The sequence below is a fragment of the Ranitomeya imitator genome, chromosome 1 (genome assembly GCF_032444005.1).
Source record: "Ranitomeya imitator isolate aRanImi1 chromosome 1, aRanImi1.pri, whole genome shotgun sequence".
Classification (NCBI taxonomy): Eukaryota; Metazoa; Chordata; class Amphibia; order Anura; family Dendrobatidae; genus Ranitomeya; species Ranitomeya imitator.
The window spans coordinates 1,233,405,427-1,233,477,515 of record NC_091282.1 but is presented as its reverse complement, the minus strand read 5'-3'; positions in this window follow the sequence as shown (position 1 = coordinate 1,233,477,515).

Genomic DNA, 72,089 nt, shown 5'->3' with positions numbered 1-72,089 from the left:
CCCCAACACACCCCTAACCCTAACCACAACCCTAATTCCAACCCTAACCCTAAGGCTATGTGCCCACGTTGCGGATTCGTGTGAGATATTTCCGCACCATTTTTGAAAAATCTGCGGGTAAAAGGCACTGTGTTTTACCTGCGGATTTTCCGCGGATTTCCAGTGTTTTTTGTGTGGATTTCACCTGCGGATTCCTATTGAGGAACAGGTGTAAAACGCTGCGGAATCCGCACAAAGAATTGACATGCTGCGGAAAATACAACGCAGCGTTCCCGCGCGGTATTTTCCGCACCATGGGCACAGCGGATTTGGTTTTTCATATGTTTACATGGTACTGTAAACCTGATGGAACACTGCTGCGAATCCGCAGCCAAATCCGCACCGTGTGCACATAGCCTAATTCTAAAGGTATATGCACACGCTGCGGAAAACGCTGCGGATCCGCAGCAGTTTCCCATGAGTGTACAGTTCAATGTAAACCTATGGGAAACAAAAATCGCTGTACACATGCTGCGGAAAAACTGCACGGAAACGCAGCGGTTTACATTCCGCAGCATGTCACTTCTTTGTGCGGATTCCGCAGCGGTTTTACAACTGCTCCAATAGAAAATCGCAATTGTAAAACCGCAGTGAAATGCGCAGAAAAAAACGCGGTAAATCCGCCATAAATCCGCAGCGGTTTAGCACTGCGGATTTATCAAATCCGCAGCGGAAAAATCCGCAGAGGACCAGAATACGTGTGCACATTCCTAACCCTAACCCTAACCCTAGCCCTAACCCTAGCCCTAACCCTACCCCTAACCCTAACCCTACCCCTAACCCTACCCCTAACCCTAACCCTAGCCCTACTCCTAACCCTACCCCTACCCCTAACCCTAACCCTATTCTAACAGTGGAAAAAAAAAAAATTCTTTATTTTTTTATTGTCCCTACCTATGGGGGTGACAAAGGGGGGGGGGGTCATTTATTATTTTTTTTATTTTGATCACTGAGATAGATTATATCTCAGTGATCAAAATGCACTTTGGAACGAATCTGCCGGCCGGCAGATTCGGCGGGCGCACTGCGCATGCGCCCGCCATTTTGGAAGATGGCGGCGCCCGGGAGAAGACGGACGGGACCACGGCTGGATCGGTAAGTATGATAGGGTGGGGGGGGACCACGGGGGGGGGATCGGAGCACGGGGGGGGGAATCGGAGCGCGGGAGGGGTGGAACGGAGCGCGGGGGGCGTGGAACGGAGCACGGGGGGGCTGGAATGGAGCACGGGGGGGTGGAACGGAGCACGGGGGGTGGATCGGAGTGCAGGGGGGGTGATTGGAGCACGGGGGGGTGATTGGAGCACGGGGGGAGCGGACACGAGCACGGGGGGGAGCGGAGCACTGGACGGAGGGGAGCCGGAGTAGTGTACCGGCCAGATCGGGGGGGTGGGGGGGCGATCGGAGGGGTGGGGTGGGGGCACACTAGTATTTCCAGCCATGGCCGATGATATTGCAGCATCGGCCATGGCTGGATTGTAATATTTCACCTGTTATAATGGGTGAAATATTACAAATCGCTCTGATTGGCAGTTTCACTTTCAACAGCCAATCAGAGCGATCGTAGCCACGAGGGGGTGAAGCCACCCCCCCTGGGCTAAACTACCACTCCCCCTGTCCCTGCAGATCGGGTGAAATGGGAGTTAACCCTTTCACCCGATCTGCAGGGACGCGATCTTTCCATGACGCCGCATAGGCGTCATGGGTCGGATTGGCACCGACTTTCATGACGCCTACGTGGCGTCAAAGGTCGGGAAGGGGTTAAAATGTGGCGCCCAGAACTGGACACAGTATTCCAGATGAGGTCTGACCAAAGAGGCGTAGATGGCAACAATGACTTCACGTGATCTAGACTCTGCTTCTCTTAATAAATCCCAGAACTGTGTACGACTCCTGTTCTGGCTCATATAGGGAGTCTTCGCTTGGAGGTCCTGTTAGATAAGGGTTGTCTTCAAAAGATTACTGTTATAACATGCCATAATTAGACTAACATGTCCAAGGCCACATATGAGACCCCCAAGACATGTTTTTGGTCTTTTTTTAGACTAGTAAGACAAATATGTAAAATATATATTCTTTTATCCTTTTGACTTTTACATGAAACACAAAATCTATTACAGATTCACATAAAAATCCATGTTCTCTTCGATCACTCATTTTCAACATTTTTAGCTTTTCAATTTCCATGTCACATAAAAGACAAAATTACTGTATTATAATAAAAGTCTGTACAAATCTGTCTCGGTGTTCAAGGCTGTGTACAGCATAGCGACATTGGCATATCTTTAAAGAGGATGGCTGGTTGGAAATAAAATGTTCATATAGATTGTCAGATTATTCTGAGTTAAAGGGGTCTTCGTTTTAGGATCCGTATCTCTTTGACAAAGGAGACAACAAATATAAAGAGCATATTAAGAGCAGGAGGATCTTTTCTGTCCTATATTATTTAGCCAACTCATTGCTGTGAAGGATATACGGTATGTGCAACGCATAATTCTTCCATTGATGGCGCCATAAAGAAAATCAACACTTGCTTCCAAGTTCCACTAGCGATTGCAGCTGATTGCTGGGGGAAGGTCTCAGCAGAAGAACATTGTATGATCAGCTGATGGTCTAGAGAACATTCTTATTGAAAAATGAGAACCCTCTTAAATGGTTAACAAATGTTACATAAATTAATTAAACAAATACATTAAAAAAAACTAAAAACCTTGCAATTTATGTAAGAAGTTTGATTCTTTCTCATCATTCTTCCCATTCTGGAAAACTTCTGGAATCTGTGTTTACTGTATTTAAACAGGAAAGACTGCTAGCTCACTGAGGGATCAGATTACAGTGGTTTATTACAGTCTATGAAAAGGGTTGGAGAAGGGAAGAGTAGAGAAGAGCACAGACCTTCTCATTAGCGTTCATCTCATCCAAGTACAGGATTCCCTTCTCATTACCCCTTTATGGTGTCTTTTATGCTGCTGCTGCTTCTGAACGCACAATATATACACTGCTCAAAAAAATAAAGGGAACACTCAAATCCCACATCCTAGATATCACTGAATGAAATATTCCAGTTGTAATTCTTTATTCATTACATAGTGGAATGTGTTGAGAGCAATAAAACCTAAAAATGATCAACGTAAATCACAACTAATATACCTCGGAGGTCTGGAGTTGGAATGATGCTCAAAATCAAAGTGGAAAATGAAGTTACAGGCTGATCCAACTTCAGTGGAAATGCTTCAAGACAAGGAAATGATGCTCAGTATTGTGTGTGACCTCCACGTGCCTGTATGACCTCTTTACAACGCCTGGGTATGCTCCTGATGAGGCAGCAGATGGTCCCCTGAGGGATCTCCTCCCAGACCTGGACTAAAGCATCTGCCAACTCCTGAACAGTCTGTGGTGCAACGTGATGTTGGTGGATGGAGCGACACATGATGTCCCAGATGTGCTCAGTTGGATTCAAGTCTGGGGAGCGGGCGGGCCAGTCCATAGCTTCAATGTCTTCATCTTGCAGGAACTGCTGACACACTCCAGCCACATGAGGTCTGGAATTGTCCTGCTTTAGGAGGAAACCCAGGGCCAACCGCACCAGCATATGGTCTCACAAGGGGTCTGAGGATCTCATCTCGGTACCTAATGGCAGTCAGGCTACCTCTAGCGAGCCCATAGAGGGCTGTGCGGCCCTCCAAAGAAATGCCACCCTACACCATTAGTGATCCACTGCCAAACTGGTCATGCTGAACGATGTTGCAGGCTGCAGATCACTCTCCACGGCGTCTCCAGACTCTGTCACGTCTGTCACATGTGCTCAGTGTGAACCTTATTTCATCTGTGAAGAGCACAGGGCGCCAGTGGTGAATTTGCCAATCCTGGTGCTCTGTGACAAATGCCAAGCGTCCTGCAAGGTGTTGGGCTGTGAGCACAACCCCATCTGTGGACGTCGGTCACTCTGACAATCCGCATGGAGTCGGTTTCTAACCATTTGTGCAGACACATGCACATTTGTGGCCTGATGGAGGTCATTTTACAGGGCTCTGGCAGTGATCCTACTGTTCCACCTTGCGCAGAGGCTGAGGTAGTGGTCTTGCTGCTTGGTTATTGCCCTCCTACAGCCCCCTCCACATCTCCTGGTGTACTGGCCTGTCGCCTGGTAGCGCCTCCAGCCACTGAACACTGCACTGACAGACACAGCAAACCTTCCCACAGCTCTCATTGATGTGCCATCCTGGATGAGTTGCACTACCTGAGCCACTTGTGTGGGTTGTAGAGTCCGTCTCATGCTACCACGAGTGTGAAAGCACAACCAACATTCAAAAGTAACCAAAACATCAGCCAGAAAGCATTGGTACTGAGATGTGGTCTGTGGTCCCCACCTGCAGAACCACTCCTTTATTGAGGGTGCCTTGATAATTGCCAATAATTTCCATTTGTTGTCTATTCCATTTGCACAACAGCATGAGATATTGATTGTCAAACAGTGTTGCTTCCTAAGTGGACAGTGTGATTTCACAGAAGTTTGAATTACTTGGAGTTATATTCTGTTGTTTGTGTTCCCTTTATTTTTTTGAGCAGTGTAGGAATAGGAGAGCAGAAGTCCCTCATGTCTGTGTGTGCTGTGTTTGGGAGACATCATAGCAGCCAGTCTCGATCCAACAGCTCAGAGACAACTGACAATTAGAGATAGAGCTGGCAGAGGGGAATAATGATAAAATATGGAGGATACAAGTCATATAATGACCAGAAATAGTGTTATTCCTCATGTTCACGCATGGCAGCTGTCTGAAAAGTCACTAAGTACCGTCAAATTATTTATAGAATATTTATTTTCTCATATGATTTATTGCACTTTCTTTTCGGCTTCATTAACCAGCTGTTCTACGCATGTTCAGAAAAAAATATAAGAACATCTGCATTAGTGGAGTAGCTAGCATATAGGGATTTCAGAGGTCAAAGTTGTGACATAAGCCTCGAATGCTAGTGTACTAAAATGTAATCGCATCCCCTGTGTCATGATCCAGTTCTGAGATTATGTTCAGCTCTCTTGTCTCTGGACTGGTCATGTGGGAGTTAATCCTCTCTGCCTCACCCTGAAGCTGGCTGAACTATTTAAGTCCTCTGCAGCCACTGGGCCAGTGTCAGCTATAGTTCATGCTGCATGGTTTGAGCTCCTGACCTGATCCCTGTTTATTGTGTTCCTGTTTGCCTCTGACTGCCTACACCCGTTTATGACTTGTTCTGACCTCTGGCCTGTACCCCGACTCCGTCTCCGTCTCACGTTTTGGTTACCACGTTCCCGGTAGGTTCTGATGTCTTGCTTGTCCCCGACGATTCTCTGCTCGCCCCTTCTGTACCGCGCTGCTATCTCCGTGTATGACCTTGGCTTGTTTCATGTCCCTTTCATTACCTGTGACACCTGTGTTGTTGCTCAGTGTTGCTGTGCTGTGTGTGCAACCTCCTTTCCTTAGCCAGCACCCCCTGGTGGAGATTGCTCTATACTGCACTGCAGCAGCACATCACACCCTGGGCTTCTATTAGAAGATAAGCCAACGTGCAATGATGGCTGGAGACTGTGGATGATGGATCTGCTTCACTTTGATAATGGTCAAACTGTTTAGGACCTGGATAGATGATGGGTTTTATGCACTGCTGAAACTAGCTGTACATATAGAATAGATATTGCCCTGATTTTCACCACAAGTAGGAACATTTGGCATTCATATTTTAATAGGGAGATGATATCTGGAAATATGACAGGGTATGGCTTATCATCCTGAAAAGGAGGGCGAGACTTTGTAAGTTCGAAAGGCAAAGTGGGTGCCATTGGGACACTGACTGTAATTGGCAGAACTTTTGATGTGGACTAGGAATGCTACTTGTATACCATAGTGTAGGGAGTTGGGCCAGCTGAAGACATCAATGCTACTGTGGTGTAGAATGTGAATAATGTTTTGTTCATAATGTGCTTCCTTGCAATGACAATTATAGCTCCTCCGTGGGCTGCAGAATTAACTAACGGTCCCAAGATGTGACTGTCTAGAATGTAGTTGAAGTTTACCCAATAACACAGAAAGTCTAGAGTCAGTTGAGGGTTAACAGTCAGCTAAGATTGGGGAAGGGGAACTGAGGGTTATTGCCAAGTTCACGAAGTGAGAAGTCAGTGAGTTCTCAGCAGTGACAAGAACAGGCCAGGACAGGGCTGCTAGGGAGAGCGTGAGCCCAGAACCTCGGAGCAGTGGATTGCTAGAGAACCTTTCCACATGAGTCCCCTTTGCCAGCCTGGGAACTTTGAGATAGACGCCTTGGGGCACACTCCTTCTACAAAGCTGCAGGAGAAACTGTACTCAGACAGTGGGAAGCGTAGTGAGAATCCAGATATCATGTTAGAAAAGGAGAAGATTCCCTAGAACTTGAATAGATAGAAAAAGGAATGTTATTATTATTATTATTATTTATTATGATAGGGTAATTTATTCCATGGCGCTTTACATGTGAGGAGGGGTATACTAATAAAAACAAGAACAATAATCTTAAACAATACAAGTCACAACTGGTACAGGAGGAGAGAGGACCCTGCCCATGAGGTCTCACAATCTACAAGGGATGGGTGAGGATACAGTAGGTGAGGGTAGAGCTGGTCGTGCAGCGGTTTGGTCGATTGGTGATTACTGCAGGTTGTAGGCTTGTCGGAAGAGGTAGGTCTTCAGGTTCTTTTATGTTCTACTTATACTGAGAACCAGGGTTGAAGTTGTATCCGGTACCTGGGGGAAAGATGTCAACCCGTCACACCTTATTCTCTATATCTGCCTGTAAATACTGCCATTCATCAAGTAAAAGTTTGGTTGTTTTTATGAACCTCGTGTCTCCTGGATATAATTTCTGCCCTCTTTCCAGAGGTGGGATTCCTGGAGTCAGAAGAAGAGGCCTGCAGCCCTAAAGTAAGTGTGATGAACCTCATGCTCAGCAGCAATTGTATGGAGGATGCCAAAGTGAGTGGGAACAGAAGCTCGTTCACGACTACCTTGCTTGGGCATCTTACAATTGTCACTGTCATAAGGGACTTTGTGGCTGTCATGGAGTCAACTAGTGGATGTCATTAATGCACAATTACCAACATCATAATTGGTAAAATTGTCAATGCTAAAATTCCATCATCGAGACGAACCTGTGAATGTCCAAAACCAGGTGGGACTATCAACTTTTGGATAGAGCTTACTTGCATGAACCTGGCCTCTTTTTGTATCGGAATTTGGTCATATTTGCCTGGACATTTTCTGAAAATTCAGGACAGTTTTGGGCAATTTGAAACTTTTGGCAACTATTTGAATGCTATGTAAAAACTAGCAGCGGTCACATATGTGCATGAATCTGCAATATAAACATCTAAGTCTGTTGACAGGCACCACCGTATTTACTCTGTAGGTGGCACTGCTGTTAAAAGAGACATCATGGCCAGTATCACTGGGAAGAGCAGATGACGTCTAGCCAAGAATGGTAGTGTGGCTGGGAACTGCCAAACAAAATAAATGTTCAGCATCTCTGCAGGAGTTATCAGTTTCCTGCTCTGGCCAATGGGGCAGTATCGTACCCATCGTAAACTCCTAGCGCACTGCTGTGAGTTGCCAGTTACTGTACTTACTTTACTCTCCAGCCTCTGGTGCTATTTCTTGCTGTTATTACCTTGATTTTGACCCAGCTTGTTCTTTGACTATGTCTACCTCTGGGATCCCTCCTAATCTTGACCTTAGCCAATCTGACTTTGTTTTGACTCATCTCAGAAATCTGAGCTCAGCTATTCCTTTGACAATTTTTGGTAGTGTGTCTTGATTTGTCACTCCAGTAGCTGACTGTCCCTGTATCAGGCTCACTCTCCTAGTGGGAGCTTCTTCGTGGATGCAACCAATGATTAGTCCATATGCAAGCATTAAACAGTGAAGGCCATGATTCTTCTGGGATCTGACAAAAGGGGTGGCTAATCCAAAGGTTGTCCTTTTTTGAGGTTATGGCCATGGCCAGACAATGCAGCAACTTGGGCAATATGCATTGCAAAAGGTGCATCATAGCTGGAAGAAGACTTCATGCCAATCTGGGAAAGTTGGAACCACTGGAACTCCTGAGTTTCCTTCACAATCTTAAGTAGCACTACCCTGTTAACGCTTAACTACCACCACCGCAGTGCCCTACAGAGTCTAACAACTTTCCGAATTCTACTGGCAATAATTCTAAAATTGTAGAAATCTATAAGCCCGATTAGTCAAATTTCTACTTTCTTCTGAAAAATATTTAGAATTGAGAGTCCTCAGTGGTTGATACCTTTTAATGACTAACTGAAAAGATGGTAACAAATTGCAAGCTTTCGAGACTACTCAGGTCCCTTCATCAGACAAAGACTTAAACAAATTCTGAAGAATCACACATTTATGCACAATACAGCCCAGAAATAATGCCATAGATAAGACAGGAGACATGAAGCAGAACTACCATTATGTGAGAGAGATAAACAGTTATGTCCATAAATATTGGAACAGTTCATATATAAGGAGTCTGAATGTTTTATTGTTCTCTGATTGGGGTCTGGTTCTGTGTTGTGATGCCCCCACAAGGTCTGAGGAGCAAATTCCTTAACTGATGTAGAAAGACATAAATCCATGAGACACATTCATTCCTGCACTGAGTAGGAGACAAAAATGTTTAGCCACAGGTAGATCTAGTCTTTTTTCTCTTATTGTGTGGCGATGAGAGTTCATCCATGTTCTCTGTTTTTGCCCTGAATCCCCCACATACAGACCCCCAGTTGGACATTTAGTACAAATAATTAGGTACACCACATTAGATACTTTATTCTGCATTTGGATCCAGTTGGATGAAGCACGTTAGATGGGCCACGCTACAGGAGTAAATTGATTCTTCAACAATGATGATGATAAAAAGTTTTTTTTCACAAAGCGTTTCAATGACGTTTTGGTGTCTTTATCAAGTGAAAAAAAAGGAAATGTCTTCTATATTTCCTAAAGTAATGTACAAAGAAGAAATCAACTTCATCCTAACGGCGGAGCAATAACACTATGTGAAGTAATATCCGAGGATGAAGTCAAACTCCAATTTTTAACAGAATCATCTTCTGTATATCTCAGATGACTTCTATAATTTGATCACATCTAATGGTAACCCACAAAACACCCCCACATCCTACCAAGCCATATCCAGTGTATTAGCAAGTGAGCTGACGGAGAAACAAACATTATCTGAGCAGTACATGTATAGTGCATTTTATTGTGCTCCGGACTTCCATCACACAGCGGGAGATCTCCAATTCTACATAATAACATAGCATGAATATAGCAATAGTCATGCTGTAAAAGCTGACAGTTAAATCTAGCGCAGCTATTTAGGCGCACTTATTTTCCATGTTAAGATTCATTGCATTTTCAGAGTAATAAGTGTCATTCTGTCTGACTGAGAACAAAAATTTCTATTTTTTTTTTGCTTCTTATGAAGCAGATTATTTTCTTCTCTAGTCAAGAACCTATGATTACATGCAGACTAAAACATAGACTAGCAAGAGGGTGGGGGACTCTTGTCAACCTCTAACTAGTTGTGTTTTTCCTATGTTGGGGCAGGACCATTCCCATCATAATGATAATACTAGAGTTTAGCAAATCTTCCAAAATTCAGTTTGGACCGATTCGCTCAATTCATGGGGAAATTAAAATTTGAGTCAAATTTTATGTGAAATGAAATGGCCAGAAATGCCAGAAAAGGGTGAAATAAACTCTCTTACGCTACCTTCTCCTTAGCACTTCGCATACAGTTGTGCTCAAAAGTTTACATACCACTGCAGAATGTTTGCTTTCTTGTCCTTTTTTCAGACACTATGAATGATAATACCAAAACCTTTTCTCCACTCATGGTTAGTGGTTGGGTGAAGCCATTTATTGTCAGACTACTGTATTTTCTCTTTTTGAATCATAATGACAACCCAAAACATCCAAATGACCCTGATCAAAAGTTCACATACCCTGATGATTTTGGCCTGATAATATACACGGAAGTTGACACAAATGGGTTTGAATGGCTACGAAAGGTAACATCCTCACCTGTGACCTGTTTGCTTGTAATCAGTGTGGGCATAAAAGCTGAGTGAGTTTCTGGGATCCAGACAGACTCTTGCAAATTTCATCCAGCCACTGACATTTCTGGATTGTGAGTCATGGGAAAAGCAAAAGAATTGTCAACGGATCTATGGGAAGAGATAGTTGAACTGTATAAAGCAGGAAAGGGATACAAAAAGATATCCAAGGAATTGATAATGCCTGTCAGCAGCATTCAAACTGTGATTAACAAATGGAAAATCAGGGGGTCAGGTAGACCAACATACTGTCATCCAGAGCTGCCAGGAAAATTGTTTGCGATGCAAAGAAAATCCCACAAATAAAATCAGCTGAAATACAGGACTCTCTGAAAACTAGCGGTATGGCTGTTTCAAGATGCACAATAAGGAGGCACTTCAAGAAAAATGGGCTGCATGGTTGAGTCACCCGAAGAAAGCCATTACTGTTGTGAATTCAGCTTTTGGGCTCCCTCCGGTGGTTGTAGAGGGTAATGCAGTTTTGCCTTGCCTGCAGGAGTGGACAGGTGTATCTACTAATTGCAAAACTGACTGGGGTATATAGCTTTGCAGGATCATTTGGTCAGTGCCAGTTGTCCATTGTTCATGAAGGATTCACTTCCCTGCTGGTCTCTCCAGTTTGCTGTGTTTTTCTACAAAGATAAGTCCTGGCTTTGTTTTTGCTGTCCACCTTCTGTGGACCTTAAAGTTCTGTGCATTTTCATGTTTTTGTCTTGTCCAGCTTAGTCTGTGAAGGATTTTTTGCAGCCTAGCTATTTCTCTGGAGATGCAGATATACCCCCCATGTCTTTAGTCAGATGTGGTGATCCGTATTTTCTGCGGTGGATATTTTCTAGTGTTTTATACTGACCGCATAGTACTCTGTTCTATTCTTTCTTTTTAGCTAGTATGGCCTCCTATGCTAAAATCTGATTTCATATCTGCGTATGTTATTTCCCTCTCCTCTCACAGTCAATATTTGTGGGGGGCTATCTATCCTTTGGGGATTTTCTCTGAGGCAAGATAGGTTTCCTGTTTCTGTCTTTAGGGGTAGTTAGATCTTAGGCTGTGCCGAGGGGTCTAAGGAGTGTTGGGTACCCCCCATGGCTACTTCTAGTAGCGCTGCTAGGTTCAGGGTTTGCGGTCAGTACAGGGACCACCTTCTCCAGAGTCCTCCTCCTGCTCCTAGGCCACCAGATCATAACACATTACTGTGCAAATGCCACAAAGTATCTCGCCTACAATATAAAAAACAGCACATAGACAAGCCTCAAAACTTCTGGAACAAGGTAATTTGGAATGGTGAGACCAAAATTGAAGTTTTTGGCCACAACAATAAATGTTACATTTGGAGTGAGGTCAACAAGCCTATGATGAAAGGAACACCATTCCTACTGTAAAGCATGGAGGTGGATCGCTGATGTCTTGGAGATGTGTGAGATACAAAGGCACAGGAAACTTGGTCAAAGTTGAAGAAATATGAATGCAGCATGTTATCAGCAAATACTGGAAGCAAATTTGAACTCATCAGCCTGGAAGCTGTGCATGGGATGAACTTGGATGTTCCAACATGGCAAAGATCCAAAACACAAGGCCAAGTCGACCTGTTATTTGCTACAGCAACACAAAATGCAGGTTCTGGAGTGGCCATCTCAGTCTCCTGACCTCAGTATCATTGAGACACTCTGGGAAGATCTCAAGCGCGCAGTTCATGCTAGAAAACCCAGTAGATTACAGGAACTGGAGGCTTTTTGCCAAGAAGAGTGGGCAGCTTTTCCATCTGAGAAAATAAAGAACCTCATCCACAACTAGCACAAAGGACTTCAACCTGTCATTGATGTTAGAGGGGGCAATACACGGTATTAAGAAATGGGGTATGTAAACTTTTGATCAGGGTTATTTAGACATTTTTTGTTCTCATTATCGATTTAAAAAAAGAAAACACAGTAGGTTGACAATAAATGGCTTCACCCAACCACTAACCATGAGTGGAGAAAAAAATTTGGTGTTATCATTCATATTCTCTAAAAAAAAAGGCCAACTAAGCAAAAATTCTGTCGGGGTATGTAAACTTTTGAGCACAACTGTACATATCCCACCATTGGTCCTTTTATCGGCTTTTTCAACTTCTGTATTCTATCTTCATTCTTTGATGTGGCCAATTGTGGCCGATTCTTTCATATTTAATGGCCCCACAATGATACACGGGGTATGATGTTTGTTATTGATTATGTGTGTTTTCATGGACAACATTGAAATATCACACACCACATAATTAGGGATGAGCGGACCCATTAATGTCCAAGGTCATCAGATCCGACTGAACTTTAGTTCAAAGTTTTGTTCTGGCAGCAGATCTCTACCTGAACATGAACCCAAATCCCATAGAAGACAATGGGGACCCAAACTTTGGTGCTGTAAAAGGGCTGTAAAATGATCACAAGAGCTCGGGGGCTGCCAAAGGAAGTAAAGCACTTCTCTTTTTTTCTCTCTCCTTCGAACTCTAAAATGGACTTTCGGGAGAAGTCAGTATTCGTTATTCAGCACCGGTACGAATCCTAATCGTTACTGTTTTGGGTTCGCTCATCTCTACATGTAATAGCACGGGCATTAGTGAATGAAAGATCCAGCCATAAGTGGCCGGAGACTCGTTATGATGAAGATTGAAGGGAGAAAATGGAATAGACAGAAGAAAAGATGAGAGCAATGGTGGCAAACGAGAAGGTATGTAGTGGGCTGAAGAGAGAAGGTTGAAAAAATATTTTTATATAACTCCTTCTCGGCCTCTTATCATGTCTCAAAATGGTGGCTGAAGCAAATCACAAAAAAAAATGGATTCTGGCGGGAAAAAATTAATGTAACATTCATGTCTAGTACATACATATATGTCATGTATGATGTTTAGTTGGGTGTGTTGCCTCTCTGAAAGTAATGCCCTGTTATTTATTCTCAACATGCAACTTCACTGAGTGTTCGGCAGATTGAAGGTTGACACATGCTGTTTAGTAAGTGCTGCTGGGGTATTAGAATGATGCTATATTATGGTATGTGCACACATCATGTATTTTTTGCAGATATTTCTGCACCAGTTCTGCCTCTTTTGGCAGAAAAAAATGCTGCACATTTTTACCATGTTTTGATGCTTTTTTTTTTTTGCAGATTTTCCCCCACTCACTAGTAAGGGTAATATCTCTATTCTCTGCAAGTATTGTCATGCCACAGATTTATATCTGCTCCAAATCTACAAGTCAAAAATAAGCAACGTTTGCATGATTCTTCAGGATTCTGGCATTGTGAAATCCTTCAGGTTTTGTGACAAATCTGTGCAGAAAAAAACGTGCAAATCTGTGAGAAATTAGGAACGTGCGCAAAGGCCCTTACTATATGCAGTATTCCATAGGTGATATAATTATCACCTGTCTAATATTAAGGAAATCCTGAAAACATGAACTGTTGGTGGCTCTTCGGGACTGGGGTTGGGGATCACTGGCGTAAAGCATGAACCTCTGTATTGTGCAAATTCACATGCCAATGGCCTATGGTATTGCTACTCACTTGGGCGAGTCGTGAGGCAACACAGGAAGCTTTTCCATATAAATGTCCATGCTGGCTTAATTGGTTCTCCATAAACCAGCCACCGGCTAAGGAACAATAAACAGGCAAAACAAAGCAGTAAATTCTTGAAAAGGTATCTTTAGAGCCAGTGCAGATCACACAGACTGGATAGCATTCAGTATGCCAACTTAGCCTGGTTATATCACTCAGGAGGCCTTCTCCCTCTGCATACACAGACCAAGTCTCAAACAAAAGACTCCATTTTAATTTCTGAACTGCACCCAGAGGTGGGGTTTGTGGACCTGCCCATCTCTCAGGCTGCCCATAAAACCTAGCCCAGAAAATCAAAACAACAAACCTCTTAGTACTATGTGCACTTGGGGAATACTCCAGGTTTACATCACAGATGACAACCACCTCTGTGATACATACCTCCCATCAGCTATGTGTGCTGTCCCACCTTACAGATGCCATAGACTAACAATTGTAGAAGTGATATCTGTGAAAATCACGAATAGCTTTCGTACCCATAAAATCAGATGTGTGAATCAGCCCTCAGGATGTAGCGTTCAAAAACATGAAATTTGGATCTGGGCATCAAGGCCATCCCCCCAAAAAAAATTATTGTTTTTTTTTTTTTTTTTGCAAAGTCTTGAAATTAAGTGTTCAAATCAGTTGCGAAACAAAAAATGATAAAGCTAAAATAAATAAAATAATAATAATAAAAATATCAATTAATAAAGAAGTACATTCATAAACAAATTAATAAAGGAAAAAAAAGTAAAATGTAAAGATTGAAAATTAAATATTTTGTTATTTTGGCCTCATTAGAATGGGCTCTCTCTGTTCTCAGCGCAGTCATCAAAACTCTTTAAAAGCAAAGAGCGTCTATGATGCATAGTGGAAGAAACATCATATTATGTTACTTAATTAAAAGGAGACAGTGTTTTGTGGGAGTAAATTGAATAGAAATTCCTAACATGACTGGCTTTTTCATTTGACAATTTCAAACAGTTTCATACATTTGCATATTTTATTAAATGCCACAAGCAAATGATTTTGCATTAGCTGCTCGGTTATTGCACATTACAAGGCGTGAGCGCGTGGCTTTGTGCAGTAGGATAGATAACATTCCCTTGACATTCACAAAGCAATAGAACCATGTTTCCTAGTGTTAATTTTTCATAAACTCTGCACCACGCTGAGATTAAAAGCTTTTTTGTCAAGTTGTTTTTTAGGAGTTTTCACGCACAAACGGTAGAGGTTTGCTGCAAGAAATGGGGCTGGACACATATATCGGGTGAAGATATGAACTTTCTTTCTGTAAGTTAGTGAAGAAGTCCTACATTTATAAAAGTCCCATATAAAAACTGTGTATTATCATACTTGCATGATGAGATATAATCCCTTGAAGTTGCAGGCCCAAAGCCTGAGGCTGCAATACTGAAACATTCTGAAGACAAGATGTCCGCTGCTCATTTCTGTCTGGTCAGTGTTGCTATCGAGACCTTGAGAACTTACCAAACTGTTGGTCTGAGGAAGCACTGTTTTTTTTTATGATAGGGTTCAATTTTTCACTAATTTTCTAAGGGCTACTATTTCGGAGCAGAACTATCTTTCTATGTAAATAAAAAGGTGGACATTTTTTACTGTGTAGAGGGGCATTAAATGGGTTGTTGTTGTCGTCTTTGTTTTAGGGCAAAAGAGTGCTTGTATTAACAATATCTCCATTCTGCCCTAAGTCATCAATCACCCTCCTTGTGCATCCACACAATATGGAGCACAGAAGGGGGCATTATGGCTCTATAGAGACTCTATAGTTGGCAATTTTTACTCTGTAGAAAGTACACAAAGGGTGTATGTGTCATCTGTGTTGGTAACTGCCCAAACTGTTTCTGCTTGCAGGAAGACAATGCCTGTGTTCTCCAGGAACCTAGGAGGTATCTTCTGTTACTGTTTGCTCCCTGCTGTTTAGCCCGGGCGGGACTATTTAAGCTACTGAAATCCTGCCAGCCACTGCCAGTAGAGTTGAGCGACCTTGACCTTTTTAGAGTCGAGCCGGGTTTCGCGAAACCCGACTATCTCAAAAGTCGGGTCGAGTGAAATCGGCCGATTATGACGTAAAGTCGGGATCGACCGAAACACGAAACCCAATGCAAGTCAATGGGGCAGCATAGTCGGCAGTGAGTGGGGGCCAGGAAAACACCTAGAGTGCCCATTTTAATGTCAAAACCATCCATTCTTCTTAATGAAGCTTGTCAAGCGTAATTTACCTTATAATAATTGGAAGGCATTTGAAATTGGGGTTCATTTGGCTAAAGTTGTGGTGGGTAGGGCTGGTTCAAGTAATTAGTGGGCCCAGGAAATCTGGACCACGTCACGGCAGTGGAGCAGGGAGAGGTAAGTATTTCAACTTTGCAAGTGCTGTGAACCTGAGCAAGCAGGGGGGGCCCACTCGTTGGCATTGGCACTGGCACAGGGCCCCTCAAAGTACAGCGGTGTGTTTGCACGGCGGGAGCGCCTCCCACCGGCAGCAACACTTTTGCGTACTATGAGAGGCCCTGTGCCAGTGACGTCGCCAACTAGTATTCCTCCCCCCACCTGATGAAGGAACCTGCACTTTCATCTGCACCTTCCTCTTTGTCCCCGTGTAAGGTGGTATGGTATGCGGGAAGAGCAACCTGACTTTCAGCAGGGTCACAATGTTGTTGTGTAGCGTGCACGGGGAATGTTGCATTATGGGTCAATGTACCAGCAGACTCATCTATCACTGGCTGGGCAATGGGCAGGATGAGGAGGAAACACAGATATAGGCCCAAAGAATAAAGTTGGCTAAATGCAGTTCAAAATTGGTAACACAGGAATAACCAGGGGGCATTGCAGTGGAGGACAACTGGAATGAGAGGCTGACACAGAGAGTAGGCCCAAATCAGTAAGTAGTCGAAATGCAGTTCAAAATTGGCAACCGTAGTAAACAGGCGGCACAGCTTTGTTCAGTGGAGGAGAACAGCAAGGAGTGGCAGACACCGATAGTAGGCCCCAACCCAACTAGTAGGCCAAATGCAGTCTAACATTAACAACTACTTAACGAGCGCCTGAAAACGGAATTTCAGGACAGGAAACCAGGAGAACAGCAAGGAGTGGCAGACACCGATAGTAGGCCCCAAACCAACTAGTACGCCAAATGCAGTTGTTCCGTTTAACCACAATTTAATGAGAGCCTGAAGATAGAAGTTCAGGAAAGGCAACCTGGAGAACACCTTGGAGTGGAACACACCATCTCTCTACACCCCATACCCAATTTGTAGGCCTAATGCAGCGTAGTTTCCAACAACTACTAAACGAGAGCATGATGATCGAAGCATTGGCGAGGAAGCCTGGGGAACACCTTGGAGTGGAACACACCATCTCTCTACACCCCATACCCAATTTGTAGGCCTAATGCAGCGTAGTTTCCAACAACTACTAAACGAGAGCCGGAAGATCGAAACTCAGGAAAGGCAACCTGGAGAACACCTTGGAGTGGAACACACCATCTCTCTACACCCCATACCCAATTTGTAGGCCTAATGCAGCGTAGTTTCCAACAACTACTAAACGAGAGCATGATGATCGAAGCATTGGCAAGGAAACCTGGGGAACACCTTGGAGTGGAATACACCATCTCTCTACACCCCATACCCAATTTGTAGGCCTAATGCAGCGTAGTTTCCAACAACTACTAAACGAGAGCCGTAAGATCGAAGCTCAGGAAAGGCAACCTGGGGAACACCTTGGAGTGTAACACACCATCTCTCTCCACCCGATACCCATTTTGTAGGCCTAATGCAGTGTAGTTTTCTACAACTACTAAACGAGAGTCGGAAGACCGAAGCAATGGCAAGGAAACCTGGGGAACACCTTGGAGTGTAACACACCATCTCTCTCCACCCCATACCCAATTTGTAGGCCTAATGCAGCCTACTTTCCGACAACTACTAAACGAGAGCATGAAGATCGAAGCTCAGGAAAGGCAATCTGGGGAACACCTTGGAGTGTAACAAACCCTCTCTCTACACCACGGAAGGGCTGATTCTTAGGAAGGAAGGCTGTCGGAAAGAAGCAGGGCGCGTCCGAGGGTGATTATATTCTTATTAGGTATATACTCACCCTCGGACGCGCCCTGCTTCTTTATTTGTAATGAATGTTTATTTGCAATGTGGTTTTGACTTACTCTATTTTTTTGGTAAATAATGATTTTATTATTTTCATTGTTTTGCATCTTCTTGGCAATAATATAAAGAAGACGCGACAGGACAACACTCGGTGGATGCCATATCTGTGTTTTAAATTGAAAAAAACTTTCAGTTAACTACTTGCAGGAGAAAGTTATTGTAGCTGGTGGCCATTTTTAGTACTGTACCAGATTTTTGTTGTATGTGTTTGTTTTTAATGTTAAAATGTCTGCATTTGATATCTCTCCAGTATTTTCTTTTTTATAAGCAAAATACTTATTTTTATATTTTCTGATGTTGGTTCCAGGGGTACACGGGCAGCAGTGGTGTGGTCAGTGGAGGCCTAGTGGAAGGAGTGACCGCAGACAGGCATCGAAGGCCTAAAATAATAACACATGGCTGTAGGCAATTTTAAATTGGTTCCAGGGGTACACGGGCAGCAGTGGTGTGGTCAGTGGAGGCCTAGTGGAAGGAGTGACCGCAGACAGGCATCGAAGGCCTAAAATAATAACACATGGCTGTAGGCAATTTTAAATTGGTTCCAGGGGTACACGGGCAGCAGTGGCCTGGTCAGTGTAGTAGTAGTAGAAAGAACGGACCGCAGACAGGCATCGAAGGCCTAAAATAAAAAAATTGGGCTGGCTGTAGGCAATTTTAAATTGGTTCCAGGGGTACACGGGCAGCAGTGGTGTGGTCAGTGGAGGCATATTGTAAGGAGTGACCGCAGACAGGCATAGAAGGCCTAAAATAATAACACATGGCTGTAGGCAATTTTAAATTGGTTCCAGGGGTACACGGGCAGCAGTGGTGTGGTCAGTGGAGGTCTAGTGGAAGGAGTGACCACAGACAGGCATCGAAGGCCTAAAATAATAACACATGGCTGTAGGCAATTTTAAATTGGTTCCAGGGGTACACGGGCAGCAGTGGTGTGGTCAGTGGAGGCCTAGTGGAAGGAGTGACCGCAGACAGGCATCGAAGGCCTAAAGTAAAAAAATTGGGCTGGCTGTAGGCAATTTTAAATTGGTTCCAGGGGTACACGGGCAGCAGTGGTGTGGTCAGTGGAGGCCTAGTGGAAGGAGTGACCGCAGACAGGCATCGAAGGCCTAAAATAATAACACATGGCTGTAGGCAATTTTAAATTGGTTCCAGGGGTACACGGGCAGCAGTGGTGTGGTCAGTGGAGGCATATTGTAAGGAGTGACCGCAGACAGGCATCGAAGGCCTAAAATAATAACACATGGCTGTAGGCAATTTTAAATTGGTTCCAGGGGTACACGGGCAGCAGTGGTGTGGTCAGTGGAGGCCTAGTGGAAGGAGTGACCGCAGACAGGCTTCGAAGGCCTAACATAACAAAAATGTCAATACAATGGTATTGTCAGTGGCAGGCATTGAAGGATGTCAGCGCATAGACTAAACATTGGTGGAGCTGTGAGATAATTTTGCAAGTGGTAGAGCACTGTTTGAGCTGGGGGGGGGGAACTGTCTTGTGGCCGGCGGTACAGGCCCAGGGCCCCTCATATTACAACGGTGTGTCTGACGTTGGGTGCGCACCACCACCGCCAGAGACACTTTATTGTACTAGGAGGGACCCAGTGGCAGTGCCGTCGACCAAAAGCGGGCACACCCACCTCTTCAGACAAACAGCACTCTCACGGGTGCTGTCGCCAAGTGTCGATACCACGGCCCCGTGTGGGGAGTTTGGCCATTTAGTGAGGTGTAAACATGTCGTATGCTGGACAATCAGGTGCAGAAAATTACGAGATTGGAAAAGGCATTCAGAATAGTCCACAGGCAAGACCTTTTCATAGGAAAGCTAGGTGTCAGCCGGGCAAGGTGGGGCAAAAGATTTCGAAATCCAGTTGTGGTTCATTTTAATGAAGGTTAGATCATCTACATTTTGGGTAGCCAGACGAGTCCTTTTTTCTGTTAGTATTGAACCTGCAGCACTGAATACTCTTTCTGATAGGACACTAGCTGCCGGGCAAGCAAGCTCCTGCAATGCATATTCTGCCAATTCTGGCCAGGTGTCTAATTTTGATGCCCAGTAATCAAATGGGAATGACGGTTGAGGGAGAACATCGATAAGGGATGAAAAATAGTTTGTAACCATACTGGACAAATGTTGTCTCCTGTCACTTTGAATTGATGCTGCAGTACCTGTCCTGTCTGCGGTCATAGCAAAATCACTCCACAACCTGGTCAGAAAACCCCTCTGGCCAACGCCACTTCTGATTTCTGCCCCTCTAACTCCTCTGGTCTGCTGGCCCCTGCAGCTCGTGTGAGAACGATCACGGGCGCTGTGTGCAGGGAATGCCAGAAGCAAACGGTCAACAAGAGTTGATTGTTTGGTTGCTAATATTAGTTCCAAGTTCTCATGTGGCATTATATTTTGCAATTTGCCTTTATAGCGAGGATCAAGGAGGCAGGCCAACCAGTAATCGTCATCGTTCATCATATTAGTTATGCGTGTGTCCCTTTTGAGGATACGTAAGGCATAATCCGCCATGTGGGCCAAAGTTCCAGTTCTCAAATCTGCGGTTGTGCTTGGTTGAGGGGCAGTTTCAGGCAAATCCACGTCACTTGTGTCCCTCCAAAAACCAGAACCCGGCCTTGCCGCGCCACCAATTTCCAGTGGCCCCGGAAAAGCTTCCTCATTAAAAATATAATCATCCCCATCATCCTCCTCGTCCTCCTCCTCCTCTTCGCCCGCTAACTCGTCCTGTACACTGCCCTGGCCAGACAATGGCTGACTGTCATCAAGGCTTTCCTCTTCCTCAGCTGCAGACGCCTGATCCTTTATGTGCGTCAAACTTTGCATCAGCAGACGCATTAGGGGGATGCTCATGCTTATTATGGCGTTGTCTGCACTAACCAGCCGTGTGCATTCCTCAAAACACTGAAGGACTTGACACATGTCTTGAATCTTCGACCACTGCACACCTGACAACTCCATGTCTGCCATCCTACTGCCTGCCCGTGTATGTGTATCCTCCCACAAAAACATAACAGCCCGCCTCTGTTCGCACAGTCTCTGAAGCATGTGCAGTGTTGAGTTCCACCTTGTTGCAACGTCTATGATTAGGCGATGCTGGGGAAGGTTCAAAGAACGCTGATATGTCTGCATACGGCTGGAGTGTACGGGCGAACGGCGGATATGTGAGCAAAGTCCACGCACTTTGAGGAGCAGGTCGGATAACCACGGATAACTTTTCAGGAAGCACTGCACCACCAGGTTTAAGGTGTGAGCCAGGCAAGGAATGTGTTTCAGTTGGGAAAGGGAGATGGCAGCCATTAAATTCCTTCCGTTATCACTCACTACCTTGCCTGCCTCAAGATCTACAGTGCCCAGCCACGACTGCGTTTCTTTCTGCAAGAACTCGGACAGAACTTCCGCGGTGTGTCTGTTGTCGCCCAAACACTTCATAGCCAATACAGCCTGCTGACGTTTGCCAGTAGCTGCCCCATAATGGGAGACCTGGTGTGCAACAGTGGCAGCTGCGGATGGAGTGGTTGTGCGAATGCGGTCTGTGGACGAGCTCTTGCTTCTGCAGGAGGATGAAGAGGAGGAGGAGGGGGTGCGAACGGCTACAGCCAACTGTTTCCTAGACCGTGGGCTAGGCAGAACTGTCCCAAACTTGCTGTCCCCTGTGGACCCTGCATCCACAACATTCACCCAGTGTGCCGTGATGGACACGGAACGTCCCTGGCCATGCCTACTGGTCCATGCATCTGTTGTCAGGTGCACCTTTGTGCTCACAGATTGCCTGAGTGCATGGACGATGCGCTCTTTAACATGCTGGTGGAGGGCTGGGATGGCTTTTCTGGAAAAAAAGTGTCGACTGGGTAGCTCGTAGCGTGGTACAGCGTAGTCCATCAGGGCTTTGAAAGCTTCGCTTTCAACTAACCGGTAGGGCATCATCTCTAACGAGATTAGTCTAGCTATGTGGGCGTTCAAACCCTGTGTACGCGGATGCGAGGCTAAGTACTTCCTTTTTCTAACCATAGTCTCATGTAGGGTGAGCTGGACTGGAGGGCTGGAGATCGTGGAACTAGCGGGGGTGCCGGTGGACATGGCAGACTAAGAGACGGTGGGAGATGGTATTGTTGCCGCAGGTGCCCTAGATGCAGTGTTTCCTACTACGAAACTGGTGATTCCCTGACCCTGACTGCTTTGGCCTGGTAAAGAAACCTGCACAGATACTGCAGGTGGTGCGGAAAATGGTGGCCCTACACTGCCGGAAGGGATGTTGCGTTGCTGACTAGCTTCATTGGCCGAGGGTGCTACAACCTTAAGGGACGTTTGGTAGTTAGTCCAGGCTTGCAAATGCATGGTGGTTAACTGTCTATGCATGCAACTTGTATTGAGACTTTTCAGATTCTGTCCTCTGCTTAAGGTAGTTGAACATTTTTGACAGATGACTTTGCGCTGATCAATTGGATGTTGTTTAAAAAAATGCCAGACTGCACTCTTTCTAGCATCGGATACCTTTTCAGGCATTGCAGACTGAGCTTTAACCGGATGGCCACGCTGTCCTCCAACAGGTTTTGGCTTTGCCACGCGTTTTGGGCAAGATACGGGCCCGGCAGATGGAACCTGTTGCGATGTTGATGCCTGCTGCGGCCCCTCCTCCTCCGCTTCAGAACTGCTGCCGCCTGCACCCTGTTCCCCCAATGGCTGCCAATTGGGGTCAAGAACTGGGTCATCTATTACCTCTTCTTGTAGCTCGTGTGCAACTTCGTCTGTGTCACCGTGTCGGTCGGTGGTATAGCGTTCGTGATGGGGCAACATAGTCTCATCAGGGTCTGATTCTTGATCATTACCCTGCGAGGGCAATGTTGTGGTCTGAGTCAAAGGACCAGCATAGTAGTCTGGCTGTGGCTGTGCATCAGTGCACTCCATGTCAGATTCAACTTGTAATGGGCATGGACTGTTAACTGCTTCACTTTCTAAGCCAGGGACGGTATGTGTAAAGAGCTCCATGGAGTAACCCGTTGTGTCGCCTGCTGCATTCTTCTCTGTTGTTGTTTTTGCTGAAGAGGACAAGGAAGCGACTTGTCCCTGACCGTGAACATCCACTAACGACGCGCTGCTTTGACATTTACCAGTTTCACGAGAGGAGGCAAAAGAGCTAGAGGCTGAGTAAGCAAGATAAGCCAAAACTTGCTCTTGCTGCTCCGGCTTTAAAAGCGGTTTTCCTACTCCCAGAAAAGGGAGGGTTCGAGGCCTTGTGTAGCCAGACGACGAACCTGGCTCCACAGCTCCAGACTTAGGTGCAATATTTTTTTTCCCACGACCAGCTGATGCTCCACCACTACCACTACCCTCATTACCAGCTGACAATGAACGCCCCCGGCCACGACCTCTTCCACCATACTTCCTCATTGTTTTAAAAACGTAAACAAACTAACGGTATTTGTTGCTGTCACACAAATTACACGGTGAGCTTTAACTTCAGTATGATTTAGCTACCCCTTTACAGGTGAGTGAGACCACAACGAAAATCAGGCACAATGTTACACACTCTGTTGTTGGTGGCAACAAATGAGAGAGATGCCACACACGCAGGACTGTCACTGAAGCACAAATGTAAATATTAATCTCCCACTGATTTGATTTTTTTTTTTTTTTCAGGGAGACTTTAGGAAAAAAAACTAATAGAATAAAATTATTTTTTCAGGAGGAATTTAGAAACCAAATAAAATAAAATGATTTTTTCAGGGAGAATTTAGAAAGCAAATAAAACAAAAAAAGGCTTTCTATGGCCCACTGAGTGAGAGATGACGCACACAGGAGTCAGGAGTGGCACACAAGCCCAGAGGCCAATATTTATCTCCCACTGATTGATGTAGTGATTTTTTCAGGTAGATTTTGGAACCCAAATCAAGCTAAAAAAATAATAGGCTTTCTATGGCCCACAATTGGAGAGAGAGAGAGAGATGGCACACCCAGGAGTCAAGACTGGCACACAAGCAGAAAGGGTAATATTAATCTCCCACTGATTTGTTTTTTTTTTTTTTTCAGGGAGACTTTAGGAAAATAAATAATAGAATAAAATGATTTTTTCAGGAAGAATTTAGAAACCAAATAAAATAAAATGATTTTTTCAGGGAGAATTTAGAAAACAAATAAAACAAAAAAAGGCTTTCTATGGCCCACTGAGTGAGAGATGACGCACACAGGAGTCAGGAGTGGCACACAAGCCCAGAGGCCAATATTTATCTCCCACTGATTGATGTAGTGATTTTTTCAGGTAGATTTTGGAACCCAAATCAAGCTAAAAAAATAATAGGCTTTCTATGGCCCACAATTGGAGAGAGAGAGAGAGATGGCACACCCAGGAGTCAAGACTGGCACACAAGCAGAAAGGGCTATATTAATCTCCCACTGGTTTGTTTGTTTTTTTTTTTTCAGGGAGACTTTAGGAAAATAAATAATAGAATAAAATGATTTTTTCAGGAAGAATTTAGAAACCAAATAAAATAAAATGATTTTTTCAGGGAGAATTTAGAAAACAAATAAAACAAAAAAAGGCTTTCTATGGCCCACTGAGTGAGAGATGACGCACACAGGAGTCAGGAGTGGCACACAAGCCCAGAGGCCAATATTTATCTCCCACTGATTGATGTAGTGATTTTTTCAGGTAGATTTTGGAACCCAAATCAAGCTAAAAAAATAATAGGCTTTCTATGGCCCACAATTGGAGAGAGAGATGGCACACCCAGGAGTCAAGACTGGCACACAAGCAGAAAGGGCAATATTAATCTCCCACTGATTTGTTTTTTTTTGTTTTTTTCAGGGAGACTTTAGGAAAAAAAAATAATAGAATAAAATGATTTTTTCAGGAAGAATTTAGAAACCAAATAAAATAAAATGATTTTTTCAGGGAGAATTTAGAAAACAAATAAAACAAAAAAAGGCTTTCTATGGCCCACTGAGTGAGAGATGACGCACACAGGAGTCAGGAGTGGCACACAAGCCCAGAGGCCCATATTTATCTCCCACTTTTTTTTTTTTGTTCCAGGGAAAATTTATAAACACAATAAAAAAAATAATAAATAGGCTTTCTATGGCCCACTATCTGAGAGAGAGAGAGAGATGGCACGCTTAGGACTGGCACACAAGCCCAAAGGCCAATATTAATCTCCCTTTTTTTTTTTAAGGGAGAATTTATAAAACAAAAAAAATAAATAGGCTTTCTATGGCCCACTATTTGTGAGAGAGATGGCACGCTCAGGACTGGCACACAAGCCCAGAGGCCAATATTAATCTCCCACTTTTTTTTTTTTTTTCCAGGGAAAATTTATAAACCCAATAAAAAAAAAAATAAATAGGCTTTCTATGGCCCACTTTCTGAGAGAGAGAGATGGCACGCTTAGGACTGGCACACAAGCCCAAAGGCCAATATTAATCTCCCACTGATTGAGTTATTGATTTTTTCAGATAGAATTTAGAACCCAAATAAAGCAAAAAAAAAAAATGGGCTTTCTATGGCCCACTGAGTGAGTGATGATGCACACAGGAGTCAGGAGTGGCACACAAGCCCTGAGGCCAATATTTTTCTCCCACTGATTGATGTAGTGATTTTTTCAGGTACATTTTAGAACCCAAATCAAGCAAAAAAATAAATAGGCTTTCTATGGCCCACTATTTGTGAGAGAGATGGCACGCTCAGGACTGGCACATAAGCCCAGAGGCCAATATTAATCTCCCACTTTTTTTTTTTTTTCAGGGAAAATTTATAAACCCAATAAAAAAAATAAATAGGCTTTCTATGGCCCACTATTTGTGAGAGAGATGGCACGCTCAGGACTGGCACACAAGCCCAGAGGCCAATATTAATCTCCCACTTTTTTTTTTTTTTTCCCAGGGAAAATTTATAAACCCAATAAAAAAAAATAATAAATAGGCTTTCTATGGCCCACTTTCTGAGAGAGAGAGATGGCACGCTTAGGACTGGCACACAAGCCCAAAGGCCAATATTAATCTCCCACTGATTGAGTTATTGATTTTTTCAGATAGAATTTAGAACCCAAATAAAGCAAAAAAAAAAAATGGGCTTTCTATGGCCCACTGAGTGAGTGATGATGCACACAGGAGTCAGGAGTGGCACACAAGCCCTGAGGCCAATATTTTTCTCCCACTGATTGATGTAGTGATTTTTTCAGGTACATTTTAGAACCCAAATCAAGCAAAAAAATAAATAGGCTTTCTATGGCCCACTATTTGTGAGAGAGATGGCACGCTCAGGACTGGCACACAAGCCCAGAGGCCAATATTAATCTCCCACTTTTTTTTTTTTGGTTCCAGGGAAAATTTATAAACCCAATAAAAAAAATAATAAATAGGCTTTCTATGGCCCACTATCTGAGAGAGAGAGATGGCACGCTCAGGACTGGCACATAAGCCCAGAGGCCAATATTAATCTCCCACTTTTTTTTTTTTTTCAGGGAAAATTTATAAACCCAATAAAAAAAATAAATAGGCTTTCTATGGCCCACTATTTGTGAGAGAGATGGCACGCTCAGGACTGGCACACAAGCCCAGAGGCCAATATTAATCTCCCACTTTTTTTTTTTTTTTCCCAGGGAAAATTTATAAACCCAATAAAAAAAAATAATAAATAGGCTTTCTATGGCCCACTTTCTGAGAGAGAGAGATGGCACGCTTAGGACTGGCACACAAGCCCAAAGGCCAATATTAATCTCCCACTGATTGAGTTATTGATTTTTTCAGATAGAATTTAGAACCCAAATAAAGCAAAAAAAAAAAAATGGGCTTTCTATGGCCCACTGAGTGAGTGATGATGCACACAGGAGTCAGGAGTGGCACACAAGCCCTGAGGCCAATGTTTTTCTCCCACTGATTGATGTAGTGATTTTTTCAGGTACATTTTAGAACCCAAATCAAGCAAAAAAATAAATAGGCTTTCTATGGCCCACTATTTGTGAGAGAGATGGCACGCTCAGGACTGGCACACAAGCCCAGAGGCCTATATTAATCTCCCACTTTTTTTTTTTTGGTTCCAGGGAAAATTTATAAACCCAATAAAAAAAATAATAAATAGGCTTTCTATGGCCCACTATCTGAGAGAGAGAGATGGCACGCTCAGGACTGGCACATAAGCCCAGAGGCCAATATTAATCTCCCACTTTTTTTTTTTTTTCAGGGAAAATTTATAAACCCAATAAAAAAAATAAATAGGCTTTCTATGGCCCACTATTTGTGAGAGAGATGGCACGCTCAGGACTGGCACACAAGCCCAAAGGCCAATATTAATCTCCCACTGATTGATTTATTGATTTTTTCAGGTAGAATTTAGAACCCAAATAAAGCAAAAAAAAAAAAAATAGGCTTTCTATGGCCCACTGAGTGAGTGATGATGCACACAGGAGTCAGGAGTGGCACACAAGCCCTGAGGCCAATATTTTTCTCCCACTGATTGATGTAGTGATTTTTTCAGGTAGATTTTAGAACCAAAATCAAGCAAAGAAATAAATAGGCTTTCTATGGCCCACTGAGTGAGAGATGACACAGACAGGGATGGCCAGAAACCAGGGATTCAAGCTTCAGGAGGCTAATTTGCATATTCCAGGTGCCTTCTGGGAGAAGCGAAGTCTCCCTAAGCTAGAAGATCGTTAGATACAGCCGGGACCAGCTGCTTCGAAAGCATCACCAAACCAGGGATTCAAGCTTCAGGAGGCTAATTTGCATATTCCAGGTGCCTTCTGGGAGAAGCGAAGTCTCCCTAAGCTAGAAGATCGTTGGATACAGCCGGGACCAGCTGCTTCGAAAGCATCACCAAACCAGGGATTCAAGCTTCAGGAGGCTAATTTGCATATTCCAGGTGCCTTCTGGGAGAAGCGAAGTCTCCCTAAGCTAGAAGATCGTTGGATACAGCTGGGACCAGCTGCTTCGAAAGCATCACCAAACCAGGGATTCAAGCTTCAGGAGGCTAATTTGCATATTCCAGGTGCCTTCTGGGAGAAGCGAAGTCTCCCTAAGCTAGAAGATCGTTGGATACAGCCGGGACCAGCTGCTTCGAAAGCATCACCAAACCAGGGATTCAAGCTTCAGGAGGCTAATTTGCATATTCCAGGTGCCTTCTGGGAGAAGCGAAGTCTCCCTAAGCTAGAAGATCGTTGGATACAGCCGGGACCAGCTGCTTCGAAAGCATCACCAAACCAGGGATTCAAGCTTCAGGAGGCTAATTTGCATATTCCAGGTGCCTTCTGGGAGAAGCGAAGTCTCCCTAAGCTAGAAGATCGTTGGATACAGCCGGGACCAGCTGCTTCGAAAGCATCACCAAATTTTTGCCTGTAGGACATTATTGCAAGAGAGCTTGGCTGAGTAGATTACACAAGAAGGAAAACACACAGCAAGTCAGCAGGATCTAGGAGCAACATGGCAGATGTGACAACCTACATGGTGAGCTGCAGCATGTGCTACATGTTCACAGATCGACCAGAAGAAGAATCCAATTTCACCTGTCAGAAGTGTAGACTAGTGGCCCTTTTAGAAGAAAAGGTGCGGGGTCTGGAAGAAAGAATAGCAACTTTGAAACTCATCAAAGAGAATGAAGACTTTCTAGACAGAACAGAAGCATCTCTACTGGTCACAGAAGGTGAAAAAAGTGTCAGAGAACCTCCAAAAGCAGATGAGTGGAAGCATGTGACCAAAAGAAGCAAGAAGACCATGGAGAAATCACCAACCACACAACTGAAGAACCGATATCAAATCTTTGTAGAGGATGAAGATGGCACACCTAAGAATGAAGCAATACCAGCAAGCAAAAAAGAAAAGGGCACACAGCAACAAGTGACAGCAAAAAGTACAGCCAAGAAGCAACGAAGAGTGGTGGTGGTGGGAGACTCACTACTGAGAGGCACCGAAGCAGCCATCTGCAGACCGGACATAACTGCAAGAGAAGTATGCTGCCTTCCAGGTGCGATGATCAAGGATGTGACCGATAGGATACCAAAGCTCTTCAGCTCCAAGGACGTCCACCCATTTCTTCTGATACATGTTGGCACCAATGACATGGCAAGGAAGGACCTACTGACAATCTGCAAGGACTTTGAAGAGTTGGGGAAGAAAGTAAAGGAACTGGATGCACAGGTAGTTTTTTCTTCTATCCTTCCAGTAGACGGGCATGGCACCAGGAGATGGAACAGGATCCTTGATGCAAACAACTGGCTAAGACGATGGTGCAGACAACAAGGATTTGGATTCCTGGACCACGGTGTGAATTACTGGTATGATGGACTCCTCGCCAGAGACGGACTACACCTCAACAAACCTGGGAAACACACATTCGCCAGAAGACTCGCTACACTCATCAGGAGGGCGTTAAACTAGAAGAAGAGGGGACGGGAAGAAAAACATTAGACTCGAACAAAGACGACCCAGGAAAACATACTCAGAAGGGAGGTAAGAACATTTCTAAAACAATCCACAGTGAGGAGATTGGAACAAAACAAAATCCTCTAAACTGCATGCTCGCAAACGCCAGAAGCCTGACAAACAAGATGGAAGAACTAGAAGCAGAAATATCTACAGGTAACTTTGACATAGTGGGAATAACCGAGACATGGTTAGATGAAAGCTATGACTGGGCAGTTAACTTACAGGGTTACAGTCTGTTTAGAAAGGATCGTAAAAATCGGAGAGGAGGAGGGGTTTGTCTCTATGTAAAGTCTTGTCTAAAGTCCACTTTAAGGGAGGATATTAGCGAAGGGAATGAGGATGTCGAGTCCATATGGGTTGAAATTAATGGAGGGAAAAATGGTAACAAAATTCTCATTGGGGTCTGTTACAAACCCCCAAATATAACAGAAAGCATGGAAAGTCTACTTCTAAAGCAGATAGATGAAGCTGCAACCCATATGAGGTCCTGGTTATGGGGGACTTTAACTACCCAGATATTAACTGGGAAACAGAAACCTGTGAAACCCATAAAGGCAACAGGTTTCTGCTAATAACCAAGAAAAATTATCTTTCACAATTGGTGCAGAATCCAACCAGAGGAGCAGCACTTTTAGACCTAATACTATCTAATAGACCTGACAGAATAACAAATCTGCAGGTGGTTGGGCATTTAGGAAATAGCGACCACAATATTGTACAGTTTCACCTGTCTTTCACTAGGGGGACTTGTCAGGGAGTCACAAAAACATTGAACTTTAGGAAGGCAAAGTTTGAACAGCTTAGAGATGCCCTTAATCTGGTAGACTGGGACAATATCCTCAGAAATGAGAATACAGATAATAAATGGGAAATGTTTAAGAACATCCTAAATAGGCAGTGTAAGCGGTTTATACCTTGTGGGAATAAAAGGACTAGAAATAGGAAAAACCCAATGTGGCTAAACAAAGAAGTAAGACAGGCAATTAACAGTAAAAAGAAAGCATTTGCACTACTAAAGCAGGATGGCACCATTGAAGCTCTAAAAAACTATAGGGAGAAAAATACTTTATCTAAAAAACTAATTAAAGCTGCCAAAAAGGAAACAGAGAAGCACATTGCTAAGGAGAGTAAAACTAATCCCAAACTGTTCTTCAACTATATCAATAGTAAAAGAATAAAAACTGAAAATGTAGGCCCCTTAAAAAATAGTGAGGAAAGAATGGTTGTAGATGACGAGGAAAAAGCTAACATATTAAACACCTTCTTCTCCACGGTATTCACGGTGGAAAATGAAATGCTAGGTGAAATCCCAAGAAACAATGAAAACCCTATATTAAGGGTCACCAATCTAACCCAAGAAGAGGTGCGAAACCGGCTAAATAAGATTAAAATAGATAAATCTCCGGGTCCGGATGGCATACACCCACGAGTACTAAGAGAACTAAGTAATGTAATAGATAAACCATTATTTCTTATTTTTAGTGACTCTATAGCGACAGGGTCTGTTCCGCAGGACTGGCGCATAGCAAATGTGGTGCCAATATTCAAAAAGGGCTCTAAAAGTGAACCTGGAAATTATAGGCCAGTAAGTCTAACCTCTATTGTTGGTAAAATATTTGAAGGGTTTCTGAGGGATGTTATTCTGGATTATCTCAATGAGAATAACTGTTTAACTCCATATCAGCATGGGTTTATGAGAAATCGCTCCTGTCAAACCAATCTAATCAGTTTTTATGAAGAGGTAAGCTATAGACTGGACCACGGTGAGTCATTGGACGTGGTATATCTCGATTTTTCCAAAGCGTTTGATACCGTGCCGCACAAGAGGTTGGTACACAAAATGAGAATGCTTGGTCTGGGGGAAAATGTGTGTAAATGGGTTAGTAACTGGCTTAGTGATAGAAAGCAGAGGGTGGTTATAAATGGTATAGTCTCTAACTGGGTCGCTGTGACCAGTGGGGTACCGCAGGGGTCAGTATTGGGACCTGTTCTCTTCAACATATTCATTAATGATCTGGTAGAAGGTTTACACAGTAAAATATCGATATTTGCAGATGATACAAAACTATGTAAAGCAGTTAATACAAGAGAAGATAGTATTCTGCTACAGATGGATCTGGATAAGTTGGAAACTTGGGCTGAAAGGTGGCAGATGAGGTTTAACAATGATAAATGTAAGGTTATACACATGGGAAGAGGGAATCAATATCACCATTACACACTGAACGGGAAACCACTGGGTAAATCTGACAGGGAGAAGGACTTGGGGATCCTAGTTAATGATAAACTTACCTGGAGCAGCCAGTGCCAGGCAGCAGCTGCCAAGGCAAACAGGATCATGGGGTGCATTAAAAGAGGTCTGGATACACATGATGAGAGCATTATACTGCCTCTGTACAAATCCCTAGTTAGACCGCACATGGAGTACTGTGTCCAGTTTTGGGCACCGGTGCTCAGGAAGGATATAATGGAACTAGAGAGAGTACAAAGGAGGGCAACAAAATTAATAAAGGGGATGGGAGAACTACAATACCCAGATAGATTAGCGAAATTAGGATTATTTAGTCTAGAAAAAAGACGACTGAGGGGCGATCTAATAACCATGTATAAGTATATAAGGGGACAATACAAATATCTCGCTGAGGATCTGTTTATACCAAGGAAGGTGACGGGCACAAGGGGGCATTCTTTGCGTCTGGAGGAGAGAAGGTTTTTCCACCAACATAGAAGAGGATTCTTTACTGTTAGGGCAGTGAGAATCTGGAATTGCTTGCCTGAGGAGGTGGTGATGGCGAACTCAGTCGAGGGGTTCAAGAGAGGCCTGGATGTCTTCCTGGAGCAGAACAATATTGTATCATACAATTATTAGGTTCTGTAGAAGGACGTAGATCTGGGTACTTATTATGATGGAATATAGGCTGAACTGGATGGACAAATGTCTTTTTTCGGCCTTACTAACTATGTTACTATGTTACTATGTTACTCTAGCAGAAATGTCAATCTTAATCTCCCACAAAAAAAAAAAAAAAAAACAGGGAGTGTCCTTCAATTACTATCTCCCTGCAGTAATCTCAGCCAGGTATGGCAGGCAGCAATAAGGAGTGGACTGATGCACAAATTAAATAAAAAGTGTGTACAAACAAAAAAGATAGCTGTGCAGAAAGGAAGGAACAAGAGGATTTGTGCTTTGAAAAAAGCAGTTGGTTTGCACAGCGGCGTACACACAGCAATGCAGCTATCAGGGAGCCTTCTAGGGCAGCCCAATGAGCTACAGCGCTGAGGGGAAAAAAAAAAAAAAATGTAGCTTCCACTGTCCCTGCACACCGAAGGTGGTGTTGGGCAGTGGAAATCGCTACAGCACAAGCGGTTTGGTGGTTAATGGACCCTGCCTAACGCTATCCCTGCTTCTGACGAAGCGGCAGCAACCTCTCCCTAAGCTCAGATCAGCAGCAATAAGATGGCGGTCGGCGGGAACGCCCCTTTATAGCCCCTGTGACGCCACGGACAGCAAGCCAATCACTGCAATGCCCTTCTCTAAGATGGTGGGGACCAGGACCTATGTCATCACGCTGCCCACACTCTGCGTTTACCTTCATTGGCTGAGAAATGGCGCTTTTCGCGTCATTGAAACGCGACTTTGGCGCGAAAGTCGCGTACCGCATGGCCGACCCCGCACAGGGGTCGGATCGGGTTTCATGAAACCCGACTTTGCCAAAAGTCGGCGACTTTTGAAAATGAACGACCCGTTTCGCTCAACCCTAGCTGCCAGTTATAGTTATTCTTGCCCTGGTTCAGTCCTGTGTTTCAGTCCTTGTTTTGTCTGTTTGCATTCCTGTATCAGACCTCATCTCATATCTTGACCATCCTTCAGCCATATGATTCTGTTCCTGTTTGTGACCTCTTGGTTTTGACCCAAACTTCTTAGGCTGGGTTCACACTGCGTTGTGTGAACCCATTTAACGGACTACGTTACACCGCGGCATAACGCGGTGTAACGTAGTCCGTTAACGCCGCCATTACAAGCAATGGCGAGCGCATCGCTAGCGCACGCCCACAATGGGCGTGCGCTAGCGATGTGCCGTCATTGAGTGACGGACCCGAGACGCCGCCTGCAGCGTTTTCGGGTCTGTCACTGCTAGCTCGCCGCAAGCGCAGATGGAGCTAGCAGAAGCTCCATCTGCGCTAGCGCTGTGCAAGTGCCGGCACTTGCGTTAGTGCAGTCCGTTTAACGGATATGTTGAACGGACTGCACTAACGTAGTGTGAACCTAGCCTTATTACACTGTGCCAGCTCGCTCCAGCAGCCAGCAGCCTGGCCCCAAACAAGATGTCCCAGCTCTGATAGGGTTTAAATGATGAAGACCAGGGCAATTGATAGAATGGTCTGGTCATGAAAGCCCTATTAAGAAGTGTCAGGTTACCATGAACAGTACTCCTGAAGCAGGATCTTAACTACTTTGCTGAAGCAGGAAGGAGTCATTATTACCATTGTATAATTTATTTCTGGGGTAATTAAGAAGATACATATTCTTTGTGGGAGCTGCAATGGTGGGCACCATTACTACGTGATGCCTCAAAATAGGCATTAATGTTGTGTAGGCGTGTAAGGAGGTTGCTTTCCCTGCTCCTTGCCTGGAACCACTTAGTCAGACATCTAGGTTGTTAGGGGGAAGACTTTCTGCCCTGGACATAGGGGACCAGGTGACTGATGAGAAGAGAGAGGGGTGTGGTCAGAAAAGAGCGGGAGAGCAGAGAGAGGGCAGCGCGCCAAAGATAGGGCAGGCTGCAGCGCCGTGCTCCCCTAAAGTTAGTGCTCCCCGTGAGGGCACTGAAGCTGAGATACCCACCAGAGTGAAGGCTGGATGTGAGGGTGTGGACTCGGAAGCCACCTGAATCAGAGAAGACTCTTCACCTGACAGCGCAGAGACAGTGACTTGGGTGCAGCCCTGGTGACCGCAGTGACAAGCAAAGATCCCTGAGCGTGATAAGTAACTGCCCAGTGTGTGTGTAACATCCTTACTACAGAGAAACTGTCAGGCTTACATACAGAGACTCCTGCAGCAGTGACCGAGACTGTGCTACTTCCTGATTTCAGTTTCACTTTGAAGAGAAAAGACTGCACAGGTTTAACCCCAGAGTTTCCAGTTCTCAGAAGTCAGGAAAGACTTCAGAATCTTCAAGTGCTGCTGGTGACTGTACCCACATTGGAATAAGGACCCTCCAGTCAGTATCTCCCTGGACTGATAAGTTACAAGAACACTCGTTTTTTCCATTTCAATTCTGCTTACCTGTTTCATAGCTTCAGTTAACTTGTTGTGCACTGTTATACTGCTTGCTTTATCTCTATTAACCCCCTGTTTACTCCCTGCGAGGAGAATCTTACTCCTGTTAATAAATCCCCCTCAACAGTTGGTCTGTCTGTTCCGTGGTGACATACTCAACCCTGCACTCTATTACACTTTATATATCAACCTTCCATATTATGTCATATAAGATGGAAACACGAAGACATCCCACAAATAATGAAAATAATATATAACTTTTATTGCACAATAATGTAAAACCACAATAAAAAAGCAACAATACAGTTTAGTGGACACCGAACAGAAAAACCCATAGGCCAATGTAAACAGGTAATGTAATAGCAGCAGCCATAAATCATAATCTAAGATCTGACATAAATACCATCCTATAGTAATAATAATGTACCAGGAGTACTCAGGGGTGAGTGGACGCCGAACCGATGCACATGTATGAGATGCGGTGAGCACATTTTATACATTTCTCTGGCAGGTACACATAATTATAAGTATCTGGTGACCATTTCTAATATTATATATTAGGTTAAAGGATTGCCTATATTGCCTCTTCCGCGGCTGATTGAAATTGTAGACTTTGATATTTATTATGCACTAAAGGAGTTGGCGGTATAGAGTAATATCCTGGTACATTATTATTACTATAGGATGGTATTTATGTCAGATCTTAAATTATGATTTATGGCTGCTGCTATTAGATTACCTGTTTACATTGGCCTATGGGTTTTTCTGTTCGGTGTCCACTAAACGGTATTGTTGCTTTTTTATTGTGGTTTTACATTATTGTGCAATAAAAGTTATATTTTATTTTCATTATTTGTGGGATCTCTTCGTGTTTCCATCTTATATGACATAATATGGAAGGTTGATATATATTGTGATTTGAAGTGCCCATTTGTCATATGGAACATCTTTTGGTGTAGTTCTATTACATAGTAACATAGTAACATAGTAACATAGTTAGTAAGGCCGAAAAAAGACATTTGTCCATCCAGTTCAGCCTATATTCCATCATAATAAATACCCAGATCTACGTCCTTCTACAGAACCTAATAATTGTATGATACAATATTGTTCTGCTCCAGGAAGACATCCAGGCCTCTCTTGAACCACTCGACTGAGTTCGCCATCACCACCTCCTCAGGCAAGCAATTCCAGATTCTCACTGCCCTAACAGTAAAGAATCCTCTTCTATGTTGGTGGAAAAACCTTCTCTCCTCCAGACGCAAAGAATGCCCCCTTGTGCCCGTCACCTTCCTTGGTATAAACAGATCCTCAGCGAGATATTTGTATTGTCCCCTTATATACTTATACATGGTTATTAGATCGCCCCTCAGTCGTCTTTTTTCTAGACTAAATAATCCTAATTTCGCTAATCTATCTGGGTATTGTAGTTCTCCCATCCCCTTTATTAATTTTGTTGCCCTCCTTTGTACTCTCTCTAGTTCCATTATATCCTTCCTAAGCACCGGTGCCCAAAACTGGACACAGTACTCCATGTGCGGTCTAACTAGGGATTTGTACAGAGGCAGTATAATGCTCTCATCATGTGTATCCAGACCTCTTTTAATGCACCCCATGATCCTGTTTGCCTTGGCAGCTGCTGCCTGGCACTGGCTGCTCCAGGTAAGTTTATCATTAACTAGGATCCCCAAGTCCTTCTCCCTGTCAGATTTACCCAGTGGTTTCCCGTTCAGTGTGTAATGGTGATATTGATTCCCTCTTCCCATGTGTATAACCTTACATTTATCATTGTTAAACCTCATCTGCCACCTTTCAGCCCAAGTTTCCAACTTATCCAGATCCATCTGTAGCAGAATACTATCTTCTCTTGTATTAACTGCTTTACATAGTTTTGTATCATCTGCAAATATCGATATTTTACTGTGTAAACCTTCTACCAGATCATTAATGAATATGTTGAAGAGAACAGGTCCCAATACTGACCCCTGCGGTACCCCACTGGTCACAGCGACCCAGTTAGAGACTATACCATTTATAACCACCCTCTGCTTTCTATCACTAAGCCAGTTACTAACCCATTTACACACAATTTCCCCCAGACCAAGCATTCTCATTTTGTGTACCAACCTCTTGTGCGGCACAGTATCAAACGCTTTGGAAAAATCGAGATATACCACGTCCAATGACTCACCGTGGTCTAGCCTATAGCTTACCTCTTCATAAAAACTGATTAGATTGGTTTGACAGGAGCGATTTCTCATAAACCCATGCTGATATGGAGTTAAACAGTTATTCTCATTGAGATAATCCAGAATAACATCCCTCAGAAACCCTTCAAATATTTTACCAACAATAGAGGTTAGACTTACTGGCCTATAATTTCCAGGTTCACTTTTAGAGCCCTTTTTGAATATTGTCACCACATTTGCTATGCGCCAGTCCTGCGGAACAGACCCTGTCGCTATAGAGTCACTAAAAATAAGAAATAATGGTTTATCTATTACATTACTTAGTTCTCTTAGTACTCGTGGGTGTATGCCATCCGGACCCGGAGATTTATCTATTTTAATCTTATTTAGCCGGTTTCGCACCTCTTCTTGGGTTAGATTGGTGACCCTTAATATAGGGATTTCATTGTTTCTTGGGATTTCACCTAGCATTTCATTTTCCACCGTGAATACCGTGGAGAAGAAGGTGTTTAATATGTTAGCTTTTTCCTCGTCATCTACAACCATTCTTTCCTCACTATTTTTTAAGGGGCCTACATTTTCAGTTTTTATTCTTTTACTATTGATATAGTTGAAGAACAGTTTGGGATTAGTTTTACTCTCCTTAGCAATGTGCTTCTCTGTTTCCTTTTTGGCAGCTTTAATTAGTTTTTTAGATAAAGTATTTTTCTCCCTATAGTTTTTTAGAGCTTCAATGGTGCCATCCTGCTTTAGTAGTGCAAATGCTTTCTTTTTACTGTTAATTGCCTGTCTTACTTCTTTGTTTAGCCACATTGGGTTTTTCCTATTTCTAGTCCTTTTATTCCCACAAGGTATAAACCGCTTACACTGCCTATTTAGGATGTTCTTAAACATTTCCCATTTATTATCTGTATTCTCATTTCTGAGGATATTGTCCCAGTCTACCAGATTAAGGGCATCTCTAAGCTGGTCAAACTTTGCCTTCCTAAAGTTCAATGTTTTTGTGACTCCCTGACAAGTCCCCCTAGTGAAAGACAGGTGAAACTGCACAATATTGTGGTCGCTATTTCCTAAATGCCCAACCACCTGCAGATTTGTTATTCTGTCAGGTCTATTAGATAGTATTAGGTCTAAAAGTGCTGCTCCTCTGGTTGGATTCTGCACCAATTGTAACATAGTAACATAGTAACATAGTTAGTAAGGCCGAAAATAGACATTTGTCCATCCAGTTCAGCCTATATTCCATCATAATAAATCCCCAGATCTACGTCCTTCTACAGAACCTAATAATTGTATGATACAATATTGTTCTGCTCCAGGAAGACATCCAGGCCTCTCTTGAACCCCTCGACTGAGTTCGCCATCACCACCTCCTCAGGCAAGCAATTCCAGATTCTCACTGCCCTAACAGTAAAGAATCCTCTTCTATGTTGGTGGAAAAACCTTCTCTCCTCCAGACGCAAAGAATGCCCCCTTGTGCCCGTCACCTTCCTTGGTATAAACAGATCCTCAGCGAGATATTTGTATTGTCCCCTTAAATACTTATACATGGTTATTAGATCGCCCCTCAGTCGTCTTTTTTCTAGACTAAATAATCCTAATTTCGCTAATCTATCTGGGTATTGTAGTTCTCCCATCCCCTTTATTAATTTTGTTGCCCTCCTTTGTACTCTCTCTAGTTCCATTATATCCTTCCTGAGCACCGGTGCCCAAAACTGGACACAGTACTCCATGTGCGGTCTAACTAGGGATTTGTACAGAGGCAGTATAATGCTCTCATCATGTGTATCCAGACCTCTTTTAATGCACCCCATGATCCTGTTTGCCTTGGCAGCTGCTGCCTGGCACTGGCTGCTCCAGGTAAGTTTATCATTAACTAGGATCCCCAAGTCCTTCTCCCTGTCAGATTTACCCAGTGGTTTCCCGTTCAGTGTGTAATGGTGATATTGATTCCCTCTTCCCATGTGTATAACCTTACATTTATCATTGTTAAACCTCATCTGCCACCTTTCAGCCCAAGTTTCCAACTTATCCAGATCCATCTGTAGCAGAATACTATCTTCTCTTGTATTAACTGCTTTACATAGTTTTGTATCATCTGCAAATATCGATATTTTACTGTGTAAACCTTCTATCAGATCATTAATGAATATGTTGAAGAGAACAGGTCCCAATACTGACCCCTGCGGTACCCCACTGGTCACAGCGACCCAGTTAGAGACTATACCATTTATAACCACCCTCTGCTTTCTATCACTAAGCCAGTTACTAACCCATTTACACACATTTTCCCCCAGACCAAGCATTCTCATTTTGTGTACCAACCTCTTGTGCGGCACGGTATCAAACGCTTTGGAAAAATCGAGATATACCACGTCCAATGACTCACCGTGGTCCAGTCTATAGCTTACCTCTTCATAAAAACTGATTAGATTGGTTTGACAGGAGCGATTTCTCATAAACCCATGCTGATATGGAGTTAAACAGTTATTCTCATTGAGATAATCCAGAATAACATCCCTCAGAAACCCTTCAAATATTTTACCAACAATAGAGGTTAGACTTACTGGCCTATAATTTCCAGGTTCACTTTTAGAGCCCTTTTTGAATATTGGCACCACATTTGCTATGCGCCAGTCCTGCGGAACAGACCCTGTCGCTATAGAGTCCCTAAAAATAAGAAATAATGGTTTATCTATTACATTACTTAGTTCTCTTAGTACTCGTGGGTGTATGCCATCCGGACCCGGAGATTTATCTATTTTAATCTTATTTAGCCGGTTTCGCACCTCTTCTTGGGTTAGATTGGTGACCCTTAATATAGGGTTTTCATTGTTTCTTGGGATTTCACCTAGCATTTCATTTTCCGCCGTGAATACCGTGGAGAAGAAGGTGTTTAATATGTTAGCTTTTTCCTCGTCATCTACAACCATTCTTTCCTCACTATTTTTTAAGGGGCCTACTTGTGAAAGATAATTTTTCTTGGTTATTAGCAGAAACCTGTTGCCTTTATGGGTTTCACAGGTTTCTGTTTCCCAGTTAATATCCGGGTAGTTAAAGTCCCCCATAACCAGGACTACACTTGGCGTAGTCGGCAGGATGTCATACGGTAGCGCGGAAGGGGCAGACCAAGCAGTTGAGGGAGGCCCCAGGTCTAGCATCTCCCTGGGAGCCATGTTAGTTAACCTGCCAAAATTCTCGGGGAGTGAGTGTTGTGGAGTTGGACGGAGCACATCCGAGGGATGATGCGGATGCATCCTATGACACCGGCTCTGCAGGCGGAAATAGCGGTGATGGCCCTAGAGGGGGATGCACGGGACTCTGTTATGCTCAGACCCCCCCAGGCGAGAGATACCCTGGACAAAGTATTATGTATACTTGAGGAGACGCATGGGGACCCCACTGACGTAGGCGAGCTGCGCATGCGACTGTTCCGCCGGGTACAAAGAGAGGGGGAGACCGTGACGCAATATATGAATGCACTGCAGGAGCTTCATACTGCCATTATATGGAAGGACGGTGTAGGTGTGGGGTCAATTGATGTTGTGCTGCGGGACCAATTGGTGACAGGCTTGCAAGATGTGTTGATGAAACAGGCCCTGCGAGAGCGCATGCGCATAAAGCTAGATATGACTTTCTCTGAGGTCGGGAGTGAGGCACGCACGCGCGAGCAAGAGCAAGGGGTGGTAGTGCCAGTGGTACAGGTATGGAGCAGGGAGGTAACAGCCCCTCAATGGGTAGAAGACTTGAAGAAGGAGGTTAAGCGAGTCCATGAGGAAATGGCTAAATATAAGAAGATCCCTGCTGCAGAGTTCAGCCCTCCGGTGCGAGAACGAGAGACCGCCCCCCCAAAGTGAGACTAGTGCTGCTCGGCGAAGAAGACTGCCTGCATGCTACAACTGCGGAGCACCCAGTCAAAATAAAGAGGAGGCGATGTGAACCCGAGATTCCGAGCTGAAGATAAGAAGAATCTGGGAGGAGATTGAGAGTCTGGGGAAGGCCCTTACTGCCGTTTTGGAGACCAGCGGCATACCCCGAGGTAACATGTGGAAGCCGCCAGAAAGAGATAGAGGAGAGGTGCGCAGCATGAAGAAGGCTTCGGTGGTGGCCCCAGAGTGTAACTCCGTATCCTGGGGTGAAGAGCAACCGCAGATAAGAGATGTCTCCCGCCGAGGTCGACGATCCAGACTGAAGCGCCCTCCAGACAGACGCAGACGTGAGTGCTGGTCGTGCAGAAAGGTGGGACACATGTCTAGAAATTGCCCTACCCGAGAAGAGCGGTGGCAGAGATCCGCTCACCCCTCTGAGGGTCCTGCTATCTGGAGGGAACGTCGCCCCTGGAGAGAATGGTATGGCAGGAAGAGAAGAGTTCCACCTAAGGCAGGACAGTACGACAATGTCGGCCGCCAAGGAGAGGTGGAGAAAGTGTCAAGCATCTCTGGTAGAATGACTGCGCTGTCCAGACACGTAAAGGCGAGCCTGGTGGATCGCCAGCCTGCGTCTGAAGGTTTTGTTGGTGAGACTCAGCCCGGAGAAAAGAAAGGGACGTTCACTTGAGAAGACCAACGAAGTGCTTTACTACCTTGCCCAGCATAAGTTCCCGAAGGAGAGAAAGTGCCAAGTGTTCCTGCGACACTCGTTTTCAAGGTCCTAGCCGATGAGAAGGTGGAACCACTGATGTCGTCCCCTTAGGTGAAGAATGTGCTGGCTGTCAGCTCACTAGTTCCTGATTGGACAGGGGAAATGGAACAGCTGTATGAGACAGGGCATGTGGCTGAGAAGCCCTGGGAAGTGATGCCCGCAGAGCCCGGCGCAGATGACAAAGAGTCCGGCCTGCATGGTATTAATTCATCTGACTCAAGTTTCGATGAGAATGATCCTGTCAAAGAGAGGGAGAGCTATGGAGAAGAATTGCTTGTACTAAGCCCCCAGACTGAGAAATCCGAGCAAGAAGCCCCTACGCAAACATCTGCTACCGGCATGGCTAAGAAGAAGAAGAAAAAGAAGAAGAGGACAGCAGTTGTTGATGAAGCAGAGAAAGCATATCTCAACCTGACTGATGAACAGCTCCTAGACCATTGAGTTTGGGAGTATTTGCAAGAAGAAAGGCAGAAGGAGATGCGAGGATTGCCAGTATCTGACTCCCCTCAAAAGAACAAAGAGAAGCACGAAGAGACCTCGCCCGTGGAATGGCGAGCTTTAAGAGAGGGGGAATGTAAGAAGGTTGCTTTCCCTGCTCCTTGCCTGGAACCACTTAGTCAGACAGCTGGGTTGTTGGGGGGAAGACCTCTGGACCAGGTGACTGCTGGGAAGAGAGAGGGATGTGGTCAGAAAAGAGCGGGAGAGCAGAGAGAGGGCAGCGCGCCAAAGATAGGGCAGGCTGCAGTGCCGTGCTCCCCTAAAGTTAGTGCTCCCCGTGAGGGCACTGAGGCTGAGATACCCACCAGAGTGAAGGCTGGATGTGAGGGTGTAGACTCGGAAGCCTCCTGAATCAGAGAAGACACTTCCCCTGACGGCGCATAGACAGTGACTTGGGTGCAGCCCTGGTGACCACAGTGACAAGCAAAGATCCCTGAGTGTGATAAGTAACTGCCCAGTGTGTGTGACATCCTTACTACAGAGAAACTGCCAGACTTCTGCAGCAGTGACCGAGACTGTGCTACTTCCTGATTTCAGTTTCATTTTGAAGAGAAAAGACTGCACAGGTTTAACCCCAGAGTTTCCAGTTCTCAGAAGACAGGAAAGACTTCAGAATCTTCAAGTGCTGCTGGTGACTGTACCCACATTGGATCTCCCTGGACTGATAAGTTACATGAACACTCGTTTTTTCCATTTCTATTCTGCTTACCTGTTTCATAGCTTCAGTTAACTTGTTGTGTACTGTTTACTGTTTGCTTTATCTCTATTAACCCCCTGTTTACTCCCTGCGAGGAGAATCTTACTCCTGTTAATAAATCCCCCTCAAAAGTTGGTCTGTCTGTTCCGTGGTGACATACTCAACCCTGCACACTATTACAGGAGCACAAAGGTGGGAATTATCCCTTTGTCACCATTACTGTAAGGGCACTATTACAGTATGGCATAGAAAGGTGACACTATTAGTGTATGGAGAAAATACTGAGTTCGCCTTCATTGTTTGGTGCCCTATTATTACTGTATCTGGGGCACATCTGATGTGTAGAGCACAGTGTGAGGTTTTATTTTGGAGGCACTATTGTTTTCAGGAGCTCTGTCTGTGACGGGGTGTACGGCAGAGCAAAAAGGGACAACAGGCCAAGGGATGATTCCACAGATTTATTATCAAGAACGCTGGAACAACACATGCAGGTAGATCTACAGAGTCCACAATTAGTCCAACGGAACAGGTTCGAGGGCACCTCCCGATAATCCTTGTGCCAGCTAACAAAGCAATAGTCCACACGAGTCCAAGGGATCCAAAAACAATCTCACGAACGACGAGATATGTCCTCAGCTCGAGTCTCACCCCGTTCGCTTCCACAGTCACAGCTGGACGTGGGGTCTTGCCTCAGCTAAGAATCCCCACTCCTTCTCCTTCAAGGATCAACTCACATCTGATCTCAAAATAAGAATGGATTGTCTGAGCTCCTGGGATCCGCCCATGAAGGGGGGTAGGGGCCACACCTTCTATTCAATGGTTGGGTCCACCAGAAGATTCTAGACTGGTGGGCTCCACTTAGTCTATGTAGTATGTACATTTGACTAGCCACCTGCTGTGAGGAAGAATGGCTATTCCTCCACTAGTGGTGTTGACAAAGCTTAATTACATTATAGCTTAGGGCTGCAAGTATTGGGGGAAGGAGACATATTGTTACAGGTGAACTCCCAGCACAAGAAAATACATAAATTACAGCTAATAGAAACCAGAGAACAGTTACATACATCAAATGGCATATTATTCAAATACAGGACAGGGCAAAAGTACATATCATGACAATCCCTTCCCCTCCCAATTTGTGTACGTACTAGGGACCTCTACAGGTCGCTGGTTAAGTACACACAGGCAGAGCGTAACTTACATGTGGCTTCATGCAGCCACGAATTGGCATCGTAGCTCTCCCACATCTTTGCCCAGGAGAACATCTGCAGGCAGACCACCCATCACCCCAACCACACATCGCCTGACCCCAAAACCAAAGTTCAGATCCACAGTGGCTGTGGGAATAGTCCTCCATTGTCCAACAGCCAGTTCAATGACAATCCCAGGTCCTCTATGGATTGCCTCAGGCCGAACCACTCGGGGATCAGCCAGTGTGAGGAAAGCCCCTGAGTCACAAAATCCAATAAGTTTCTGTCCATCCAGTACGACCTCCTGCAAGTGTTTACCTCGATGAGCAGAAGTCGTCATAGCTGCAGGTCGCACACCATAAACTCCTAGTGGTGCAACATGGGTGGGTGAGGCACTAGGCCAGTCCTCACATAGTGGTTACACATCGTCCTCCATGGCACTTGGCTGTACATAATTAATAATATGACTGGGTACAGGATCAATTCTCATTTGAACAGCTGGGCAGGAGGCTTGCAGATGCCCCGGCTGCCCACATCGATAGCATCTGTGCTGGGTCTCACTCCATCCAAGGCATCCTCTTGGGCGAGGGGTAAGGGGACCTGGAGGCCGGCCCCCACCTGAAGGTGCTGTAGGGTTTTGAGGACGACTCCTCCATGGGCTGGCTGGGCATGAGGCCTGCAGATGCCCTGGATGCCCACAACCATAACACCTGCGCTCTGCTACTTCCTCTCCTCCTCGTATTCCAGAAAACACAGTAGAAGCAACTGGGGGCACATTTACACGGGTATCAGCATGAGGTGGTGGCTTAGAGGAATGGGGAACAATGGGGACAGAAGAACAGGGGGCCATCGGTGTTGTGGAGCTGGTAGGCCTCTCTCCATCATCCAACAGAACCCTCCACTGAGGCTTGATGGTGAGAGCCTCATCAGCTAGAGCTGCAGCTTCCTCCACAGTGGCTGGTCTCCTCTCACGCACCCATTCCCGGATCTCAGCAGGGCACTTGAAGTAAAACTGCTCTTTTAGGATAACCTGGAGGAAGGTCTCCCAGGTTAAGGCCTCCTCTGCCTCCAGCCAGCAATGACATATTTGTTTGAGTCTGTGGGCATACATCTTGAAAGACACTTCCTCATCACAGGCTAAAGTACGGAACTGAGTCCTGTAAGTGTCTGGGGTAACAGCATAATGTTCTAGAATAGTCCGTTTAATCTCCGCATACTCACAGTTCCCCTGAGGGTCCATAGCTCTATAGGCTGCGGCAGCTCCACCCTCTAAGAGCCCCACCAGATGTCGGACTCGGTCCCTTTCCGGGACTTCCATTAATCGACACTGATGCTCAAAGTCCTGGAAGAAGCCCTCAATGTCGCCTGCAGCCTCATTAAAGGGCTTGAAGTCTTTGCGGGACACTCTGGGAAGTTCCCTCATGGTGGGTGCTGGGGTTAGAGTCTGTCTGGAGCTTCTAGCTGCTTCCAAAGCGATCTGCCTCTCCAGCAATGCCATCTCCTGAGCTCTGTCCTCGGCTCTGTGAATGGCCTCCCTCTCCTCGGCTCTGTGAATGGCCTCCCTCTCCTCGGCTCTGTGAATGGCCTCCCTCTCCCTCTCCTCGGTTCTGTGAATGGCCTCCCTCTCCCTCTCCTGAGCTCGGTGAATGGCCTCTTTCTTATAGTCTATGGTGGCCTCTTCTTCCAGCAATGCCAACTCCTCCTCGTACCACACAACCCACTGACTTTTTTGGGTATTTACCTCCGGCTGCAGTCTTTCCTCCTTTTGCTGTGAGGATCCTTCCTCAGCGTCATCTTGCAGGCGAACTCCTTCCAAAGCCTCAATAAGCTGCTCCTTGGAGAGTCCCTTAAAACGGACTCCTACTTCACGGGCCTTTGATTGTAGGCTCCCTAAAGTCCAGTTCTTGTACTCTGCGGTGCTGGTTCCCGATGTTGATGGGCCTTTGTCCTCCATTCCTTCTGCTCTGGTCCCTCTGCTGCCAACCAGTTTGTGACGGGGTGTACGGCAGAGCAAGAAGGGACAACAGGCCAAGGGATTATTCCACAGATTTATTATCAAGAACGCTGGAACAATACATGCAGGTAGATCTACAGACTCCACAATTAGTCCAACGGAACAGGTTCGGGGGCACCTCCCGATAATCCTTGTGCCAGCTAACAAAGCAATAGTCCACACGAGTCCAAGGGATCCCAAAACAATCTCACGAATGGCGAGATATGTCCTCAGCTCAAGTCTCGCCCCGTTCGCTTCCGCAGTCCCAGATGGGTGTGGGGTCTGGCCTCAGCTAAGAATCCCCACTCCTTCTCCTTCAAGGATCAACTCACATCTGATCTCAAAATAAGAATGGATTGTCTGAGCTCCTGGGATCCGCCCATGAAGGGGGGTAGGGGCCACACCTTCTATTCAATGGTTGGGTCCACCAGAAGATTCTAGACTGGTGGGCTCCACGTAGTCTGCCTAGTATGTACATTTGACTAGCCACCTGCTGTGAGGAAGAATGGCTATTCCTCCACTAGTGATGTTGACAAAGCTTAATTACATTGTAGCTTAGGTCTGCAAGTATTGGGGGAAGGAGACATATTGTTACAGGTGAACTCCCAGCACAAGAAAATACATAAATTACAGCTAATAGAAACCAGAGAACAGTTACATACATCAAATGGCATACTATTCAAATACAGGACAGGGCAAAAGTACATATCATGACACTGTCTATTTGACACCATTACGTATGAGATACAATATTTAGGGGTACTTATTTTTTACTATGTGTGATCACATTTAATGAGTTATGGTACTTTTACAGTGCAGACCACTATGTGTGACTTCTGTTACTGGTCCTGGAAACTATGAAGATCACTGTTACTTTACGGGGGCACAATTACTGTCGGAGGTTCAAAAGGTGACATTAATACTTTATATTACTTCTGAGGGCACCTTGACTGTCCGGGGATAATATGTGACGCTATTTGTTTGTCACTGTTATAGCTGACTGCCAAGGTCTGTGTTGCTAAAGCTGAGCTGGTAAGGTGTCCAGAGCCCGTGCATGAAGAAACACTGTGTCTGTCACCATAGCTGATATTGAGTGTTTTCTTTCTTATTAAATAGGCATCTGGTCCGATATTACAATATGTAATTTCCATCACAGTTTCTGTTCTATCACTTTCGAATTGCATGGAGCAATGAATACTCCATCTTTGATATTTTCCAACCTGTTGTTTAGGGTAAAACAGTAGGGAAAAGGCAGGGTGGAGGGGAGGAGGGGGATGCAGCTGCAACATCTCCTCATTTGCATTTCTGAGAGATTCAATGCTGTCAAAGGGACAAAAGTAGCACCCCACCAGTGAATGCTATAAGGTGCACTTGGTACTGCATAGTTCTGGTTATAACGTGTAAAAATGTAATGTGGAAACGTGATTGTATTTGACTCCTTTTTGCTCTGTTTAAATCTTTCACAGTTATGTAGAGATTATATGTTTGTTCATTTGTACACACATTGTTCTCTTTGATTTCTTTTTACTGTAAGTATAGACTGAAGTCATCCCGAGGAACGGCCTCTCCCATAGTGAATAAATTAGTATTCTAAGCTTCGGATTGAAATTCTAAAATATGGAAATGGAGGTCACTCTAAGGAAAAGCATTCCACCAATTATTTCTGAGGTGTTCACATGAAATGCGAGATTTACTGTTTGGCTTCCTTCTCGGTTATTTGACAAGGCTTCGCTTGGTTATTCGAGGTTCAGTGTTTGGATGCCGTTATGCCCTGATAACCTTACAAATCAACACTATTCAGGAGGACTTAAGAGGCTGATACGTTCCTTCACAGACATGGTTTGCAGATGGGAAATCACAGTATGGTTGTAATGACTTGTTTGTTGTGACCTTGATGCTACGAATAAGATCAGAGGAAACGTTATCATTACGCAACGGTCTAGAGACTGATAACTCGAATCTTCTCCCAGATCTACTATAGTGATATAGAAATCATGTGAATCATCTAGTTGGCATCATATTGAGCTGTTATCAATCATTATTGTATATTTCCATGAGCCCGAAATTTCCGGGAGCTGTAGATGTGAAGAAGGTGGAAAGGGAGTTTCAGTGTACAACATAACGACTGCAATATAATGCAAAGCACGAGATAAAATAATGAAAAGAGGAACAATAATCGTGACAGGCCGGAGCAAAGGGAGAGAGAACTCAACCTACAAGGGCTTACAATCCCCAAGAAAGGCCGAATGAGACAATAAATGATGGCAGAAGAAATGGCCTGTGAAGTTGCTTTTCAAGGTTCCTAAAACGACATGAGAAGAACATTTGGGGTATTGAATTCCAGAATATATGGGATGACCAAGAGAAATATAAAAAATATTGCTGTGTTTGGTTGCAGATGAGGAAAGCAAAGAAGGAAGCATGGTAATTATGATACATTATGTGTCGGGCAGTATTAGGAAATTAGTCCAAAGTTGTATGGAGTGGTTGTAGACTAGAGAAAGTATTGGGAAATATCGAGAGATTAGATTAGATAGGTATGGAGAGGACAGGTTGTCGAAAGGAAGTATAAGTAGTTTAGATCATAGATGTATGGGGTGAACATGTTATGGACTCGAGATTGCATGTGACCATTTTTGGGGAGATTAGACCAGAGATATATTGAGAAAGCACGCCATGGATTGGAGATTATATGTAGGGAGGTTTCAGGTGAATTGGTCAAAGATTAGGGACTGTAGATTATATTGAAGAGGTAGAAAAAGATTAAAGGGACTGTATCAGTAAGATTTTCTCTATGAAATCAAAGATAGTACATGGTAGTGTAGGGTGACACATCTATAACCAGGGGTGGGCAGCTGCACGGGGCCCAGTGGTAGAGGGGGGCCTGCTGACACCAGTGACTATTTCAGCTGGATGTACATCCGAGCACTAGTGATGGAGGGACCCAGGGGTGTTCAGGTTCATTGGGTTCGGCTGAACTTTGAAAGAGTTTGGTTCAAGTACCAGAATTGTATCCGAACTTGAACCCGGACCCCATTCAAATGAATGAGGGTCCCGAACATCCAACATTTCCCATGCTGTCATCTGTGTGACAGCTTGAGAAACACCGCCTCTGGTCGGCGGTAACCTTTCACGTTACCGCTGGTCAGAGCACTGTGGTATTCATCCTTATGACAGCGTGTGAGCCAGCAGCTGTGACCCACGGTGAAAAGATTACTATCGGTCACTGATGTTGGCTGAAGATAGTACTACTCTCATCATCCTACACCTGGTCTCGCTGATAGCAGCGAGAACAAGCCAGGCTGAGGAGACCATTCACCAGCCGGCGCCTGTCCATAGTAATAAATATGTCAGTGAGATAATTAGTGCAGTGCGTGTGCATCTTACTGTACATATCTTTATTGAATAAATAAATAAAATAAAAGGAATGGTTTGGGAAACTTCTATTTTTGATAAGCAGCACAGGTAAAGCTGAAAGCTGCATCTCTCAGTTAGGCGCATTATCTTGGCTGGTTTTAAAAAATAGAGTGTTTATTTTTCTATTAGTTATTTTTGATAGTCAGCCAAGCTAAAGCAGATGCTGGAGACTGGTATTTCAGACTGGAAAGCAGCCATGGATATTGTCCCTCCCCAGCCTAAAAATAGCAGCCCGCAGCCGTCAAAGAAAAGGCACATCCATTAGATGCATCAATTTTGGCGCTTTTCTGGGCTCTTCCCACTTGACCTGGTGAGGTGGTAAGTGGGGTAATAGTTTAGGGATTGATGTCAGCTTTTTTATGTTCACTGACAACATTGGCTATGAACTCCACTTTCCCTTTGGACGTCACCTTTTGATACTGAATCTGTGTTCTCATGCTCAGTTCAGTATGTCACTGTATGTATGTATGTATGTCATGATGTAGCTGAGTTGGGCTCTTCGAGAGACATATGGATTATCTGCAGGTAGGTGAGGGATACTTTTTTCTTTTTGGGGGGCAAAACTTATAAATAGGTAAAAATAGTTTGGGGAGGATTGTTTTTCAAATAAAACACTTACCCCACTTGCCACCAAACCAAAGCAAGTGGGAAGAGCCTGGCAAAGTGCCCGAATTGGTGCATCTAATAGATGCATTTTTTTCTGGGGAAGCTGTGGGCTGCTACTTATAAGATAGGGAGGGCCAATATCCATGGCCTCTTCCCAGTCTGAGAATACCAGCTCCCAGCTGTCTACTTTAGTTTGGCTACTTATCAAGGATAGGGGGACACCACACTGTCTTTTTGAGTAATAACTTAAACAATTAAAAAAAACACTTGGGGCCCCTCTATTTTTTATAACCAGCCAAAGTAAAACTGACAGCTGATGGATGCAGCCCACATCTGTCTGCTTTGGCTTGGCTGGTTCTCAAAATTGGGGGATGGTGTTTTTTTTTAATTTGTTTAATTTCACTGGAGCTGCAGCAACTGCAAGATGTCACTCTGCGCTCCGCGATGCTCGACTGCTGGGAAATGAGATTATGTCAATAAGGTTATTTCACAGCACCTGCTTCTTAAGAGGACAGGCTGCTGTGAACTGAGGTAACCTTACCTGAATTCATAGCAGCTGGTTCTCATACTGTGCAATGCCATTGCCAGATTGATGAACGACCGTGAGTCCGGCACTCAACCCTCTGGCAATCAGTTCTGCACTCGAGTTACCATGAGACCTGGTGGCTGTGAACTCAGGTAACCTTAAAGGTTACCAGAGTTCACAGCCACTGAGGTTCCTGGCAGCTGTGAGGCCCAGAAACCTCTTGGGAAACTTTGAGAAACACTTTAAGGTTATTTGTGTTTCCAGCTGCAATCTATCAACAAGCTTTGTTCGGGCTGCCAAACATGGATTTCCAGGAGAAGTCCATGTTCAAGGTCCATGCACAGACACTAGGTGTACGATACGGACCTCAATCTTTACCGTTTTGGATCTCCTATCTCTACCGAGGATGCACATTCAGCTGAAATGTGTGAGGCCTAGTGGATCCACTACATTACACTCCGCTGATTGGCCAGCAACTGATGTCGGTGTGCCCAAGACAGGGGGCACAAGGCAGTGACTTAATGCATCATGCCGTGCACCTCAACATCAGCCACTGGCTCCTGTGCCATAGAATAGGACGCCGTGTGGAAACAGAGGAACGGTGAGCATGATCACTGATTTACATTTGAAAAAAAATATTTCTGCTAACCAAACTATTTTTGCCTATTTTACCCAAATGAAAGGTGCTGATTCCAGATACGAAGTAAAAAATATGCAATATCTGAAAAAAAATTTCACAAATGAGAAAGGTTTAATTAAAGGTTTTAAAGTCCAATATCATGGGTAATAAGAAATTTTGAAGATGCGATAGCAAGTAATATATTTGTTTCATGCAAAAACAAGTCTATCATAACAACCTACAAAGATATACCATTGATAATAATAAGTTGCAGAGGTCTCGAAAAAAAATATTAGAAAACCAAAAAATCGATTTGTTTATCTAATGGAGGGAAATTAAATTTACCTAATAGAAAAAGTCAAATATATTTAAATATTAGATCGACACATCATTTTTGGTTTTAAAAAAACAACTCATTTAACCAATAGAGAGCAATAGTTGTGTAAATTTTATTTATTATGGAGGAATGTTCTCTTTTTGGATGCTCTGGAATAGTCAGGATCAGGGTTATCTTGCTGGAGACACTTGCTGTATCTACTATCATGTTTGTGCTCCATCTGCCTTGATATCTATGTTCCATGGTCCTGATGATCTCCCCTGCCCACGAGCTGTGGTATGATCACACCATATTCCTGTATGGGGCACATTTATAAGATTATCTCAGCACAGGAACATTTTATTTAAACACATCCAATTGTGGAAATTATTATTATTTCAAGATCTATTAATTAAAATGTTAGTTAAAATCAACTATGTTCATGGGAAAACCCCTTTAATTATATATTTTGTCTTTTGTCCCTGATCTAGAAAAAAATGGAAAAAAATCCAAATCAAGTAGCAATTATCTTCAATGCTACCCAAAGTATAATATAACTTTTATGAAATTGGTAATTTATTTTTCCTGGAAATAGATCGGTACTTTACAGGTTTCAGCTTGAAATACATTCTGTGAATGTTAATGGAAGCTTGAAAGGGAAACATTTTCAAACATTGTTTAATGGATGTTAAGCACGGCACCAATTATAAGGTGACGAATGTTGTTACATGCCAAATTACATTAATGCAAATACTTAGATTTAAGGTTGTTTTTTTAACTTGTCTTATGGCTTCAAATATAAGTGTTGACGGAAGTCATCAAAATTGAGTGAAAATGATGTACAGTGTAGAGACACAATGCGAATGAAGCTTTTATTGGGACTTTGCATGGTTCAAGCACTGGCTGATGTAACCAGAATATAGACACCTCATCCATAGTGTTTAAGATCTAACATGCAAATTTAGGGCTAAGTCAAATATAAGTCTCTAGGCAGGAACACCGGCAACATCTTATCTCAGGACTGGAAACAGATTCTAATAAGTCTCTGCTGCGCGGCACTTCCACACTCCGCAGCTTTTGCGTGAATAACACAGGATGATTTAAGGGTTCTCTGCTCCCCGATGGCTTTGCTGACGTGCAGAGATGATCAGATCAGGCAAAATTTGAGTTATCTTATTCACACATTTTTTTTCCTGGGAAATTCAACGTCCCTCTTATGACCCCAGAGCATAATAAACGTAAGAAAAGAAATCCTTAACTTCACCCCATCGCTCACCTCTCCAGTCCCTCCGCTCCTCCACGTCACCTGTCCATCCTCGACTCGTCTTGAGATGACTACCGCTCACACGGAAATCTTTGGGCTACTCATTCTTGGCAAGGATTTCCCGGCTTTGATTGGGCCCAAGAGGTTTCTGGGATTGCACTCGAAGGGTCGCGACACATTCCATGACTTCGTGATCCCATGATTTTTTAAGCGTTTGCACATAACCCTCTTGGGTCCTCATCAAAGCCGGCAGCTTATCATGAGAGGGCAGGGATTTCAGCTCGAGCGGAGGGCGTGTGAAGATGCAGCTAGGATCATATGGGTGAAGCCGAGGGGCTGGAAAGTGGTAAGGTGAGGGTAAGGATTTGTTTTTATCCGTTTGATGTCCTTTTACAGTTGGATTTTTGTTAAATTTGAGCAGAATTTATTCACTCATCTCTACTGACTATATATAACTTACAGGCAGATCCTTCCATGCTGGCATCTTCGAAAGCACTGAACGTGAGTTTAGGGTTGCACAGAACTATGGACATGACACAATCTATTTTAGGAGCAGTAACAAAGAGTTTTACTAAGATGAGATCTAGTTCTTGGCTTACACTAGACAGACACTTCCAAATCAGCAAACGACAAGGTGATCTCTGGTTTTGCTGGGAACTTATCTAGTGTGAACACCTGTCTAAGGCTAAAGCCCAAAATTATGGATAGGTAGATTCCTGCTGCAATTAAAACCACCACAGAATGGAGGATAGAGTGCTCGGTCAGAGAGCTAATATACAAATAACAAAAGACTGACTGGTCCTTCCAAATCAGGAAACTCATGTGAACAGGTGAGAACTAAGAGTCGCCATCTCTATACATAACAATCAAACTAAAGTTGTACTATAAAGCATGTAAATCTGAAATATAGGAAATATGAAAAGTATTACAGCTCTAGATAATAAGAAAAAATAGAGACACTTAGCACATAATTTGGCCAATTCGTGTATGCCCAGCAGCCCTAGGAACCTAGAGAGGTGTTCACACTAACCACGTATGTTTCCAGCAAAACCGGAGGTCGCCTTGTCATTGGCTGCTACGCATGCATTAATTGACCAAATTTTATGCTAAGTGTCCCCATTTTTTATTTTTATCTATAGCAGTAATGCTATTCCAATTACATATATTTCACATTTACATTCTTTAGCATTACAGAGTGCAACTTTTTTTGCTTATTTTTTTCAGACTGTCACACACACAGATAACAGGTTTCATGATCTGGGATTTCAAATCTTCACTGTCCACATACACACTATCTTGGTGGATGAGACAAGCTTGGGGATGTATGCTATACCAATGTCAACCAGGGTGGAATGGGGACTGTGGCGTTTATTCGCAAGGGCGACATGGAATTTGCATTGAGGAAACTGGATGATAAAAAATGTCATTCTCATGAAGGTGAAACTTCTTAGGCCGGCGTCACACTAGCGTATTGCATCCGATGCGAGAGCATCGGATGCGATATGCTAATGACCCTCGGCTCCTGCTCGCAGCAGAGCAGGAGCCGAGTGTCATCCGTCTGTGCTCCGATTCTCTCGCACAGGGAGGATCAGAGCACAGCTGTGGAGGAGGCGGAGAAATTAATTTCTCCATCTCCTCCATTGCTGGGGTCCGCTTATAGCGCACATCACTCGGATGTTATCCGAGTGATGTGCGCTGTCTCACTCGCACCAATACGCTTATATGGGTGCGAGTGAGCCGCGAGTTTTCCTCGGTCCGAGACAATCGCAGCATGCTGCGATTGTCTCGGACCGAGGAAAACGGCCGACAAAAAGTCGGCTGCTGGGAGCGGCCCCATAACTTAATATTGGTCCGAGTGCAATGCGATTTTTTATCGCATTGCACTCGGCCGTTTTAAACGCCAGTGTGACGCCGGCCTTACATTCATGTCCATGCTGAAAAAGTGGGGGAGGAGTATGAGGATATGGCCACTACTAAAGACTATAGGACTAATGGACATAGAGCAGATACTTTTTCTAGCACAGAGCACCGGTTTTGTTGTGTTTTATTAGATATTTTCTTGCTGTGTTTTATAAGTGATTTTCTTGCTCATTATTTCATCCTCAGGAATCAATGTTTGCATTCAGTGATAGTAAAGGTACCGTCACACTCATCGACGCTGCAGCGATATAGACAACGAGCCGATCGCTGGAGCGTCGCTGTTTAGGTCGCTGTAGAGACGTCAAACACAGCAACTCCAGAACAATGCAGGAGCGATCCAGTGACGTAACGGCGACTCACTTATCGTTGTAGCTGGTTCTTAGCTCCATATAAAACGTTGCTGGCATTGTTGCTTTTGATGTCAAACACGACGATACACGCCGACCTGACGACCAAATAAAGTTCAGGACTTCTAGCTCCAACCAGCGATATCACAGCAGGATCCAGATCGCTACTGCGTGTCAAACACAACGAGATCGCTATCCAGGACGCTGCAACATCATGGATCGTTGTCGTTCTCTTTGTAAAGTTGCTGAGTGTGAAGGAACCTTAAGCAGAGGAAGAGGAGCAGGCTAGATCTTATGTAAACTTAAGGCCAGACAAGAGACTGCTAAGGGTAAATGTAAAGCAATCATTCTATCACTCCATTGTTCTACCAGCCTAGGCCCTTTGTCTGGATGCAGGTAGTAGACCCAGTGGAGCAGTCACCACAGGGGATCTCACATACAGCCCCAGGTGATGGAAAAGGCATTGTTCTGTGAGCTAAAGAGAAATGTTTAAGGGGAGGAAGGAAAAGATACAGGGTTTGAAACAGTTGTTGGAGAAATTTTGAAGGGACAGGATCGAAGCTGGTATGGATGGTGTATGGAGTTTTGAAGATTGATTGTTGGCTGGATGTGTATCCATGAGCTACAGTCATGACTGTGACTGCACACTCTACCGGCTGGAGATACCAAAAGCTGTGGGCCAACAAAAAGTTGGGAGAAAGTGGGTATCGCCTGGCATGGGGCCGGTGGAACTAGCGATGTCAGATTGGGAACTTGTGGACTGACGGCATTGTATTTTGGCCTTCTACCTGGATTTGTTGTGCCACCATGGATGTATGGAATTAAAATAGTTACATCATTAACCTGCCTAGGTGATTTTTATAACTCACAACCTCAGATGTTTACAGAAGGGTTAAGACTATCAGCAATTATTCATTTCTACAACAAATTATTTTTGCTTTATTATTTTTCTATTTACAGCGATGCTCTAGGAGTGCTGAACGCTTATGGAGGAAAAATCGCACACCAGAAGACTTCATACACTTCAAATTTATGTTAAAAACCTATAACTTTGCCCTTCACATTGCCAAACAGACCTACTTCACCACTCTGATCTCCTCACTATCCAACAACCCCAAGAAACTTTTTGACACCTTTCATTCCCTCCTCTAGCCAAAAGCTCAAGCCCCTATCACAGACATTTGTGCTGATGACCTGCCCTCCCACTTTATAGAGAAAATAGACAATATCCGTCAGGAAATCCGCTCCCAATCACCAAGTTCAGTGACTCCCATCCCTCCCTGCATCTCCCCTGGCTCACTCTCCGCATTTGATCCCATCACAGAAGAAGAAGTCTCCAGGCTCCTCTCTTCTTCTCATCCGACCACATGCTCTACCGACCCCATTCCCTCTCATCTCCTCCAGTCTCTCTCTCCAGTCGTCACTACTCACCTAACTACAATCTTTAATCTCTCACTCTCCTCTGGCATTTTCCCGTCCTCCTTCAAATATTCTATTATTACTCCGTCACTAAAGAAACCCACACTCGACCCATCCTGCACAAACAACTACAGACCGGTCTCCAATCTCCCCTTCATCTCTAAACTCTTGGAGCACCTAGTCTACTCCCTCCTTACCCGTTACCTCTCCATTCACTCCCTCCTAGACCCTTCACAGTCCGGCTTCCGCCCCAACACTCGACAGAAACTCTACTCATCAAAGTGACCAACGACCTCCTGTCAGCAAAATGTAACGGTGACCACTCTCTGCTCATTTTTCTCAATCTTTCTGCAGCTTTCGACGCTGTTGACCACCCTCTCTTACTCTCTAGGCTCCAGTCACTTGGCATTAAGGACACTGCTCTCTCCTGGTTCTCCTCCTATCTTTCTGACCGCTCCTTCAGTGTTCTGTTCTCTGGCTCCACTTCATCTCATCTTCCTCTCACTGTCGGTGTACCTCAGGGCTCAGTCCTTGGCCCCCTTCTCTTCTCCCTCTACACAGCCCCAATTGGACAGACCATCAGCAGATTTGGCTTTCAGTACCATCTTTATGCCGACGACACACAACTATAAACGTCTTCCCCTGGCTTTACTCCTGCTGTACTACAGAACGCCACTAACTGTCCGCAGTCTATGACATCATGTCCGCTCTCTATCTGAAACTCAACCTCTCCAAAACTGAACTTCTTTTGCTCCCACCATCTACTAACCTCCCTAAACCTGATGTTTCCCTCTCCGTGGGTGGCACCATAATAACACCCCGGCAGCAGGCACGCTGTCTGGGTGTTATGTTTGACTCCGATCTCTCCTTCACATGCCATATACAATCTTTTGCCCGCTCGTGCCGCTTACACCTAAAGAACATCTCTAGAATCCGCCCATTTCTCACAATAGAAACAACAAAAACCCTCACTGTCGCCCTGATCCACTCTCGCCTGGACTACTGCAACGCTCTTTTAATTGGCCTCCCCCTCATTCGACTTTCCCCTCTCCAGTCCATCCTTAATGCAGCAGCCAGGGTCGTCCATCTGGCTAATCGTTACTCAGATGCATCCGCTCTTCGCCAGTCGTTACACTGGCTGCCCATTCATTATAGATTGCAATTCAAAGTACTTGTTCTCACCCACAAAGCTCTCCACAGTGCAGCACCCCCTTACATCTCCTCCCTCATTTCTGTCTATCGGCCTAACCGACCTCTTCGCTCTGCAAATGACTTTCGACTAACCTCTGCACTAATCCGTACCTCCCACTCCCGACTCCAAGACTTCTCCCGTGCTGCGCCAATCCTCTGGAATGCTCTACCCCAAGAAATTAGGACCATCCACAATTTGCATAGTTTTAGGCGCTCCCTCAAAACACATTTGTTCAGAGCGGCCTATCATGTTCCCTAATCAGTCATTTTGTTTGTGTGTAGCCCATTCACTATCTCCATCTATCCCCCACTCCCTGAAGATGGCTGGACCATCATTGTAAATACATCATTGTAAATACACACCTGTACTTTGTATTTCCCCACCTCATTGTAGATTGTAAGCTCTCACGAGCAGGGTCGTCTTGTGTTGCTTTAATTATTGTATTGTTAACGTTGTTACTTATGACTGTTGTGTTTGAAGCTGTAAAACTGTAAAGCGCTGCGGAATATGTTGGCGCTATATAAATAAAGATTATTATTATTATTATTTACAAACATAGTTTTTTTAGGGACCACATTCAATTTGAAGCGACTTTGAGAGGCCAATGTGACAGGAAATATCCAAAAGTTACAACATTTTAAAAACAGAAGCCCTCAAAGTGCTCAAAAGGACATATAAGAAGTGTAAGAAAATAAGTATTTGATACACTGCCAAGTTTGTAAGTTTTCCCACCTACAAAGAATGGAGAGGTCTGTAATTTTTATCGTAGGTACATTTTAACTGTGAGAGACAGAATCTTAAAAAAATCCAGAAAATGTCATTGTATGATTTTTACATAATTAATTTGCATTGTATTGCAAGAAAAAGGATTTGATGCAATAGAAAAACAGAACTTAATATTTGGTGCAGAAACCTTTGTTTGCAATTACAGAGGTCAGACGTTTCCTGTAGTTCTTGACCAAGTTTGCAGACACTTTGAGGGCTACAGGATAATAGGCGTGCAGCTTGGTGAGACGGCAATTGATTGAATTTGTCATCCATACACTTTTATGTGCTTTTACTACATTACGGTGGTATTAAACTCCAAAAAAATTGCTTTGACTGATGCAGGTGACCAATTTTTTTTAATTAAAAATAAACTTTGTTTCAAGACACTTAGCAATTAGAAAATGTGTAAGGAGTGCAGTAAGGGATGGCGAAGTGGATGATGGTACATACAAACGCCAAGGACGTGGGGCAGGTACGACTACTCAGGTTACTGGAACACAAAAAACATGCCCTTCGTCGACACATGGGTTCCAGTCCCACTTTGCAGGGAGACACAGTACACCACTTGAAGCCAGAACTTAGCGAACAGGTGGCCGGTGGGACAGCTATTGCTTCCACTATGCTTGACAGCACCACTCTGTCTTCTACACGGTCCAGTGTAACCAGCCAAGACTCTGGATCACTTAATCATCACCCTAATCTTTTTTCTTTCCACCATGTTAAGTCCCATGAGCCTAGTGATCCCACAGTAGGACGCTCCAAGGAGAGCTTTACATCATATTTTCTTGAATGTAGCCTCTCTCCCTGCATGTTCCAAGAAGGACTAGAGTACATGATGTTTAGTGATGCACAAAGCATAAAGCAGCCAAAATCACAAGAAGATGAGGGTTGGGAATGGCAAATTTCATCTAAGGAGGAAGATGATGATGAGACACGGTTGCCGATATGTCAGGTTATTGTTAAGTCACCAAGTCAAGAGGACAACTGTGCGGTGATGGAGGATGAGGAGGTGGTGTAATAAGATTATGCTAACGTTCCATCATGGAGACCGATGACGTGGGTCAGAATGACGACAAACACAGTATATCACAGTTCAAGTAGAAAGGTGACTTCAGATGACTGATGTAAACTGCGGCTTTACAGATAAGCAAGTAATAAACAGTCTCAAGAATATGTAGATGTTAGTAGTACAGACCGAGGACCGAGGATGCGAGTACAAGTCCAACAATGCAGAAAAGAGAGGTCAGAGCCCGGGCTGGCTTCTAGTAGGGGGCAGACCATAGCGGAGGTGGGTGAAGAGCAAGTATAGACTAATAGAGTCTTTCCAGTGGTATGTAGATCCAGAAGCAAACGGGGTATCCCGAGGAATAGAAGAAATAAGCAGGTTGCAAGTCCTTGAGCTTGGCAGCAAGTGAGGTACAAGATACACAAGCAAGGTATAGAGTGCAGAGTTCCTTTATATATGCAGCAGACAGGAAAAAAGGAGTATCAGACAGGAAACAAGATGGCCCCCATGAAGCCAGCCACTGCATTTTCGGCAAGGGCAGAATCCAAGAGAACTAAGGGCAAGAAGAGACAAAAACAGGTACGCAGTCCCAGTCCTTACAGGTGGATGACACGATCGCAATCTCGTTGTGCCCATTGGAGCTCCCTCAGTAAGTCAATCGTTGCCGCTGTCTCTATTGAAAGTGGCATCAGAGGGGTTAAATGCCCACGATCGGTGCTAGTACCATTCATGGGCACTACTACAGGGCGTCAGCTATGATAAATAACTGACACCTGCTGATGTTTGAGCTGACTCTGCGGGTGAGCTTTTTGCGGGAATGCACAACCCGCTGCGCCACACTTGTATGGCATATGTTGTGAAGGGGTTAAAATTTAAGGGTGAAGACCAAAGCTTCTTTCAAATTTGCTTTTAAGCTTCAGACCAATCCTCTTTACAATCCAGATGGGAGCTGTTCTGCCCTTCATGAAATCATTTAGCTCCAAAGTTTGGAAATTACCGAAGAATTTTGGTGAAAAGTAGGAAAAAATAACTTTAAAACAGAAAGTCGCAGGTGGCAAGAAGAAGAAACAGCAACAGTGGTAAAGTCCTATCTAGGTCTACTATAACTGGCCTGATCATTTTTTATATTTCTTCTATTTTTCCATTAAAGTTCCATGCGTTTGCATTTTTCTTTTCGTTAGTGGATTGTTCTCCGATAGATAAAGCATGCGCAGCTATTGTGATCCATACTATAGGATTTTTCTGTGATTACCGCAGAGCTAAGCCCGAGGGGTTGCTCAACGGGTTACAACCTCGTCCCCTATTTGGAAGAAAATGCCGAGTGGCAGCTTAATTGAGGTTGAGGTTAAATAAAAAGTAAAGCATTTGTTAGAAGTTAATTATTTCTGATTCGGTTATTTTAATAAAGTGAAGGTAATTACTCCCTGGCCTTATGTGCTTATAGTCTTTGCAATAAAAGAAGAGTAGATTTTCTGTAGTTTATGGCATCCTTGTCACTCCAAGGTTGATGACTCAAGGTTTTGGCAATTTCATGATAACATTGTTCTAAATTGTACAAGGAGCATAGTAACTTTTCTTTTAGCTGATGAATAAGAGCACGGTCAGATTAAAGGATAGGAAAAATAGGCAATTGCCTTGGGCAACAGGGAGTGGGTTCCTAAATTAAACAAAAATTAAGTAAAAAAGAGAGAGAGATCGTGGCTGCAAGATGAGGGTTATTGAGAACTCTGGATGGAAGGAGGGAAAAGTAGTGGAGGGAAACGAGAAGTAATATACTATAAATAAGAACAGGATAGAAAAGGAGCAATGGAAGTAACACAAAAGTCAAGAAAGTGCTAAAGTCTGTCTCCAGTTTTTTAGTTTTTTTTTTTTTTTTTTTTTTTTTTTAATTTTAACAGCTTTGGGCTCAATTTTGAGCCATGGCAACTTGATGGATGAAAACTCTGTAGGAAGATCCATCTTGTGCAAGCCTGGATAGATCCACCAGGGTCTTCTCCAATATTATCTTGATACTATTAAGTCATTGGGTTGATAGTCTTCCTCTTAGCCTTGTTTCTTCTATTATTATGAAAATTATAACCTTCTCCAGTTATTGATCTCCTTGTATGATGTTTCCACAGTAGACAAGTCATAGCTTGATAATCTTTGCATTGAGTGACATGTCTGGCTTAATTTGCTCCAAAATTGATTTGTTTGTTCCTCTTGTCATTCATGTTGTTGATAAGATCCTTTTCCAGCATCAAATTTCAAAGGTGTTGGTTCTTCTGTCTTGTTTCTTTATCGTCCATGTTTCACATACATATTGTTAGGGCTAGCGGAACGCACCGAGTAAATATAGATGTTTTATTGTTATTGATGCGTTCGCAGCCCGGGGTCCACCGTGCAGGAGAACCTGCTGCTAGCAAATGGCGGCACTATATGGCAGTATGGACTAGCTCTGTTATTTCACAGAGTAGCTGTGAAAGCAAAGCATTGCGCCCTGTTAGACTTCACAGAGGCACGGACTAACTGCCTAACAGAGAGCAGTCAGTGGTCATGCATGCACACAAAACTCCTCGCCGGAGGTGCCAGCATTCTAGGGGCTTATTTCAGCCAGGTCCCTGAATACATACAAACACACAATCTCCTCCCCGGAGGTGCCAGCATTTTAGGGGCTTATTTCAGCCGGGTCCCTGAACACAATCTTACATGACCACACTGGCGCAAAGCACATAACTTAGAAAGATACTAGCGCATGGCCGTGCGGTCATGAGAGCCTTAAATAGCTGCAGCAAGTACAGGACCTTCCTAGAAGGACCAATGAGAGGCTGCTACAGAGCCTGAGCACCTACAGGACCTTCCTGGAGGACCAATGTATTTAGCTGCAGTATCTGAACATGTGACCCTTGATATCCACTGAGAGATCTTACTCTGGGCATGCTCAGAACGAGAAAAGCAGGACTTAGTCTTAGAAGCGTCTGCTCGTCGCTGCCCAGCACTGGCTTCAATGGCAGAAGCAGGAAAAGAAGCAGTAACCCTTTGTACAGAGTCAGACTGAGCGAGACGCTGGGACTGACGTCTCTGCTGAGCATGCTCCACTGCGGCAGGAGAAGAATGGGAGACTGCAGTGGAGATGGCCCGAGATTCCCCCTGTGCAGAGGTGGGAACGCGACCCCTAACAATATCCCCCCTCCTAGGGTGCCCCTCCTTGGGCATCACTACGCTCAAAGGCAGCAATGAGCTGCGGAGCCTGAATGTGTTCAGCAGGCTCCCAGGACCTGTCCTCAGGACCATAACCCTTCCAGTCCACCAAATAAAAATTTTTGACACGTACCACCTTGCACCCCAAAATAGCGTTCACCTCGTAATCGTCCGTAGACGAACCCGATGTCCCGGCAGATGACTCAGAAAACCGGGACATGTATACGGGATTAAGGAGGGACATATGAAAGTTGTCGGTGATACCTAGGCTTGGACGAAGGGCCAAACGGTAGACCACAGGGTTAACCTGTTTGAGGACCTTGAAGGGACCCAAGTAGTAAGGTGCAAACTTAGCGGAATCAACACGCAGCCTGATGTTACGGGTGGAGGGCCACACTAAGTCGCCAGGAGCAAAGGACGGAGCAGGGTGCCGATGTGCATTGGCGGAGGACCTCATTCTCTCCTTGGAGGCCCGGATGGCATCCTGAGTGCGGTCCCAAATGTCCCGTGCCTCCACTGCCCAGTCTACCACCCTGGAGTCAGCAGAAGACATGGGCATAGGCACAGGAACCTGCGGATGCTGGCCGTAATTAAGGAGGAAAGGAGTCTGACCGGTGGCGTCGGCTACAGCGTTGTTAAGTGCAAACTCTGCCCACGGTAACAAGGATGCCCAGTCATCCTGCCTGGCAGAAACAAAATGTCATAAATATGTGACCAGAGTCTTTTTGGCCCTCTCAACCAACCCATTCGTCTTGGGATGATATGCCGAAGAGAGATTCAACTCAATACTGAGTAGACGACAAAGCTCTCTCCAGAATCGAGACGCAAACTAAGGACCCCACTGACAATTTTGTCCGGCATACCGTGTAGGCGAAAGATTCATTTAGTCATGCATACAGTATTAGGTGCTTTCTGTAAAAATTCTGTGGTATATAAGACTCAAAAAAAACGTTTAAAGATCTGTTTGGACTCAATTTGTCATCCATACAGTATTATGTGATTTCTGTGATGTTTCAGTGGTATATAAGACCTCAAAAAAGTACATTTTTTTTCTGTATTCAATTAGTCTTCCATATAGTATATGGTGCTTTCGGTACAAATTTTGATGGTATATTAACTCCAAAAAGTATTTAAAAATGTGTCTGTATTCAATTATTCATCCATATAGTATTAGGTAAAGATTATTATTATTATTTTATTATTAGGTGCTTTCTGTTACATTTTGGCAGAATATAGACTCCAGAAAAGCGTTAAAAAATGTTTCTGTATTCAATTACTCATGCATAGAGTATTATGTGCTATGGGGTACATTTCAGTGGTATATAACACTTCTTAACATGGTTTAAAGATTTGACAGTATTCATTTATTCATCCATAGTGTATTATGTGCTCTGAGGCACATTTCTTTACTATATAACACTCCAAGAAAGCTTTCCCATTTTTTTCGGTATTATATTACTCATATATACAGTATTTCATGCTTTCTGCTACATTTCGGTGGTATTACGTGCTAAGGGGTACATTTTAACTAAATATAATACTCCAGAAAAGCATTTCAAATTTTTTTGATATTATAGTACTCCATACAGTATTACATGGTTTATGTCACATTTCGGTGGTATATAACACTCCAAAAAAAGCGTTGAAAGTTTTTTCGCCATTCATTTACTCATCGTATTATGTGCTCTGGGGTACAATTCAGTAGTGTATAACACTCTAAAAGGCTTTAAAAATGATTCTGCATTCAATTACTCATTTACAAAGTATTACGTGCTCTGGGATACAAATCAGTGATATATAACACTCCAAAAAAGCGATCAAACATTGTTTGGATTCAATTATTCATCCATAAAGTAATACATGCTCTGAGGTACAAATTAGTGGTATATAACACTCCAAAATAGTGTTCAAAAAATTTTCTGGAATTAATTAGTAATCCATACAATGTAATGTGCTTAGTGGGCAACAAGATGACAAAGATGGCAGAATCCCACAAGATCTAAGATGGAGAGATCGGAGGAATATCAGAGCCAGACCAAGCTGGGGCAACAGTGCAGGTAGCAGTAGCCTGTGGTTCTGAACGTCCACGTTCTCAGAATCAACAAAGCTCGAACCCAGGTCGCAGCCTTCCCTGTTGGTGTTCTTGAGGACTGCAGATGGGAGAGCCAGGATCCAGCAACTAGTGAGCGGATTGTGAGGCCTAGGCTGGTCGAAAAAGAGAAGGAGACAAGCGAGGACCAGGCTGGAAAAAATGCTAATGGGCCCTGTAGTCGCAAGATGCTGACAGAGATGGGGGTCCATTGAAGAGTATGGGACTCATCATCACATCTCGTTCAACCAGCAAGTAGTAGAGACGGAACACTTGCCTCGAAGACTGCAAGCGCTGATGCTGGAATCAAGGTCATGTTCCTCAAAATGGAAGGTCAACATTGCTGTTATGTGGTGGGTGTAATCTTAGAAGGTAGAGAGCAGGATGAACTCTTCATGAGAAATAAAAGGGCCTGTAAGAGACTCTTCGAAGCAGCTTGAGATGGGGCTACTACGACCCAAAAGATCGTACTGTCCTTGGGGTTACCCAACTTCTCTACGGGAACAGGCAATGGTGCAGGTAACACCATTTCTACATGTTGAGGGCTCCGTCACTACCTGAAGACAGATTACTTACAGCTCAGGCACCTGGGAATTGGGCTCCAGAAAGTAGGTGGAGACAATCCAACCAACCTCCCGAGGAAGGAGAAAAAGTAGCGGACACCTGAAAAGGATTACTATATTACCCTCCTTATAATTTTTAAATGGCTTTGCACTTTCTGCAAAGAATTTATGAGTGTGGGAGTAGATAAACTACACTTTCAAAATATTTATGTTAAACATTTTTTTTAATCAGTTAGTCAGCCAAACAGTTTAACGAGGTGATTGTTACATTGTGGTGTTATCTAAAACTCCAAAAAATTCCAATTTTTTTTCCTGGATTCAATTAGTTATCCATATAGTTTAGAGTGCTTTGTGTAAAATTACGGTGGGTAAACATTTTTGAAAACCAGTTGGCCTTGTTCAGTTCACAAAATATTTTTTGTTAGAAAATTGACTATTGTCATATTTTTTATTATTATTATTATTATACATTTCTATAGCGCTATTTATTCCATGGTGCTTTACATGCGAATGGGGCAAATATAGACAAGTACAATAAACATGAGTAAAACAAGACACACAAGTACAGGAGGAGAGAGGACTCTGCCCGCAAGGGCTCACAGTCTACAGGGGATGGGTGAAGATACACTAGGAGAGGGTAGAGCTGGTCATGCGGCGGTTCAGTAGACTGGGGATCACTGCAGGTTGTAGGCTTGTCAGAAGAGGTGGGTCTTCAGGTTCCTTTTGAAGGTTTCCGTGCTAGGCGAGAGCCTGATGTGTTGCGGTAGAAAGTTCCAGAGTACAGGGGAAGCACGGGAGAAGTCTTGGAGGTGGTTGTGGGAGGAAGAGATGAGAGAGGAGTAGAGGAGGAGATCATGAGACGATCGAAGGTTGCGTGTAGGTAGGTACCGGGAGACCATGTCACAGATGTATGGAGGAGTCAGGTTGTGAATGGCTTTGTATGTCATTTACCATAGAACCTGATTTGTGTCAAATTTCGTTGGCTTGAAATAATACCAAAAATTGTCCAGCAGGTGTAGAAATTCGGTTGTTCCAAAATTGCCTATTTTCAAATATACTCTAGAACTTGCTTTGTATGAAATTTTTTTGGTTTGAAATAAAATAATTAATTGGCCTGCTACAAGTGTAGACGTTTGGTTGTTCAAAGATGTACTATTGTTTCATATACTGTTGAACTTGGTTTGTGTGAAATGTTGTTGATTTGAAATAAAAAACAAATTTGGTCTCTCTGTACTCGGTCCCCAGCTGCCATTACTTCTCCCATTGTGGCATCTCCGCTTTGTGCCAGCACGTTTGCAGGCAGAGCACCCATGCCTACTTCTATCAGGGTTTCCTCCACCTCCACCTCCTACATCAGTTCCTGCACCACTTTCAGTAACCCTTATCATTCATTTCCGATACGCTCAGATCATATTGTCCGCATCAGCTGGAAACTCTGCAGCACTGATGACAAAACTGGAGAACTCGCTAATTCCTTTGCGACCTGCAGATATTGGGTTTCAAAGCTTAAAACCTTTCCTGTTGCATAAGATTATTTGGAGGGGATCTGGAAGTTGCATTGAATGTACGTTAGAGTTGATACCAATCTATTAGCAGGACCCAGTCAGTCAGCCTCATCAGTGATCTATAACCGCAAAAGCAGTAAAAAACACCTCTTTCCTGTTAGTGGCTCATTTTTTGAATAGCGGTCCTGATACGACATCATCACGTCTGGCTAACTAATCAGGAAAAGAGCTGCAGATGCCATCAGAGAAGAGGCGGTTCTTAGGCCTCCTGTCTATTGACCACCGATTACTGACGTGGCTGGCGAATTGGGTCCTGCAAATTGATTTGCACCAACTCTAAAAGCTTTATTCCATGCCTCCACCAAATAATCTCATGGAAGTGTTGCTTTCCCTGATATTTCGGAGGACTGGATGGAAATTTGTTGACTCTTTTGGTAGCTCAGGTCAGGTAGTCTTTCCTTTTTGCCTATCCGCTGTTCCGAGAGAGTTGGCAAGTTGGCAATTCTTCTGAAGGCAGCAAGTAATGCTATATATTCCCAATAATGACCATTGTTGACCATCTGCAACTCCTCCCCATGAAACCAGCCGTTTGTCAAGCTAGACCCAAATGATCGCTAGCACAATTTTAAATGAAATAACCCCAGTAAAATCTACAGTAGAACAGAAATAACAATTTTTCCAAATATTCAAGAAATTCTGTTTGTAACTTTCTTCTTTTTGTTTCATGGCGAGCTCACAATGCTATGTGGGTTTGAGTGATCACAGAATGGAGACCTCACATTGCGACTCTTTTTTTTTGTTTCTTTCCATTTACAATGAACTTTTTAAGAAGATGACTGTCGGTTACTGCTGAGATTGATTCACAGAACAGAAGCAAATGCCAAGCTCGAAATTTTCCATCTATATCAGAGGCAACTGTTTCATCCTTCTGGTATTTATCAGTATGAGGTGCCGCGCTTCTGTAACTGGCTGCTGTGTCCATCAAGGAGAGCACAAAGTCACAGGCACATATACTATATTCTAGAACTATGGCTTTGTCTATAGGAATGTCATTAGGAAAACAAAACTCTGACCCCATAAATAGACAAATTAGAAAAAAAAGGACTTCAATCTAAAAACAACAATTATTAGTACAAATGCTGATTACAGATTATTTTTCCAATAAATTGCTGTTTTTATTGACCCAATTGGCATCTACGGTACTTTTAACCTTATTTCCCGGTATTTTTCTTCTGTGATTATCGGATTACTACAGGTCAAAATTATTTTTTTTCTAAAAATAATAAGGAAAAACTTATGGAGTGCAATGGAGGGAAAACAATGTACCTTTTGTTCAAAGTAAGTCCGAAGCTTCGGTTATCTACAATATTTGTAAGGTTTGGAGACATATTTTTGAGGAGAATGGTTAGGGTAATTTCACATTTGCGTTTTTTTTTGCGTTTTTGCGGTAAAAAATGCAAAAAACGCATGCGTTTTTTTCCCTATATTTAACATTAAAAACGCATGCGTTTTTTTGTATGCATTTTGATGCGTTTTTGCAACGCATGTGTTTTTTTCTGCATGCGTTGTGTTGCAGAAATGCAACATGTAGTATTTTTAGCGGCGTTTTTTTTGCCGCAAAAAAAACGCATGCATTTTTTTAAGGCAAAAAAATGCATTGCTGTCTATGTAAACGCATGCGTTTTTAACCACATGTGTTTGCATGGGTTTAAAACGCATGCGTTTAAAAAAAAAAAAAAAAACACACTGATAAACCACCCCACACCATAAAATTGATAAAGGGATCCTACCCCTAACTCTAACCCTAACCCTACCCCTAACCCTACCCCTAACCCTAACCCTACCCCTAACTCTACCCCTAACCCTAACCCTAATCCCTTTAAGGGTATGGTTAGGGGTAGGGTTAGGGGTAGGGTTAGGGTTAGGGGTAGGGTTAGGGGTAGGGGTAGGGTTAGGGTTAGGATCCCGTTAGGGTTAGGGGTAGGGTTAGGGGTAGGGTTAGGATCCCTACCCCTAACCCTACCCCTAACCCTAACCCTAGCTCTTTCTGTTTATAGTGGGTTTTTTTGCTTTATTTTGATGATTGGCAGCTGTCACACATTTATCTGCATGCGTTTAAAAAATGCAAACGCATGAAAAAACGCATGTAAACGCGTCAAAACGCCGCATTTTTTTCACCACATGCAAAAACGCATGCATCAAAAAAACGCAGCGTTTGCACGTGTTTACATGCGTTTTTTTTACCATGCGTTTTTTTTTTAAACGCATGCGTTTTGAAATGCAAGTGTGAAACCAGCCTTAAACTGCAACGTTGATTTTGTCTAGAGTCTAGACATTTTTATAAAAATTGGACTCAAAAAGGAATCTACTAAAATAGACCCATTTATAGTTTTGGCTATTTAATCCCTTAGATGCCTCAGTCAATACTAACTGTGGCACCTAAGCGGTTTGACAAAGTAAGGACTCATTCAGACATCCGATTATCGTGTACGAGAGTTATCTGTGGTTTTCAATATTTTTGATGAACTGAATTTGCCGCAAACTGATTCACTCATCTCTTATCCTAAGTATAAAGTTGGACATATTTTCCCTTTAGCCAATATATTATCACTATTATTATTATTATTGTTATTATTATTATTAATAATAATAATAACAATAATAATTATAATAATAATAATAAAACAAGAAGAAAAAAACACTCACCATAAATGATAAAAGCCAAAAAGAAATAATGTGTTCATTCCACCTAAAAAAACAAGAATAAAAAAGTAATTAAAGTCATTTGAATCCCCCCAACAAACTCAATAAAAAATATAAATCCACCCCCCCTGAAAAAAGGGCCACGTACAGTCAAGTTGACATGAAACTAAAAAGTGCGAAAATGTGGGGGAAACAAACTATTTTGTAAATGATAAAACTGCAAAAAAAAACACACTAAGCTACAACAATGGGCAGAAATCGGAGAGAATTAATAGAGATAATAGATAATGTGTACAGAGTTCTTAGTTTCCGAGTAATCAGTCCAGCCAAAAATCACAGCTCGGTTCAGATGAAGTAAAGTGGATAAGTTCATTTGAGAAGGTATCTAAACCGATAAACTCAAGCCCCAGAAGAAGCTTTTATTCGTAGGGCGAAACCCTTGGTCAGGTTACACATTTTTCGTCTGCCACAAATGTAATTACTTTTGTGAGTATAGTAAATACCTTTTTAATGCTTAACCAATCTGCAGGCTGATCTACACTATATTTGTAAAAATAAAACAGAATATAGTGTAGATCCATTAGACTGGGTAAGAAGTGAAAAAGCCAAGGAAGAAGCCATTATTTATAGGCGAAACCTTGGGTCAGACTACACACTCGGCGGCTGTCGTAAGGTGGACTGCTCCATCTTCTGGGGCTTTTTCACTGTTTATCTCCCATTTTTGCCCAGTGTTGCAGCACATTGATTTTTTTTTTTCAATTTTACCAGTATAATCTTTGAGATGGGAAGACTCCATTGGAATTTTTTGGTGGGATTGATAAATACGCAATGTATTTATCTTTATGTTGCAACCAACATAGTTAAATAGTAAAAGTAGTAATAAAATATAACAAACAATGTTAATTTTGGTAGGTTTTGACTACATACTGTGCCGTAGCGGTATGTAGTGGAGGCCGGTGTATGACGTGCGTTCATGAGCTGAAGACTCCCAAGGCCGCCATCTTGGTAATCTCGTGAAACCCAGTCAAAGTCATAGTAGCACAGAATTTTCTCTATAAATAAAAATGCTATTGTTGCAGTATATAAAACAAGAAATTATACCATCGCAATGCCCTCTAAGGGCACTAAAAGAAAAAAAATAGATATAGGAAAAAAAATCTATAAAAATGTAAACTCCCTCTTAAAACTAAAGAACTGAAAATAATTAAGTAAATATATTTCGCATTTCCGTAATTTATAAAAATGGAACTTATCAAAACGTGAAATCATTTTTCCTGTACGGTAAACAATGTAGAGCAAAAAAAAAAAAAAAAAACTTCAGAATTGCATTTTTAAGACATTCCATCAACTCCACAAAATAAAATAAAAAGTGTCCCGAACATTTTATGTACTGCAAAATGGCATCAATAAAAACTACAGTTTGACGCACAAAAAAAAAAAAAGATAAAAAAGTTATGTCTCCGAAAATTGTGAAACAAATCAATTTATTTTTTCACGTATTTTAATGATTTAAATGAATAAAAAAAAAACTATAGATGTTATGTGTCGCCGTAATCGTACTGACCTGGGAAAAAACACAGCGGAATAGATTTTTTTATTTTTTTTCACCATTTCATCACACTTGGAATTTGTTTCCAATTTTTACTCCATTTAGAAACTGTAGTAAATTTTTGGTCATAATTTTCCCCATTTTTGTGACTTCATTTATGATGATTTTTTTCGTCCACTCACTTTGATGAATCGGTGTCATCACATGACTTTCTCCACCCAATAAACGATCCCCATGCAACTATACCCATGGATGAGCCGTGTTTTCGATTTTTCACAGTCCGTAGGGGCCTCCTTAAATTTTCAGCTCCTCATATTACAGCGGTAAATGAAGGCGTCAGGTGGAATTTATTTTCGCGCGTGACCCCTTTAATGGCGGCCACAGCCCATTTAGATGAATTTATTGCATTTTTGTGCCCTGATAACCGGGACTGAAAATTGTTTTAATACATACTATTAATAAAACGCCATATTTCTGTGCACCGCCACCTTATCTGCTAACGACCATGATACCCGGCTGTAAACAGAAGAATATTCTATTACACAGATAAGCAGATGGAAAATGTCTTAGGAGAGATTCTATCTCTGAACCGCGCAAATCCCCATTCCTGTTCTTTCTGTAAAGATGTTGGATTACTGAGATTATATGGCTGCTGGCAATGGCCGCTGATATCACATAGAAAAATAAGGAATCCCGTGCTACAGGTGCATCCCAAGGCAATATAATGCGGTAAATGGTGTATAGAACAAAAAGTCCCAGCAGCCATAAACAGAGATGAGAGCACGAACTTTCCAGGGGAATAGTGTTCATTGAAAACGCCATCGGACACTCCAGAAAGTCACAGTATAATAATACAGTTATAATAGCCGCGATGATTGATGGATACACAGATAATAGATAGATAGATAATAGATAAACAGATAATAGATAGATAGATAATAAATAGACATATAATAGATAGATAATAGATAGATAGATAGATAGATAGATAGATAGATAGATAGATAGATAATAGACAGATAGATAATAGATAAATAAATGGATAGATGGATAGATAATTGATAATAGATAGATAGATAGATAATAAACAGATAATAGATAGATAGATAATAGATAAATAGATAGATAATAGACAGACAGATAGATAGATAGATAGATAGATAGATAGATAAATAGACAATAGATAGATGATAGATAGATAGATAAATAATAGATAGATAGATAAATAGATAGACCATGTATAGATAAAGATAATAGATAGATAGATAGATATTAGATAGATATTAGATAGATAGATAAA